This window comes from Ailuropoda melanoleuca, chromosome 11 (assembly GCF_002007445.2).
Source record: "Ailuropoda melanoleuca isolate Jingjing chromosome 11, ASM200744v2, whole genome shotgun sequence".
Classification (NCBI taxonomy): domain Eukaryota; kingdom Metazoa; phylum Chordata; class Mammalia; order Carnivora; family Ursidae; genus Ailuropoda; species Ailuropoda melanoleuca.
The window spans coordinates 56234866-56306954 of record NC_048228.1 but is presented as its reverse complement, the minus strand read 5'-3'; the positions used below and the strand labels follow the sequence as shown (position 1 = coordinate 56306954).

General features: G+C 36.4%; 2 protein-coding genes across 2 annotated transcripts in view; both read right to left on the bottom strand.

The window, feature by feature from the left end:
* The window catches only part of LOC100468789 (sulfotransferase 1 family member D1), a 36975-nt gene extending 18714 nt beyond the window's left edge, over positions 1-18261 (bottom strand). The window contains exon 1 of the mRNA XM_011237499.3: positions 18133-18261. The gene's annotated coding sequence lies outside the window, so the exon portion shown is untranslated. The remainder of the gene's footprint in view (positions 1-18132) is intronic.
* Positions 18262-27711: 9450 nt separating this feature from the next.
* Positions 27712-50274, bottom strand: LOC100469041 (sulfotransferase 1E1). Its single transcript, XM_019810143.2, has 8 exons — positions 50165-50274; positions 40460-40622; positions 37844-37969; positions 36645-36742; positions 32990-33116; positions 31040-31134; positions 29711-29891; positions 27712-27824 (listed from the first exon to the last, which is right to left on the bottom strand). The coding sequence occupies exons 2-8, from the start codon at positions 40605-40607 to the stop codon at positions 27712-27714; spliced, it is 888 nt and encodes a 295-aa protein (XP_019665702.1). The 5' UTR covers positions 40608-40622; positions 50165-50274.
* Positions 50275-72089: the final 21815 nt, after the last annotated feature.

Below are 72089 nucleotides of genomic sequence, written 5' to 3'. Positions count from 1 at the left end.
TGTTGTTATTTTCCCAATTTTGCAGGGGCCGAAGTAGTTATTTTTCTTCCTCCGAAGTTCTATAAAAACAGAGACTATCTAACACTCTCAGGTTTATAAGACTTCATGAGGTCCTCCGGCACTTACTAAACTTCTCTTCAAGAATTAAAATCAGAAGTCTCTGGAGTTGGGGGCTCTAATTTAAACTGCACCTTTCCTGATGTGCAATTTCTTACATTTTTTTTTTCAAGGCCTCTCAGCTCCACTTCTACCCTGCCCCATGCAAATACTTTTTATTTTAAAAGGTTGTAAAGTTGCAGGATACAAAATCAATATACAAAAATTTTTGTGTTCCTATGTGCTAACAAACTATCAATAGAAAAATAAACGAAGGAGACAATCCATTTATAAATCCATTTGCATCAAAAGAAAATACCTCAGAATAAATTTAGCCAAAGAGGTGAAAGAACTGTACACTGAAAACTATAAGACATTAATGAAGAAGACACAAATAAATGGAAAGATATTCTGTGTTCACAGATTGTAAAAATTAATATTGTCAAAATGTCCATACTACCCAGAGTCATCCCAGCTATGTTCTCCACTATGTCAAAGTGTATCACAGAACAAAAGACAAACTGTACAAGTCCTTGCTTGGCTAGCTACCAGGTTTTTGTTTGTTTTCTAGAACAAGGTGTTGTTACTGATTTTGTTACTTGTTTTGTTTTTCAATACACTTGTACATAGTAACATAAAGGACAATGTCGTGAAGGCAAAATTAATTAATTCAAAAATATTTACTGAATATCTGGCTGAAACCGTGCACTGGGGAATTTAATGAATATAAAAATTTGTGGCTATCTTCACGGTGCTTAGAAGTGGAGGGGAAAGATAGATACCAACTAAACAATCATACCAAGAAATTGACATTTTCATTGGAGGTAAGGGCTATGAAACAGAGATATATCCATAAATAGAAGGAACTTGACAGTATCAAGCTGCTTAGAAATGTTTCCCCTGGGAAATAACTAAGAGTTAATTTGGAGAAGAGGCCAACTTCCCAGCCAGGAAAAAGCATGTGCATAGATGCTAAAATGGGAGAAAGAAATAAGGCCTATGAGCGTGGAGTGCTGATGAGGGGTGTGTAAATACTTTGCCAAGTTATGTGGTAAGACACTAGAGACTTTAGGATTTTTTCCGCTTAATTAAGTGTGTCTGAAATATATTGGGTTTCTGGCTATTCTCTACCCAAACAAGGGAGTCCACTGACCCACCATGATGTACAGTTTCAACAATAGTTCTGTCCTAATATGAAAGGGTAGTGATACATTAGTGGTTCTGGGATGTTCGTGAGCATCACTGGGGAGGAGTATATATTTGAAAATTATTATTATTCTGCTTTTACCAAAAGTCTTGGGATTTATAAATACCATAGGTTTGCTATACTTCAAAAGTAAACTTATGACAGCACTAGGTTATGATTTGATGGTATTGGTACTATCATATTTCCTGTTAATATTTGCTAATTTTCATGGATATCTGCCTTTGAAAAGAAAGCATAAAAAATGTAAGAAACATGAAGTTTTAAAAGCTCATAGTTAGACATTGCCCCCGTTCTCCCCCCAGTTGCTAAATAACAAATTCTGATTTTTTTTTAATAGTATTTGCTGGGAAGTTCTGGATACCATAAGCTGTTTGCAGACAAGAACTGGGGCAGAGAATATTCCATACATTCATAACACCTTTCTTTCTTTCTAAGCACAGAAAGTATATTTTTCAGTCCCTCTTGCAGTTGGAGTGGGAGCATGTGACTAAGTTCTGGTCCCTGGGCTATGGGTGATGTAAGTCCTTTCCTTGACCTTCCACTCCTCTCTTCCACGGTCACAGAGCCCTTCTAGTCTGTGTGTTCAGATGCCTAGATCCAAGATTGAGGTGGTTTTCCCACCCTTTATCAGACTGTGACAGTGAAAGGAATTCTTCATTATGTTAAGCCATCGGTATTCTGGTGTCTGCACTTTTTTTTTTTTTACTATGGTATAGTCTATATTGTACTTTCCAACATACTGTGGATGCCACAGGAAAATTTGCAGATGAAATCTCTACTCTAATGGAGTTTACAGTCAATGTGGAGTTAGACAAATGAAGAATAGGCATACTATATGGAGATAAGCACCATGAAGAAAAACAGAACATGGTAAAGTGATAAAGAATGAAGAGTTGAGTAGTGAGAGAGAAATGATAACTAGACTTCATATAGAAAGGACAGATAAATGAGTGTCCATATAAATATGATAAGCCTCAAATGTAGCTTCAGCCTTCTCATGTACTCTGTGAACCCTCCCTATGCTGATCTACACATGTAAGTGTCAATATTACCAGCCTGACAAAGACTTACAGATTTTGAACATTTCCACGAGTGTCCCAACTGCTGCGCAAATTTAAAACATTTAAATCTGAGGTCATTTCTTTCATCCCAAATCTGTTTTTCCTACTGTGCTATTTAGGCCTTACCTTAACTGCAAATCTCTTTAGAAACTCACTAGTAACAACATAAGGGAACACCTCACTACTTGCCTGATGGGAGGCTACCCAGTTCATGAATCATTTAATAAATTAGATCTTAAGACATGCTCAGTTGAATTTTGTTGGCAGATTGAGATCCAAAGTGAATGACATTAAGGGACAACTAAAAACAGGGGTGCAGCACCTGCAAGCCTTTTGAGGCCACTGTTTTTCTTGCCCTTTTGGAGGGCTGTCGGTAAGTCCTCTTGGTTTCAGCTCTGTTCTTGCGTTCAAGCTATTGATCTAATTGGCTTTCCAGGCCAGGGTTAGCGAGTCAGTCTAGACTCACAGGAGGTTCTAATGGCGCACCTCCTGAGCGCTGGGTTCCGTCCACAATCCCATGTTGGAATCCCTTCCCCATTCCAGTCTGAGATCCTTATTTACTGGAGTTTGCTGGTTTAGTCCTTTCCCCATTTCCTGTCCAATGGAGTCTGCTGGTTTAGTCCACACTGGGGATTGCTGGTGGTGTGCATGGGGACTTCTCTTGGCCAGCCCACAGTGACATGTTTTACTTACTGCAGGTGTGTTAAGATGCATATGTTTGTTTGTCTTATTTTGTGCAAATAAAGGCTATTGCTACAGGGATCTTGGAGGCCAAAAAGCTGAAAAATTAGTGGGCACAGGTTGAGGTAGAAGACAGCAAAAGGTAAAAATTCTTTTTTTCTTTTTCTAAAATTTAAATTCAATTAATTAACATATAATGTACTATTAGTTTCAGAGGTAGAGTTCAGTGATTCATCAGTCTTATATAACACCCAGTGCTCATTACATCGTGTACCCTCCTTAATGTCCATCACCCAGTTACCCCATCCCACACCCCCTGCCCTCCAGCAGTTTGTTTCCTATGATTAAGAGTCTCTTATGGTTTATCTCCCTCTCTAATTCCATCTTGTTTTATTTTTCCCTCCCTTCCCCTGTGTTCCTCTGTTTTGTTTCTTAAATTCCACATATGAGTAAGATCATACGGTAATTGTCTTTCTCTGATTGACTTATTTCACTTGACATAATGCCCTCTAATTCCATTCCATGTTGATGTAAATGGTAAGCATCCTTTCTGATGCCTGTGTATATTCCATTGTATATATGAAACACATCTTCATTATCCATGCATCTGTCAGCAGATATCTTGGCTCTTTCCACAGTTGGCTATCATGGACATTGCTGTTATAAACCTTGGGGTGCAGGTGACCCCTACAGATTACTACTTTTGTATCTTTGGGGTAAATACCCAGTAGTGCAATTGCTGAATCAAAAGGTAGCTCTAGGGGCGCTTGGGTGGCACAGGGATTAAGCGTCTGCCTTCGGCTCAGGGCTTGATCCCGGCATTATGGGATCGAGCCCCACATCAGGCTCCTCTTGCTATAAGCCTGCTTCTTCCTCTCCCACTCCCCCTGCTTGTGTTCCCTCTCTCGCTGGCTGTCTCTATCTCTGTCAAATAAATGAATAAAATCTTTAAAAAATTTTTAAAAAAGTNTAAAAAATTTTTTAAAAAGTAACTCTATTTTCAACTTTTTGAGGAATCTCTGTGCTATTTTCCAGAGTGGCTGCACCAGCTTGGANTTTTAAAAAAAGTAACTCTATTTTCAACTTTTTGAGGAATCTCTGTGCTATTTTCCAGAGTGGCTGCACCAGCTTGGATTTCCAAGGGTCAGAGGGTTCCCCTTTCTCCACATCCTCATCAACATCCACTTCCTGACTTGTAATTTTAGCCATTCTGATTGGTGTGAGTTGGTATCTCATTGTAGTTTTGATTTCTATTTCCCTGATGTTGAATGATGTTGAGCATTTTTTTTTTCCTATGTTTGTTGGCCATTTGGATGTCTTCTTTGCAGAAACATCTATTCATGTCTTCTGGCCATTTCTTGATTGGTTTATTTGTTCTTTGGATGTTGAGTTTGATAAGTTCCTTATAGATTTGGGATACTAGCCCTTTATCTGATAAGACATTTGCAAATATCTTCTCCCATTCTATCAGTCAGTCGTCTTTTGGTTTTGTCGACTGTTTCCTTTGCTGTGCAAAAGCTTTTTATCTTGAGGAAGTCCCAATAGTCCCTTGTCTTTGGAGACATGTCTAGTAAGAAGTTGTTGTGGCAGAGGTCAAAGAAGTTGCTGCCTGTGTTCTCCTCTAGGATTTTGATGGATTCCTGTGTCACATTTAGGTCTTTCATCCATTTTGAATCTATTTTTGTGTATGGTGTAAGGAAATGGTCCATTTTCATTCTTCTGCATGTGGTGAAAGGGAAAAATTCCTACCAGAATGAGTTCTTTTTCTTTTTCTTTTTTTGATATTTGCAAATAATTTTAATAAAAGATGGATTCCAAATTTCTATGACAATATATTGAGTACAAAAATAAAAAAGACAAGGGGGAAATGTGCATAATTTATCATAATGAATGGCATATATCATATTCTTAAAAATTACTATTATATACCCAAAATTCCAGTATCTTCTACTTGGCAGTAGTATAATAATCTTGCTCAAAAATCATCATGCCATAAAATAAGCTAACAATAATATTGCAATTCCTGTATTTTATTTTATTTTATTTATTTGTTTGTCTTGGTTTCAAGTTTTTATCTAAATTCTCGGTAGTTTACATATACTGCAATATTGGTTTCAGGTGTAGAATTTAGTGATTCATCACTTACATATAACACCCAGTGCTCATCGTAACAAGTATTCTCCCTAATACCCATCACCCATTTAGTCCATCTCCCTGACCACCTCCCTTCCATCAACCCTCAGTTTGTTCTCTATAGATAAGAGTTTTTTATGGTTTGCCTCTCTCTCTTCCCCCCTTCCCTTATGTTCATCTGTTTTGTTTCTTAAATTACACATGTGAGTGAAACCATATAGCATTTGTCTTTCTCTGACTCTTATTTCTCTTAGATTCAATTCTTCCTAATCTCTGCTCGCAGTGCTCAGTAGAGATTACAAAATAAAATGTCACATTGACCTTTTCTTTCCAAATCCAAACCCACTGTTAATTGAATTTTTCTATCCCAGGGAGAGCTGTGGCCTTCTTGCTTGTCTCATTTTCATAATTGTGCTTGGCTTTCTGCTTGCCTGGAACACACAGGTTGTTGGGGTTTTTTGGTTTTGTTTTGTTTTGTTTTTGTGGGGTTTTGTTTTGGTTTTGGGTTTTGTTTTTGGTTTTTGGGGGGTTTTTTATTTTCTTTTTTTGGCTATTTTTGTAAGAGACTCTGGTTTTTGAGAAGGTAATATTTTTTGAACCATCTCTGGGACCCATCTTACATCTGACAGAAATATTCAATATTGGCAGAAATATTTAAAATTAAAAATAAGGCTCAAACCTTAAAGCTGTGTTAAATTAAATGATGTTAGGTTAAATTAATATTTAGAGGGCCGCCTGGGTGGCTCAGTCAGTTAAGCGTCTGCCTTCAGCTTGGGTCATGATCATAATAACTTGTGATCTAATTTAGTGAAGTGCTATGAAACTTTTTTAATATTTTGGACAAATTTCTTCAAATCAAATTCTTAATGAAGTCTTTTTTCACTGTAATATTTCAAAGGATTTTTAAATTAATCAGGCTTATTTGATATGTAAATTACATGAGAAGCATTGTCAAAAAGTAATACTAAGCCTTCTTTATACTGTAAGATTGTGGCACATGTAGATAAAGTCCATTCTGTTTCTGCAAAAACTGACCCCTCATGGTCCGACTTTTGCCATCCTGATGGCCTTGAAACATGACAATGGTCTATTCCAAGATCAGAAATTTAGATGAGTAAACAATGGCTGTAAATTAAAGAATGTCAGGGCTCTAGGAAGCCCAAGACAGCTGTTTGGTTCTCTCCAGCTCCCTGACCAACCCCATTTTTCAGTTTTTGCATTCTTTTACCCACCATAATGCATTTAAGATGACTCACATTATAAACAGACATTTTTGGAGAGATTTCTGCAAAGCTGTAAAAATAGCCTATCGACAATGTCTGACTTGTCAGGTCCGTAATCCTGGAAAAATAATTTGTGTCTCCAGAGGCCTCAGACTCCTCTCTCTGGACCCTTTGGACACCCACAGCTGAACTTCATTCAACTGCCACTTAGTGTGGGTTATCAATATGCTCTAGTTATTGGATGAGTGTTTCCCAGATGGGCTGAAGCTTTCCCCTGCTGCAAGGCTAATGGCCCCACTGTACACAAGAAACTGTTAGAAGGTGTATTCCCCACTCGGGGTATACTGTGCATGATCTCCAGTGATGGAGGAACCCACTTCACTAGACAAATCATATAAGCCTTAACAAAAACCTTACAAACGTCTTAAAATTCTTTCAGTGTACAACTTCCTGCTGGTCCCTCACCATCTTAGGCTAGTATGAACAGCTACTATAAGTCTCTGATGTCTTATGCTCAAGCCTATCATCAGCAGGTTGAAGAAGGCTTTTGGATATAAATTCATAGGGTCCTGCTGGTCATAGTCTGGATCCTAATGGCTGGGTATTATAGAAACATCATCAGAGGAAGACCCATCAGAAAGGACCTTACTGAGTGCTCCTGACCACTGACACTGCTACAAAACTAAAAGGTATTAAGCCTTGGGTACACATCACACAGCTAAAGAAGGTTGCTTGTGTCACCTGGTCCCGTAGAGACACCGAAGACCTCTAAATCAAATGGATGAAGAAGAGAAGTAGCTGACATTGAGGTAGACTGCTTCCACCCAAGACAACAAATCAAGACCTCATACTTTTAAAATGAAGCTTTTCTCCTTTTCCTTTCCTTTACTCTGACCCTGGAAAGATAATGCCTTGTCTGTATCTTCCAGGTCATTGCTAAGGTGGGGAAGGATGGAATGAGGTAAGCATTTTAAAAAAGAAAAAAAATGTTTATATTTCAAACCTGATTAAATATAAGTGCATAAAATAATTTTTACTAAGATTCAAAAAAGAAAAACAGCAAATGTGGGACATTAGGAAAGACCTGGAATGGTATAATAACATTTGAGGTAATATGTGAGGTCTTGGTAGTATTTTAATGAGCATAGACTTTAGGATTATTCATGACAGTGTGCAAGCATGAACAACAGTAAAGGAGAAGAAAAGTATGAGATATGTTCAGGAGAGGATGAGCGGATCACATTGACTGAAAATTATACATGTTTAGGTAGTTGTCTCATCCATTCATTGACTTCTCCAATGATACCTGGTAAGTGCCAACCATGTGCCAAAAATTGGCCAGGCAAAAGACTAAAACTTTCTCGCTCCATAAAATTTGCTATCTAGTGGATAATGAAATACATGGCTGAAAAATTATCCCTATTGTGGACAGCCGTGAATGTTGGAATGCCAAGTATGTATTCAATTAATAAAGAAACAAAAGGCCACTTCAGATTTTGAACAGAGGAATCCTGTAAATGAACTAATATGGAAATGTGAGGAAGGGTTAAGAAGTGAAGAATGTAAATAAAGAAATTTGTATAATTCTCCTTGTAACTTGCCAATGCCCTTGCAATGATCAAACACAATATAAATTATTAAATCCATATATTCTTCTGAAGTTCTCCTCTCTTGATTTCCATGTTATCACATTCTGACTGATATCCTATCTCTTTGTTAATTCTCAATTTTCCAAAGGAGTATTTCTATCAACTTAGGCCAGAAGTGTTGTTTTTCTTTGGAGTCCTGTAATTGGTTCTCTTCAGTTCCCCAGATGTTCTTCAACTTTTTCAAATTCAGTAATCATAGTTGAACTCATTAGCCCGGCTCTCCACTGAACCAGTCCTTGTCCTGGATTCTTTCTGTATCTCATATTCTAATGATACCGCATTCATCCCACACTCAAGTCAGAAGTCTGTAAGTCATCCTAGATTCTGCCTTCTTCTTGAAGCTCCCAAATGCAGATGGCTCACAAATCTGATTATTTTTATCTTTCAAGTATTCTTGTGAAATGAGCTTCTCTTTATGAACTAGCTTAGTGGTTTAGACTGTAAGGTCTCTAGATTCAGAATTCATATGCCAAATCTGTCATGTACTACCAATTGGACTCTGGATATATCATAAACCCAAGTTTCAATTTCCTAATCTTAAAACAGAAGTAATGATTTATTTAATTTATAGAGCTAGCTTGATGGTGAAATAAGATGATGGATATAATGTGTATATTGACAAAACATGGGATATATTTGGTAAGAGGTAGCCATTATTAATATTATCATTACTATGATTGCCCCCAAATTTGCCTTTATTTATGTCCTTTTCATCATCCACCCTGTAGTGTGGCAATGATCTTAAAATTAGTTTTAATTTCTTATCTCTAAGCTCAGTTCCTCCCCTTCCACCTGCCAAGTACCAGTATGATCTCTATAACCTAATCACAACTCCAAAGTCGAAAGGATAAAGTTTAAAGAGCTTTTCCCTGATTTTCACACTTAATCTCTATGACTCTGCTTATCTCTTCCTCACTTGGACATTAACCTCCAGCAACAAGACAATGAAAAAAGTATCTCTACCTCTGTATCTATATCTACACCAGTATAGATGGCTCCACCCCCTCACATCCAGCTATTGCACCTGCATTTTCTGTCTTGGAGCTGATACTCCTCTCTTGTGCATCTGGAAAACTCCTATTCATTCCTCAAAACCTTGCACAAATTTCACATTCTCTGAGAAGCCTTCCTAGTGACCTAAGGACAAAATCAATTACTGTCTTTTCTCTATTTCCATATCCTGAATAGACTGATACTCTTTTATATATTTCAGTGTGTTGCTATTATCTGTTTACAATGTCTGTTTCCCTGATTAGAATTTAGATTCATTGTCCCAATATTGGAACATATATTTGATGTAATCCCAAAGCTTTTACTTTATTGATGTTAATAAACGTATATTAAAATGAAATAAAGCTTCTGCAATATTCTAGGTGGAATAATCAGGGATTAAATTATTTTATCTTGCCACTGTAATTATAGTTATTAAGTGCTGAGAAGTATCAGTAGGTCATACAGCCAATCGACAAGGAGCTTACATTCTAAATCATTATTCAAAATGCACACACATTTGTACACCTGTACACAGACACACACATGGACACACATACACACACACAGCCCTGCTTTTAGTGCATGTATTTTGTTATTTAATCCTCATAAAAATCTTTTAAGTCCTATTATACCCATTTCTCAAGGGCAAAATTAACATAGAGAAACTTCAGTAACTTGCAGAGATCACACTGTCAGTAAGTGGCAGGACTGGGTTTGAGCCCAGATAGTCTTGACTGCAGTCCAGTGATCTTAATTGCTATTCTATCACTACCTTCTAAGTACAAACACTGAAGACTTAACTCCTAATACAAGATGACATTTAAGTGTGCCAAATTATGTGGAAGTGGTCACCTAATCTATAGCACAAGTGGTGTGATTTGATTTTGACTATGAGGTTCGGGTAATTAAAGATACAGAAGAATATTCTAGGTAGAAAAGAGAAAAAACAGTATTCCCTTTTGCTCAATATCTCACACACAATAAAAGTACTTTATAAATACATAGGGATGTCATCTACTAAAATGCATATAAAATGATTTTTAGAAAAACTGAATCATGCTTATGATTTGTTTTAATAATGTTTATTCTCATTTATTCATATATTTTATCTGATTGCATAAAATTTTATTCGGAACCATTCCTAAAGGGAAAAAATATACATTTTTAGCTTTGTTTCATGTATGAAAACTGTATCGTGAAATGTTTTAATTTATATACAATTTTTTGTAACTTCTGGAATATTTGTGATTTTAACAATATTTGGCTGTTATAGATTGTACATTAAAGGTGAAGTAATCAATGGGTGTATTTTAATATTTCCTAAATCTGATTCAGATTTTGCATGAGTTTAATATTCTAAGTTGGCATCGTGACTCCTAAAAACCCCCAAGCAAAAAGTATTTGTTGTAAAACACGCAAATTTAACTTACCTTTAAACTCCTAAGAGCTTTCAATGAATATCCTCAAGTTACGAATCAGAGCCAAAAAATCATTAAAAGAATGACACCTTTGAGTTGCATATAACTTACTATGTGAGAGAAATTGAGTTGATGACAGCTCAGGATATATGGAAAGAAGATGATTGTTTCCCTTAGGTCTCTTTTGTTTACTTCTCTGAAAATGTCTCTTGAAACATAACTTCCTCTGGAAGATCATTATAACCCCTTGGAACTATTTAATATTCTTCTCACTGATAGAAGCCAATGTTAGTCCATGTTAACTTGAACAAAACAATTGACTTTCATGCCCATTCATGAGTTAAAATAATGAAATATTGTACCTGAGGATATGTTGTGTCTGAATCATAAAAAAATTAATATTAAACTCACAATAATCAATACATTATTCTCCTGGAAAGTGATAGTATTTTAATATTCAACAGATTCTGACCTTTTGGGACAGATTTTATTAAATCCTTTTTAAATGTGTAAAAACTCAACTGTTTTGACAATACAAATGCTGTATTTGTGGGGCTTTTTGCAGTGTAGCATTGAGAACCTGAAGAGAGACATTTGGGCACAGCTCACTCACAGCTCTCTCTACACCAGCAGTAGAGCCCCGAGCTACTCACCTCATATTTCTGAGCCATGTTTTTCCTGTCTAAAAAACGTGGGAAATGCACAAAATGGTCACTCCAGGTGGTTTCACCTCTAACGTTACACAATTCTAAGTAAAATGAATATTCTTACCAAAATGTACGCTTACATCACAACAGTAGAAACAAGAAAGGAGGGAGATGTTTAACGCAACCCTCCTTTATTGCTAAAAAAAATTCTGTTAAGATACTACTAATTAAAATGCTGCTTCACTTCTATCAAAATTCAAAGTGCACATTTATAAAAACTTCTCATTTATGATATCTCAAAAATAATAGAGTATTCTGTATTTCTCACATGACCTTGGCAATTTATCTCTGTAAGAAATTATCCACTTATGTGTCTTTTGACTATAGTTTTTTGTTTGCTTGCTGTATCTGTACAAATGAGGCCATGTTCTTTTCCCACACATGGTATTTTATAAATGATCTTATTTTATATTATCAAATTAAATTGCTAAGATAACATGGATTAACATTAAGGCGTAATATATGAAGAATATTAAGATTTATGAGCACACAGTCATTATAATTTTCCACATTGTATATTTCCATTTCAACTTAATAATAGCTTTGAAATTCATATTATCAATGGAAATTTTCAGAGTTTAAGCAACTTACCCTATGATACAAAATGTATATATGGTAAAATCAGATTTCAAATCCTGGGAATACACATCTAATGGTAAAATCACTCAGCTTTGTTGCTGGAAAGGCCACTGCTAGAAAAATCTAGCACTTACCAATTACGTAGCTTTGGGCAAGTGAACATTTTTTGAGCATAGAATATTTCATATGACCAGATAGCATCCATTTCATAGAATCATTGTGATTGTGTCATTGTCAGTGTTATAATCTCATAAATGAAACTAACTGGAATTTAAATAGAACTTGAAAAAAATCTCACAAATGAAACAATTTAAAGTGTATGAAAATGCCATATGCTGTCTGGCATGTATTTCTAAAAGGGTTATCATATTATCACCATTATCAATATAATCTCAAAATTCATCCTTTTTGAAAAATTTCAACCCTGACTCAAATCAGAAAAAAAAAAATTCTCTTTCACCTGGAGAACTGTTCTCTATCCTTGATTCAGTCCCATAAAAAAAGATTATGGGCTGAAGTTTTTATATTTAATCTATGCTTTATAATCAGTCTTGAACAAGTCATCAACCCTAAAAGTGCTTGGCAACTTTAGCCTTTATGTGGAGATAATTGCACCTGCCTGTCTCCTCCACCTCATGCAGATATTCCCAAGTTAGATAAACCCTATTACTTGATATCCTTAGGCAACTCTTTGTACATAGGCAGGAAGTACCAGGCACTCCCTTATTGCCAGGATCTTTTAATATTAGTGAGTATTTGATGGTGAAGAGTTAATTATACTCTTCTCCATTTGGGATCCCCAGGGCCTAATAAAATCCAGAAAACAGCTCTCCACTACCATAGCAATGGAAGAGATTTGTGAAGTCATCGTCTCAGTTCCTGAAAGCATAAACAACTCTGCTTTATAATGAGGCCAGCTTGTTTGTAAGCCTAAATGAAATGTTAGGAATAGGATAACAAACATGTATCTTCCTTAAAAATGTAATTGTTTTGTGTGTGTTTGTATATGGGTTGTTTTTTTTCTTTGCCTCTATTTTGTCTTTGTTTCTTTCTTTAAAATTTGGTTTTTCTGTCACCATGGTGCTGTATGATTTTACCTGAAAAGTAGAAGATTTGGATTTCTCCTGCAGAGAAATTCAGTATCTGCAGAGTTGGTTAGAGAGTTGAACAAGTTTCCTGTTTTGTAAGATCAAAAGTAGGCAAGAGCAGATGGGAGAAGGCAAAGAAAGAAACATTTAAGGAGCTCCTACAATGGATTGGAGCCAGTTTTCAAAAGGACCTTTCAAGTGTGATTTTGAATAATTTTTGTAAATTTTCTTTGCCAGATTACCCTCATCTGTAAAATAGGAATTATTTTACATCCCACCATGTTGAATAGTCATAAGAATTAAATAAGTAGGGCACCTGGGTGGCTCAGTTGGTTGACTATCTGCCTTCGTCTCAGGTCATGATCCTAGGGTCCTGGGATTAAGTCCCTTGTCATCAGACTCCCTGGGAGTCTGCTTCTCCCTCTGCCTGCTGCCCCCAGCCCTCCCCTGCTCCTGGTTTCTCTCTCTCTCTTTCTTAAATAAATAAATGAAATCTTAAAAAATGAGAGAATTAAATAAGTAAAGTACTTGGAACAATGCTTGACACAGAGTAAAAATCAATAAATACTAACAATAAAAATAACTAATAATAATTTACCTCTATAGCAGTATTTGAGATAGATATTATTTAACCCTGTCTTTCAGTAAAGGAAACTGAAACTTGAAGGTATTCTAAGCAATTCCCAAAGTCAAGCAACATGTACGTAGTGAAATAAAGAATCATAACCACGGGCAGTAATTTCTCTGACATCAGCATAACATTTTTCTAGATATGTCTCTTAAGGCAGAGGAAATAAATCCAAAACAAACTATTGGGACTACATCAAACTAAAAAGCTGTTGCACAGCAAGGAAAACCATCAACAAAACAGAAAGGCAATGTACCGAATGAAAGAGGATATTTGCAAATGATATATCCAATAAGGGGTTAATATCCAAAATATATAACTAATTTATACAACTCAATACCAAAACCATAAACTAACTGGTTAAAAGATGGGCAGAAGACCTGAGTAAACATTTTTCCAAAGAGGACATACAGATGGCTAACAGACACATGAAAAGATGCTCAACCTCACTAATCATCGGACAAATTCAAATCAAAACCACAATGAGCTATCACTTTCCACTAGTTAGAATGGCCAAAATCAAAATGACAAGAAACAAGTGTTGGTGAGGATGTGGAGAAAAGGAACCTTTGTGCATTGTTGGTGGGAATGTATATTGGTACAACCAGTGTGGAAAACCGTATGGAGTTTCCTCAAAAAATTAAAAATAGGCATACCATATGATCCAATAATTCTGATAATGGGTATTTTCCCAAAGAAAATGAAAACACCAGTTTGAAAATATGTATGTTTACCCTATGTTTAGTGCAACATTATTTACAATAGCCAAAATATGGAAGCAACCTAAGTGTCCATCAATAGACAAATGGATAAAGAAGATGTGGAATATTTCTCAGCCATAAAAAAGGATGAGATTATGCCATTTTAGAGAACGTGGGTGGACCTAGAGTGTATTATGCTAAGTGAAATAAGTCAGAGAATACCGTATGATTCCACTCATAAGTGGAAACTAAAAAAAAGAAAAGGAGAAGAGTAAAAAAACAGAAGGCAGAATCAGAACTATAAATACAGAGAACAAACTGATGGTTGCCAGAGGGAGGGGTGTGGGGTTGGGCAAAATGGTGAAAGGGCAAGGGAGAAACAGGCTTCTAGATATGGAATGAGTATATCATGGGAGTTAAAGGCATAGCATAAGGAGCAGGCAATGATATTTTGATAGTGATGTAACAGGACAGCTTGTAGCTACACTTGTGGTGAACAGAACATAATGTATAAACTTGTCAAATCACTGAGTTGTACACCTGAAATTAATGCAACACTATGTATCATCTGTACTCAGAAAAAATCATAACCAATTTTATGGATTCTGAAGACCATCCTGTTCCTTTTTTTTTGTTTTTTGTTTTTCAGTTGAATAATTAGGTTTTTTTTTTTCCTTTAATTTAATATGAAAGCATTTAAAGTTTTGAATTTGTCCCTGGTCAGTTTTGGCCAAAGCCCAGAGACTTTAATAATTTTCAGTTTTTATTGTTTACTGTATAATTTGTATTTAATTAAATGATAACTGCTAACCCAATAGATTATTTTAAAGAAAATGTATTTGATTTGATAATTTAATTTTTTGCATTTTACAACAATTTTTAATTATATTCTCTATGTTAATTTGCTGGTCTAGAGAATGTAAACATCATAAATTTTGTATTTTACATCTGATTTTGATTTTGTGTCAATAAATGATCATTTTGTTGAAAGTTTTGTTACCTATTGGTAGTATAAGTAAAAATGTGTGTATTTATATATGCATATGTACAAATAAATTCAATATCAATATATTTTTAAATCTTCAAAATCTTTTTTAAACAATCTATCAGATAGATTCATATTATGTAAGATTTCCCTCTGTACATGGTTGTTTTTTTTTTTTTTAAGATTTTATTTATCTATTTGACAGAGAGAGACAGCCAGCAAGAGAGGGAACACAAGCAGGGAGAGTGGGAGAGGAAGAAGCAGGCTCCCAGCGGAGGAGCCTGGTGTGGGGCTCGATCCCAGAATGCCGGGATCACACCCTGAGCAGAAGGCAGACACTTAACGACTGAGCCACCCAGGCGCCCCCCTCTGTACATGTTTCTATCAATTTCTGTCAAAACTTTTAACATATGCAGTATATGAGTTTTTCTTTTTATTTTGAAAATATGCTCTCTAAAATATAGAATTATGATTGTGTTTATTATGGAATATGATATTTATTATCATAGATTGACCTAACACTTGATCATTTTGTTTTGATTCCTATCTTATGAGACAATAGTATTGTTACTTTTGGGGGGGGGTTTGGCCTATATCTGTTATCTGTTTCTTAACTCATCCTTTAAAAAATTGATATATATGTGTGAGAATTGAAATATTGGTGTATATATATATGTGTGTATATACTGATATATGTGTATATGTATACACACACATACACACACATGTTTTTTCTGTTTTAATGTTTAAAAAAATTTGAGCACTTTTGTTAACAGAAGTATTTCATCATTCTCCTTTAAAATCTTTCCTTCCTCTTCTGGGTGGTTCAGTCAGTTAAATGTCTACTTTCAGCTCAGGTCATGATCCCAGGGTCCTGGGATTGAGTCTCCCATTGGACTCCCTGCTCAGCAGGAAGTCCTCTTCTCCCTCTGCCTGTAGCTCCCACTGCTTGTGCTTGCTCTCTCTCTCTCTCAAATGAATAGATAAATAAACAAATAAATAAAATAAAAAATAAGATGTTTCCTTCTTGTCTGTCTACAACTTCTATAAGTACTGTAATTTTTATAGCACAACTTTCTTTGGAGGCTGGGATACAAAATTCAGTGCCTTTGAGGAATAATGACATTTATATAGTCTGAAAGCATTGATTTCTGCTAACTTGAGAAGACTGGAGTTAGATCAAGCCTTAAATCCACATTGCCAAGGGCACAGTGGCCCTAGTGGACTGGATCAGACCTAAAGAAATGTATCTGAGGAATGTCACCAAACCTTCTCCAAAACAATGAATTTCTTTTCACTAGGAAATATTAGTGTTCTCTCCATTCCTCCTCTTCTCTAAAATCTATTCTCAGGATGTGGTGCTATGAGATGTGATGTGACATGTACATTGTGAAGCTTAGTAAAGCTTCAGTTATTCACAAAAGCAGATGGTTTTGGCTCACTTGTGCATAGACAGGAACATGTTAGGTTCTGCCTGGACACAGATCCTTGAAAGTATTAGGCAAATTCACAAAAGCTTTGGAAAGCTAGTTCCTATTGACTTTTGAAATCAGTTTCAAACTCTTTTGAGTTTATTTCTATCAAGTTTCAGAACACAAGAGGAAGTTGCTCTTAGATGCAGTGAAGAAAGATATAAATTTGTCCACATTCCAGAGAAAACAGAGAGTCTAATTGTTGTTGAAAAATATCCTCTGCACACTCTGAACCATCGGGAGATACTAAATGAGTCATGTGACCACAAATGAACTTGTTTTTTTTTTTGTTAAACCACATAAAATACCTTTTTTAGTACATCTGGAAATTTAGGTATCATATGATACTAAGGCTTCAACTACATTATCCGCAATTTCAGTGGGGGATGTAGTGATTTTAAAGTTCAGTATAGACTTATACATGTTGATAGCTAACAAATCTACATAACATTAAAGTAAAAATATAACTTGGAACATTTTCAGAACATTGGCTTATGAATTTTCATATATCTGAGGAAAATATTTGTATCTTTTTAATGAAAATAGTGATGTAAACATTTATCCATTGAAAAACTTGTATTGAATGGTCACAGGCATTATTTAGGTTAATGTTAATTTAGGTTAGGTTAATAATTTAGGTTAGTCCAACTTACTAAAATTACCTTAATTTAAAATATTTGGATTTAAAATGTATTAAGCTTTTTTGTCTGAGGTTAAAATATAATGCTAAATATTCTCATTACTACAATAAGAATTTAATGGTATCAAGTAACTCGTCATTCATTAGGACTTTCTCTACTGATGTGGTGTTCCTAGAATATCCCTTTCATAATAAATCCAAGGTAAAAGTCAAAGAGAAATAGAAGAGACCATTCTCTCAAGAGATTATTCATTAAAGTGACAATAGAAGGGTGCATGTGAAAAAAAAACATAGCTCAAATTTTGTTTCAAAACCTTTTAGAAAGTAATAAATTTCTAGAAATTAAAGAACACATCACAGTAGTGGTTCTCTAATTTAAAGTTAAAAAAGATCATACATGTATTGCAGTGAAAAACATGCTACGTAGTCAAATAATTTTTAAATAAAGGAAATAAAGCAGTCATCAATGGAAAATGCATTTATCTAGTATCTATACAATACAATTCTTTGGGAATCTCAAGAAGTACACAAAAGCTGACTTGTATCTCTGCCTAACAGTGGACCATACAAGACTATTCCTTTCAACTAAACAGAAATACTAGAAGGTGGAAGACTAGTAACCTTAAATACTAGTTTTTAGCTTTATGAAGCTGAAGTTAGTAGACTACCTCAATGCAATTTTAAATATGAAAAATAATCCTGTGAGTTTCTGCTAGAAAATCTGGACCTAAGAATCCCCAAATATTTCTCTTTTTATAGCAAAACATCCACACTAGAATTTTCCACTTCACATTTTCTGATTTTTCAGTTGTTAAATTCAGTTTTATACAAAATAGGGGCACTTTAAAAACAAAGTTGATAAATCACTTACCAGATGCCTGTCTTGAGGAACTGGAGGTCCAGATTTTGTTTCTACAGGAATTGATTACTAGAAATTTCCCTCTGTATATTGTTCAGTCAACCAAGATCTAAGCATTAGGAAGGCAAATGATGAAGTCCGTAGAGCTGTTTGAGGTTAATGATTAACTGTAGGCAGTCTATTATTGGCTTAAGTATTAAATGCTTAAGGAAGGCTTTTTGTTGTTACTTGTGGTGGTAGATTGAAACAAAGAGCCCATGGAAATCTCCTAAGCCTGGCATCCGGAATTAACTGCTATCCGATAATTACGTGTAGTAAATGGAGGCTCTTTATTTTACTTTTGCTTCTGATTTCAACTGTAAAAGCCACACAAAACAGACACGTGCTGTTTCATGGCTCCAGCGTTCTTATAGAAACCCTCACTTAAAGGTGATTTATCTGTACCTCTAGAATTACATGGGCAAGTTAGACCAGCAAGAACATGGTCCCTGTGTAGGAGCAAAGGAAAACGCATGTGGAGCCAAGAAAATTTGTAGTATATTTGTTCCTTAAATGACGCCTGCACTATCCAGAGGCAGATCTGTAGATCATTTTTAAGCTGCCTGGTAATAGTGGTGACTGTGTAAAAACTCTGCTTCAAAATAGAAAAAAACTGGTTTGAAACTCTTGCCATTTTCCATATGATTAAACTATGGTTCCTTTTGGCTCTAGGTCTTTATATTGTGCTGCTGACAAAAGGCAAAGTTTTTAAATCTGTGAGTTTATCAATCTGTACAAAAACGGAATTTGAAGTTGAAACCTCTCATTCAACGAAGTATAAAGATGTAATTAAGTATAAAGATGCAAAGTATAAAGATATATTATCATCCTCTGTGAACATCCCAAACAGTATCTTTGACTCTAGTGGAAAAATCTTGAGATTTTATATTGTAGTGGGTTTCAGGGAAGAAACTAAGAAACAACCTGAGTGTCACACTGCTATGGAATTACAGGAAGGCAAAACAACTGGAGACAATTAGATACTTTTCATAGATTAGTCTGAAAAACAGGGAAAAATATTTCTAGTTTGCCTTCCTGTAGGCTTTGCAGGTAGAAAATGATCCTCAGGTTCTTATCATGTCTCCAGTTATGTCCCTTGAAAGAGATTGGAGGTTTATGTTCTAGAAAAATTGTAATTTAGGGATTCAGGGTTTAGGGTCACTAGATGTTGCTGAGGAAAATGTGTCATTAATGAAAAGAAGGGAATTAAGTGATGAGACCCTTCAAGTTAGTTTGATAAGAAATATGCAGCCCATTTAATTTGATGTCATAGGAAAAACCCAGGGAAATAATCAACTTAACTTCATTCTCCTTCCTCCCTCAGATCTCCTGCCAAATACAAACCAGAGAGCCCAGCATCTTCTTGATGTAATCCATACACATAGCCTCCCAGGGCAGATAACAGGATGGAATCTGGAGGGATAAACCAAAGATATCCAGCATGGTAAACTTGCTCCACTTTTCAGAGGGTCTATTTTCCCAAACTCTAATTATTATTTGTCTAAAAACCATTGTCAATTTGATTGCTGAAACAATATTTTAAATTTTCTTTTCTGCAGGGATACATTTCATAAAGAAATATTGTTTAGGAATAAATTTTACAAATTTGCAGAACTTTGTGCATGTATGCATATATAAATGTGTACATATACATATATATGACTATATATAACATCTCTGTGACTATACACAAAACATATACAGACATAAATCATGATGAAATAAATGTAAAGACATGCTTTAGTCTAAAGATGAATTATACAAAGCATGAAACTATAAGTGTTTGAGGGATAGTGGTAACACATCAGTGGATTTCATCCTACCCTGCCCTCTTGGACAAGACTGAAACTTAAGACAAGATATCTGAAAGCTTAAATCTCTGGTTTCTCATACCTATGTTAGTATGATTGTAGTATGTACTCTGGATGATCTTTAAGGTATGGAGCAAGGTATTTATGATAAGTTATGGTATGATAAGGTACGGTAAGGTATGGTATGGTTAAGATATGGTATGGTAAAGTATAGTATTGGGAATTTCACAGGCCTTTATGTGATGAAGTCAGCGTTATGTGATGAATTCAGCATTTTCACCAGAAGAAAATAAATAACTGACTGAGCTTTAAGTGTGGCAGGGGCTTAAGAGCAAAACTGGGAAATGCTTGAACTCTTCACTATGAAATTCTTCCTGTAGGATATCAAATCAATGTCAACAGTTTTGGTAATAAAAGGCTGTAAAAAGGGGAGAGAAGACCATGGGAGTTGACTATATTAATGTGGGCAAATATTCACTATCCTCTACTTTGCTTATGGAAGGAGAATACTTTCCTGCCCAACAGGAATAATAATTTCTAGATAAATTATACTAATTTAATTAAATTTTAAAAAATTTAAAAAATATATATAATATATATAAATTTAAGATATCCACATTTTCTTTATCCATTCATCCATCCATGAACACTTAGGTTGTTTCCTTAGCTTGGTTATTAAAAATAATGTTGCAGTGAACATGGGGGTGTAGATACTTTCTGAGTTAGTGTTTTTATTATCTTTAAATAAATACCCAAAAGTAGAGTTGCTGGATCAAAAAAACTCAAGTTTTTGAATTTCCTCAAAAACTCCATACTGTTTTGCATAATGGCTGCACCAGTTTACATCCCACAAAAGTGTATAAGTGTTCCTTTTACTGCACGTCCTCCACCAATACTTGCTATTTCTTGTTCTTTTGGCAAAAGCCGTTCTAACAAATGTGAGGTGATATCTCGTTGTGGTTTTGATTTGCACTTTGCTGATTAATAGTAGGTACTGTTTCATAAAGCTGTTAGCCAAGTGTATGTGTTCACTGGAAAAATGTCTATTCAGATCCTCTGCCCATTTTTAAATCAAATTGTCTGTTTTTTGACCATGGATATTTTGGGTATTAGTTTTTATCAGATATATGATTTCCAAATATTTTTTTTCCCATTTCGAAGGTTGCCTTTGCATTTTGTTGATGGTTTCCTTGCCATGCAGAAACTTTTTAGATTGATGTAGTCCTGTTTGTTTATTTTGCTTTTGTTGCCTTTGCTTTTAATGTCAAATCCATAAGATAATCACCAATACTGATGTCAAGGAGATTACTGCCTACATTTTCTTCTAGGAGTTTCATGATTTCAGATCTTATGTTCAAATTTTTAATTCACTTTGAATTAGTTTTTGTGTATGCTGTGGATAGTGGTCCAGTTTCATCCTTTTGCATGTTGCTGTGCAGTTTTTCCAACACCATTTATCAGCATGGCAGCTTTATTTCCTCCTTTACAATATGTTTAATTTTTATTTCTTTTTTTCTTGCCTTATTGCAGTGTCTAAAACTTCTATTAGGTTTGAGAACTTAAGTGATGAAAACAGGTATTATTGCCTTGTTTCTGGTTTTAAGATGAAAGGATTCCGAGATACCCTTCAACAGACAAATGGATAAAGAAGATGTGGTCCATATATACAAGGGAGTATTACTCAGCCACCAGAAAGGATGATTACCCAACACTTGCATCAACATGGATGAAACTGGAGGAGATTATGCTAAGTGAAATAAGTCAGGCAGAGAAACACAATTACCATATGGTTTCACTTATTTGTGGAAAATAAGGAACAGCAGGGAGAACATTAGGAGAAGGAAGGGGAAAATGAAGGGGGGGCAAACAGAGGGTGAGATGAACCATGAGAGACTATGGACTCTGGGAAACAAACTGAGGGTTTTGGAGGGGAGGTGGTGGAGGGATGGGTTAGCCCGGTGGTGGGTATTAAGGAGGGCACATATTGCATGGAGCACTGGGTGTTATACACAAACAATGAACCATGGAACACTACATCAAAAACTAATGATGTACTGTACGATGACTAACACATCATAATAATTAAAAAAAAAAGATGAAAGGATTCAGTCTTCAACAACTAGGCATGATGTTAGCTGTAGATTCTTTTTAGAAATTCTGGATCAAGTTGATGTAGTTCTCCTCTGTTCCCAAACTGCTGAGAGTTTTTACCATCACCAGACATATGAAGTGTATCAGATGCTTTTCCTACATCAATTGATATGATAATTCTTCTCTAGCTTATTAATATAGTGGGTTATACTGATTGATTTTCAAGTGTTCAAACAGCCTTACATATCTGACTAAAATTCCAATTTGGCACAGTGTGTAATTCCTTTTATATTATTAGATGCGGTTTGCTAACATTTTTGTAAGGAATTTTGTGTGTAAGTTCATGGAAGATAGTGGTCTGTAGTTTTCTTTCTCTGTACTATCTTCATCTGGAATGTGTATCATGGTTATGCTGGTTTTATAATATGAGTTGGAAATTATTCTCTTCTCTTTTATATCCTGGATGAGCTTATGTAAAATTGATCTCAACTTTTCATTAAATCTTTGGTAAAATTCTGCACTGAACCATCTGAAAATTGGCATTTCTTTTTTGAGAATATTTTAATTAAAAATTCAATTTTTAAAATGGTTGAGGACTTTTCAGGTTATTTATTTCATGTTATGTGAGCTTTAATACTTTATGGGTTTTGAGTAATTTGTTCACTTGTTTCTATGTTGTGAAATTTATGAGCATAAAATTGTTTCTAGTGTTTCCTTATTATTCTTTTATTGGTTGTAAAATTTGTGATGATATCTCCTGTTTTCATTCTTGATATTGGTGATTTACATCTTGTATCTTTTCATCTTAGCCATTCTTCCTAGAGGAATATCAGTGTTATTTATTTAAGATCTAGCTTTTGACTTCTTTAATTTTCTCTGTTATTTTCCTGGATTCAATTTCATTTATTTCTGATTTTAGTTTTTATTATTTCTGTTTTTCCACTTCCTTTGGGTTCATTTTACTTTGGTGAACTAATGATAAAATTTTAAAATCCTGGGCCAAAATAGGGAAGAAATAGAATCTACAGAATTAAACTCTGCTATTCTTATGGGCCTTTTTCTGATTTTCTAAAAGGTGACTGAGAAGCTGAACAGAGCTTTTGAGAGCCTGTGGGTTTAGAAATATGAAAGTTGGATTCCAGGTCCCAGAAAAAGATGGGATTGGCAGGGAAGGCTTGTATAACCCTGTGTTTTAAATGAATCCTGAAAACCTTAGGCCACAGAAGTATTCAAATTCTTCATTTATTTTTTTCCCTTGAAAGTGGTATCATTGCTAAAGGCTAAGAAGCTACTGGGGTCCAGCAGGCAACAGCATGCTTGGAGAATGAGAAAGTGACAGTGAGGCCAGAGGCCAAGTAGGGGGAAGGACAGAGAAGGTGGCCAGCATGATCATGGGGTTGGGGGAACTGAGCAAACAAACAAGTACATTAAAGATGGAACAAATATACAATTTTGGAAAATAAGAAGGTAGGCAGTATTCTTGAGGTTTTGGATTGAAATTGTAAGTATTGATATAAACTTGTATTTTTTATAGTATATATACTAGAATTAGAAATAAATATATATATATTTATACAAATGCATATGTGTGTATGAATATGTATGTTCTTTGTAATTGCTTAGTAAAATAATTTAATGAAACATTCAGAAAAAAACACAGTAGGAGAAGAGTAAATGAAAAACTGAATACAGTGATTATAGATAATTCTCAAATGCTTTCAATGTAAAAGAGAACAGAAAAATGTAGGACTGTCTGGAGGATACTTGATGCAAATATTTGTTTTGTTTTAAGATATTCCAACATTTTTGCTGATGGGAATTGATCATGCAGGAAGAGAAAATAATGAGGTTACAGAGGAGAATATCAATTGCTAGAATAGATGACAGTTGAAGAATTCAGTGCACAAGTAGAGAGGTTGGCATTACTCAGATACCAAAGACTGTTCATCCGTGGTAAAGGAAAATTCAGATTTTTAAGGAAAGAGACATATTTGTTGTTGATGGTGGAGGAGCTTTTTTTTTTTTTAAATTTGGGATTAAAAGGAATAGCAAAAATCTCTATAGTACTCTTTCTAATTAAAGTACTGGTATTTTTAACAATGTGATGTTTAATTTTGGTTGAGATTAGATAAAGATTTTAATTTACAACACTTGTCTTAATATACTTGCATACTTAATATAAGCTAAAAGACACTTGCTTCTAGCAATGTGGTTATGAAGATATTTTGAAAGACAATCAACAAAGAGGAAGTAAGTTATGGATAAAATATACCATTTGGTGCATTCCTAAGCTTTCTAAAAATGGAAGGTGTCTCTACACTTCTAAAAATGGGAGAAAGAAAAATTATTTTCTAGAGAGCCTGGCAAACTATGGCCCTCAGGCCAAATCTACATTTCCATTTGTTTTTGTAAGTAAATTTTATTTTAACAAAATGACACACTCATTCGTTTATGTGTTGTTGTCTATGGCTGCCTTCAAGTTACAATGACAGAGTTGAAGAGTTGCAATGATGGCCATATAGTCAGCAAGTTGGAAATATTTACTATCTGGACTTTTACAGAAAAAAAAATAGGAGCGCCTCGGTGGCACAGCGGTTAAGCATCTGCCTTCGGCTCAGGGCGTGATCCCGGAGTTGTGGGATCGAGCCCCACATCAGGCTCCTCTGCTATGAGCCTGCTTCTTCCTCTCCCACTCCCCCTGCTTGTGTTCCCTCTCTTGCTGGCTGGCTGTCTCTGTCGAATAAATAAATAAAAACTTAAAAAAAAAAAAGAAAGAAAAAAAATAGTTGCAGAAAAAAAAGAACTCCAAAGAGTTTCTGTATGTTCAGCATTCATTTCCCCCTCTTTTTAAACTCTTATGCTTCCATGGTACATTTGTTACATATTAATGAGTCAAAGTTGAATCATTATTATTTACAAAAGGACATTCTTCAACAGAATTTTATAAATGTTAGTTGAATTTATTTTCTTGTCCCAGGATCACGTCTAGGGTACCACGTTATACTTAGGAGTCATGTGTCTTTAGACTCCTCTTGACTATGACAAGATTCTCAGATTTTCTCTGTTCTTGATGACCTTGATAAAACTGAAGGGTCCTGGTCAGGTATTTTTTGTATTGTTCTTCCTTCAGTTTGGTTTTATCTAATGTTTTTTTCTATGGTTATACAATGATTGTAGGTTTTTTGGGAAAAGATCAGCAAGGTTAAGAGACATTTTCATCATATACCAAGGGTATTTCTATGAATATGTCTTATCATTGAAAATGTTAACCTTGATCAACTGGCTGAGCTAGTATTTGCTAGGTTTCCCCACTGTAAAGTTACTCTTCCCTCCTCACTCTGGCCTTCATCCTTTCCATACTCTTTTGAAGGAAGTCACTATTGAGTCCTACACTTAAGGGATGGAATGGGGAGTTATACATAGCTGGAATTCTTCTGTATGGCGTATTTGTATATGTTCCCACACTTAATTATTTTTTCAATTAATTTATATCAGCATGGATTCATGGATATTTATTTTGTACAGTGGGTTATAATCTAGTACTATTTTATTTATTTTGTTGCCCAGATTGAATTTTCAGGTGTTTTAGTCATATAAAGGAACTCTATAGCATGGTTCAAGTTATACGCAGTTAAAACTGTCATAACTAAATGCTTACTAAGTACTTTCTGGTCTTAACATGGCATCAATCAGTCAGTCAATAAACATTAGTATTTCTAAATATCTAGCACTTGTCCTGAAGGCATTGTTCTAGAGATTTAATTATTGGGAAACCTTAAACACTAAGGTAACGAGAACTTTCTAGTTTTCCTGGAAGCCCAGAACCAAAGCTACAGTGGCTACCCGTGACCCCATCACATGATACTGTCCAAGGCTCTCAATTGTCTCCAGCTCACACGGATGTTAAGCCCAGCTCAGGGAAGATGACAAAGAATCTCAGAGGGTTTTAAGTTCCTATTTGAATTGTAAACTAGATCCTAGTCTCTTCCTTTCTCCATAAAAGTTACAAAGATTTCTGGACAAGCTGTAGGGAGATGTGATTGGTCTAAATTTCAGTCCGGTCAATTTGGAATACACTGGCTCACTAAACAACTAAAGTCAGAAAGATACATGAGTTTATTCTTGTTTAGTTAGATGTAGGCAACACCAACTATCAGTTTTACAAACTAAAAAATTAAAAAGCTACCATTATAAACTGTAATGTTACTGAGAAATAAATCATGACAAAATGGATATTTAAAAAATAACGACTGTTCCCTTCAGAGATTGAAATTCTACTTCTCACCTTACCCCAACCAAATCTTAATATTTTTCAAGACTCTCCAATTATTGCATAATGTGTAAGTATGTTACACATTTTTTTAAAAATAGCTTTGATTCTGAAAAATCGTAATTACTGAACAGAGTGTTGAGAAAACTCTAGACTTTTCTCCAAGTTGTAAGATTACAAATCATATCAACTTATCCCTAGATTTGACTTTTTAGTTTAGTAATTAAAGATATATAATGTCTATATAATAGTCTACTAAAGACACATAGTGAATTTTTCATGATCTTGTGTGTCTTCTGATTTAGAGAAGGGAAGCATTGAGTATTACAATAAACAGTATAGAAAAGAAAATCACCATAAATAACAGAAAAATAGAAGACATGAGGCAAAACAACATTGCTTAAATAGAAAATAATAATTATTCTTCCCTTACTTTTGCTTTTGTTTTGTTTTACTGACAAATATCACATTCTTTAAAACTTCAGTTTACAGAACTTACATTCATTACATTGTATATAGGACAGAGGGACCTCTAAAGCATAAATGTTTCAAATTAGTTGAAGATATTCAAGCATAAATAGTACTTATTGGGATTATTTATATACATCTGGAAATCAGTTCTGTTCTGCCCAAAGTTTATATTAGACTAAGGTAAATTCCAAACTAAGCCATTTTGCAGAACATGAAAGTAAATCAAAAATGAAATAGTAGGTATAGTGATGCCTCCGAATGTATTTATTCTTTAGTTTTTTCTCCCAAGGTCTTCAAAGTCCATGCACAGTTATTAATATACATATTTATGCATATATGTATATATAAACATATTCATATACTAAATGTAGTACTAAATGAAAAAAGTAATCACAAAAAAAAAGAATTTGGAATGCTTTGTTATTTTAAATGAGATTCTGACAATTCAAACTATACGTGTGTCCTACATCATACACATACATCACAGATTTGTAAAAATTTATAGATTATACATTTGTGTAATATTTGTAAATAAAAAGAAAAAAGAAAACAAAAAACATCATAGCAGGGAAAAAATCTTGTTTTTATATCAACATCTTAATAATCATGTGAATCTGATCATGAACCTTCATATGACTTGTTTACCAATCTAATTTTTTTTAGACAGCCAGCACGAGTGGGGGGAGGGGAAAAGGAAGAAGAAGAGACTCTTAAGCAGGTTCCGTGCTCAGTGCAGACCTCAATGTGGGGCTTGATCTCACAACCCTGAGATCATGACCTGAGCTGAAATCAAGAGTTGGACAGAATCAACTGATCCACCCAGGCACCCCTCTACTAATCTAAAATTTGAAAAAAGTGAAGAATGATGAAGAGAAAGCTTTAATCTCAGATATATTAAGAAAACTCTTCTTAGATCTCAGTTCTTAACTTCAGTGTGGACCCCTTCATTTCCTGCTCATAATGTTTATCAAATTTTTCATTCAGGGCTACTGTAAAGTGATTCTTCCAGTCTCCTGCAATTCCTGTAACAAAAGAGAAAGCAGTAAATGTTATGTTTTCCAGACAGAATCACGAAATTTTCTAATATTCATTACTTTCATTAACACCTACTCAAATCTTATTCCTATAATCTTCACTTATAAAAATAAAATATATACCAGTGTGTGTGAGTGCGTCTGTGTGTATTTGACCTTGCAAAGCAAGGTTTGTCCTGACTGTTAACAAATAAACAAAACCCAGCAAATTTATTTCTCTGACTTTCCTCTTATGCTACTTTACTTAATTTTTCTTCTCCAGTTGCCCCTGAAATGTTGGAGCTCCTAAGATGAGATCCATGTTTTGCCATACTTCCAAGATATTAAATATCATCTTCATACTAGCACTCAAACATAGGATTATGTCTCCATAGCCAACTGCCTACATGATATTACCACCTGCATTCCATACGAGTATCTCAAATTCAACTAGTTCAATATTAAATCCATTTTCTTTCCCACAAAATTGCGGGGTTTTTTCTGTACTTTTCTATAACCTGATTAATGGCAGCACCAGGTATCCAAAGCATTAATTTAGAAGTTGCCCCTCAACCACAATATCTAATTTTATACTCATTCAGACTTTCTTCCTATCCATTTCTTCCATTCCATTTTTTGCTGTCACTGACAGGTAAGCTTCTCAGCATCTCCCACCTTGTGTTATTTCAAGACTAGCAGGTCCTTTTCTTTTGCATTCCATCACATCCAACCTTCCTCTGACAGGAGTATTTTAAGTTAGTAGTTCACTTGCCCCCTTAGTTCAAGGAGCTCTAAACTTTACCAGTGAAATAGCCCCAAAAGACAGAAAATATGTATCTTGAGAATTAGATAGGCTCTAAGCGTTTGGCACTAAGCAGCCCTTTAGAAGCATGGCAACTATTTTAAGTCCATTCTGTTAACTTAAAAATACATATGGACCTTATGAAAAAAGAAGACTGAGATCATCTGAGAACTAAACAATTAAAATATAATCTGTATGTTAACTCTTTTTGGGGGGCTTTCTGTGGGTGTCAGTGACAGGTTTGTTATTCTTATTATCTTAAAAACTCCTGACTCTGTCACTGAAAATTCAGCTCAAAGAGCAAGATTTTCTCTATTCTGTTTCTGCTTCACATATCAGTAGACTGATCTCCCAATACTCTACACAGTCAACATGACTTTCACATGATCACAACCCCTCAGACCATTCCTCCTCCCAACAGAATGTCAGCTCATTGTATGTTGATATTTTGCCAAATACTGCTGTTTTTGGCAGTAAGTGCTTTGAAACTTGATATTTTTAAAACAGCTTTAATGAGGTTAACTGATATACAAAGAACTGTACATATTTGCACAATTTGATGACTTTGGATATTTGCCACTCTGCCTTGAAAAATGTTTGCCACTTGGTCAAGGAAAAGCTAATTGTTATAGGCTTGTTTCCTCATCTCAAAGTGAGATAATAATAGAAATTTTCTTTTGAGTATCTGATTTGAATTTCAAGAGAATTCAAATTTTCAAATTATATACATTTATATTACATACCAAGGCACACAGACTTTATAAATGACAGCTAGTAGCATGTGGTATTATTGCTGATAGTGAGCTGGGGTGGCCGCTGGCCATTCTTACTATGCTGCATATACTAAGTAATCAGCAAGTAGTAGCAATTTAGTAGTAGTAGTAATAGTAGTAGTAGTAGTAGTAGTAACACTACCATTTTAATGCCTCTACAGAACTGGTAACTCAGGAAAAAGATTGCTCAAATGTGAAACAGCTCTGAAGAAAACAAACTGGGTCTGCAGGCAAGAGCAGACTTCAGTAAGTGTTAGCCTATAACTATTTCAACTTGTGACTTCCTATAGCAATCGAGGCAAATTGCATGACTATCTCACCCTTTCTCATGAAGGGAGAAACTTTTTGGTTCATGATTTCATCTGGTAGTGTTGTATAATTGGTAGATGCGTTGTTCTTCATCTCCTGGAATGAAGTATGTTGTACAATCTTGTCCACAAGCTCCTCCGATGGCTGCCTTCCCAGAAATTGTATCACTTTTATCACCTCTTTTCTGATATCCTAGGAAGAAAAAATATTTTGAAGACTCAATTACTAAAGTTACATTCATTACTATTTGGATTTTAAAAAGAGAGAGAGAAAAAAATCTTTCCCCTTTTGTCCCCACTGGTATTGGAATTAGGCTTCTAATGAGGAAAAACATTTCTTGGAGAAGTGGAATTTTTTTTTAACTTCTCGAGGCATAATTTCCCTTATCCATAAAATGGATATAAAAGTTGCTTCAAAGAGTGTTAGAACACTAAATGAGATGATGTTTATAAAATATTTGTTGTCGTCCTTGATGCTTAGCACATGCTCAATAACTGTTATCTATGAATATGAATATATACTCTCAAAGAGTAGAGTCCCTTGTGAAAGAAGAAGTTTGGGGCTGAAAATATGTAGATAGTTTTCATTTTTTCTTCTAATTTATTGGTGTACATACCAAGAAACAAAGTAACCAAAAATATTAAGAAAAGGTATAAAAACTCAAATACTCAACGTGAAACATCTGATGTATATGAACGATAGCTACAAACATCCCCATCCCTATATCACTTCTATAGCGTGCCCTATTATCCAGCTAAATCGCTCAATGCAAGTATTTGCAATAACAACTATAATGCTTGTATTGGTACATCGTTCCCTTTACAAGGAATGTTCTTCTCAAATTTTCCAATCTACAAATTACAACTTGCCTGTCCAACTTCAGCTTAAGTATTACCTTCTTTGGCATGATTTCCTTGACTACTCCAATTTGAGTGAGATGACTTTATTTTTGCTCTTGTAAATTCCCATGGAAGTCTTTATTCTCATAATTTATTTACTTGTTTGTCTGCTGTTTTGTTTTATTTTAGGAACTCAAGTTCTTTCAAATTTTATCTTTGGTAATTTTTGGAGACTTGGGTTTCAATATATTCATTCACAAAAGAGTTTTATTTACTAGCTTCAAATCCGTGCTAAAATATCTGGATTATTGTAACTTTTAGGGGTGGTTCCATTATCTATTTAAAGACAGATTTTTGTATCTAGAGTGTTGTTAAATGCTAGTATTTTAGAAATTACTAAATTACACATTTGTTTTCTTTTTCTTAAGTGTTTATTTTAATAACATAAAGTGTTATATTAGTCTCAGGTGTACAATAGCCCATATGTTTTCACTTTCTCACCTCCTTCATGTCTTCATAGAAAAGAAATAGCGCATGTGGATTATCTCTCTTTTCCCACCAAGATTTTGCATGTTTATACCAGGAACCATATGGCACTAAAATTGAGATAAAAACAACATAAGGGCATAGCCATCTTTACACGGCTTGAAAATGAGTATTCAGACAACAGTAGCAACAAATAAATATAAAAAAAGATTATAGAATGAAAACTAGAGATTAGCCTACAGCTTTTTTAAAAATTTTATTTATTTATTTGAGAGAGAGAGGGAGAGTAAACATGAGAGAGAGCGTGAGCACCAGCAGGAGGAAAGGTTGAGGGAGAGGGAGAAGCAGACTCCCCACTGAGCAGGGAGGCAGATGTAGGACTCTATCCAAGGACTCTAAGATATGACCTGAGCTGAAGGCACACACTTAACCAACTGAGCCACTCAGCTGCCCCGCTGTCACACATCTTAAGCAAATTTCTCTGCAGCAAGAGAGGCAAAGTATGTTGAGTAATCATGTACAGAAACATATTCTACACTTTCGTATTATGACATGGTTTATGACACAGAAAAGGTGAAGGAAATCCTTCTCCCATTAACTTGATTCAGAGCTTATAAGAGCATTTCTGAAGTGTGTGTGTGTGTGTGTGTGTGTGTAAAATCAAGCTGTCAGTGAAGAGAGTGGAGTGAGTAGAACTATTAATGATCCTATAATCTGAATTCAGTCTAGGTCTCAAATTGACCATTTACAAACTAACTTTGGCAACTAAAGCCAGGAACTATATAATTTTTTATTATACTACTTGCAGTTTATATAGTAGAGGTGTTTTGTTAGGGACCCTTAGTGTTATCCTCATTTCAAAAATGTTATAAGATTTTGAAGATGATATGATACGCTGAAATGCTTTCTCTCTCTGTCTCTCTCTTCCCTTATCTCATGCATATCCCAGTGTTTCACTCAATAAAAAGCTGACGGAATAATATAATGTTGTCTGAGTCAAAGTATTCTGCTTTGCATTGTCATCACCTACTACTGTTCTTTGACTCTATTGACAATCGTTCCTAACAGCAAAAGTTATACCATGATATTTATAGTGCCTTATTCATCCATTTTGCAGAGATGCAACATTATCTTTCTCTGCCTTACAGTGGGGGTTTTGACGGTCTTGAGGTATTTGTTTAATTCCTGATGCTTTAGCATAACTTTTTCCAAAATGCAACAAACATAAAGTACATATATTCTACTTTCTTTAAGCCAATATTATCTTCTATGGATATAAAGGTGTTGTTATTATCATTTTTCTTGCAATTCTTACTAGAAGATAAGAATGGCCTTCTTCAGATAATAGTGGACTCTCCTGAACCCTTTCTTCCTCAACTTTAAATAGTTGCTGTAGTCAACAGTTAAAAAAAAAGTTAAAAATTTTCTGCTCAAGTAACTCTTGTATGGATCTAAGAAATCGAGTTGAAACATTCAGACTGTACCCTGGTGGAAAGAATAAGAACTTTATAGATATTCAGACTTCCTTGTGAATTCTGACCCCAGAAAGCACTTGAAATTTTCCTTGGAAACAGATGGGCATTCTCTCTTCTCTATTTCCTTGACCCCTTATTCAGTAGTGTTGTAATGCTGTGAAATACTTTTCTAATAAAAAGAAATGAGAGAAAAGTGGACACTGAATCTCTATTGTAGAGAGGAAAACCTGTTACCTCGAACCTCCAAATACACTTTTATGGTTTTATGTTTAGGCACTGAACTGGAGTGCCCAAATTCTGCAGTTTGCCATCCACATCTGGAAACCCTGTGCTTGCTCTGGAGTTCAAAAGCTTCTAGAATTTCTGTGTTTTAGTTAAGGATCAGAGAAGATAACAGACCAGAACAGACAACAAAAATTTGTGCTCAGAAATGTCATTTGTCTTATATCATTTACCTTGAAAGAATTGGGAGTAAAGAAGGGGCCCCTACCTTCTCCATCCATGAATTTTTCCACGAACTCTTGAAAAGATCCAGGATCTGGATGACCAGCTACCATTTGAAAGAAATAATAATAAGAAACAACCACATCTTTGGCATTCCGGCAAAGATAGATCATCTAAAAGGGTGAAATTGTATATGAAATTACTAATTTTTTTCAAACATAGTCTCATCAAGATATAAAAAGAAAACATCCTTTCACCTACAAGCATAATACATATTTATTGTAGAAAGGGTATAAAATATATGACATTATAAAGAAGAAAAAGTCTTCAGTAACCTGAAGTGAGAGCATCTTTTGTACAGTTGTGGAGGGCTAGTTCTCACTTTTCATTTTTCATGCCATTTTCACATGTAATAACTCATTTTAAAGTCACAAATTTCATGCAATCTTAGAGGAGAAAAACGTGTTTATTGAGGGTCTACTCAAATGCACATTTATCTCAGTAAAAATATAATTTTCACCAACATTGTTGAGTTTCCGTATTACACATAGAACTGCCAGTCTGGCACTAAAAAGTTCTATCATCTTGTGCAAAGCACTAATTTTGGTTCTAAATGTTCTAGCCAATAAACAAGTAAGTTGGCATCTTTATGGTCTCTTCTAAGTCTGATGCTCAGTGCTGCAGGAAAAGATCTGCAGAAGTAAACTCCAATATCCCTGCGGTCTCCACTCCCTCCCTCAAGCACCTGAGCAAAGCTATTAGGGAAGGCTACTTATGACTCTTCACTATTTACTGGGATTGATTTGACTCACTAGCTTGTCTTAACTCTTCAAGTTTCTACACTTTCAAACAATTTTAAGGAAATCTTCTATTTTATTTTAAGAAATATGGCTCTTCTCTATCTCTGTCTCTCTTAAATAAATAAATAAATAAAATCTTAAAAAAAAGAAGAAAGAAATATGGCTCTCATTTTTAAGGTCCTGCTAGAAAAACCTGAAATTACTACCCCACAAAAAGTGAACTTTCTTTTCTTATCAAAGCTATCATTAGCCACATTGAACTTTTCTAATCTAATTTAATACTTTTCCTACTTCTTTTGCATATTAGCTGAATGGAACTCTTTACCAATATATCCATGAATTTACTTCAGAATTTTCACCCCTTGCATTTCTTCAGGGTGGTCCCTCTGTCTTGAATATTGTCTACATCTCAAAATGCTATCCATATTTAAAGCTTGGCTCCAGGTCTCCATGAAACTTTTTATTTTCCCAGATGGGGATAGGGTGTGAACAAAAGCAATCCTTCTTCCCCTAAACTCCCATTAGTTTATCTTATCTCCATTTTAGCGGATACTATTTTACCACACATGCTCTTCCCATCTTTGAGGAAAATCTAGGTCTTTCCTAAAGATAGGATTTTGCCTGCAGCTCTCTGAAGTCAAAGTTGCTGGTTTACCCACAATTCACTTGGAATAATAATCCAATTTAAAAATCCTACACTTGAAAAACCCTTGTTCCTGTAATTCTCAGTTCATACCTCTCCCAGCTAAAGCCTTTCCTAACTTGTGGTCCTTCCCTTGCTTTAATTGAAAATGTGAACATCTGCCTCACAGTATTATTCTCCATTCCTAATCTTGTCTTCATTCAGCGTATTTTTAGTATCTGTATGCATGAACCATTTGATTTTACTGGTTCTTGTAGTCATTGTTACTTTTATTTTACTTCACCTAACCACTTTTGTGACCAAATCATGAATCTTGTCAGCACCCTAAAGGTCTCACTTCTGAAGCCCTATTCTGGAGCATCATGTTTTCTTCCAAGACAGTCTTACTCTTCCCTTCCTCCTAATCAGTTATTCCCAATATACTTGTCCTGCAACAATTACAAGACCTCAAATTTATTGGCCTCAATTGTTTCTCTTATTTATTAGTTTGATCCCTCCCCCCTCACACACTTTCTAAAAATCACTTATAGCTTCTGGCTCACCACTCCAAATTCACTTTTACTAATAGTTTCAATCCATCTACCTTCCTGTGTCCCAGTGAATTAGCCCAGAAATACTCAGGACATGAATCCATCTAACTGTTTGATGAATCTCTGAGAAGATAAGCAGTTTTGCGAAGACTAAGCAGTTTAGAGAAGACTAAGACTATTGTAAATGTTTCTGTTTTCATTTGAGAAATGAAAGTGCTACAACCCATTCTCCAAAGGAAAAAAGTGACTTGGTCAAATCTCTTGAAAAAATGGTGATTACACATCTCTTGCAAAATACATAAATGCCATTAACTAGTAAGAGAAAATTTATGTATGGAATGATGTCGGCAGGATGTGTGTGTTCTATCTTTAGAATTGCTTTTGATAAAAGTTAAAAAAACAAAAACACATTAGAATCTTCAGAGATTTGGACCATGGATCTCCAAAAAAATGTTAAATACACCACGTAACATTAAGTACAAAATAAAAGTGTTTCATGATAGCGATAAACCCCCTATTTTGTTATTAAGACTACATATAGTACATTAATATCTCATATGTATAGCATATATGGGTCAGAGCATATCCTAAAAAAAGCTAAAAAGGTCTTGAGAAACAGCATGAATGATCCAAGACTTAATGTTTTAGGGTTACATGTATCATTCTTTGTCAAAAGCAAAATTGATCATGTCAATCATCAACTTAAAATGTCTGCAACTCATTACCATTAAATAGAGTTCAAACTTTTTAACTTAGCTTCAATGTCTGTTGTCATCAAGTCCTAGCTTATCTCCCTTCATTTATCCAGCCAATGTGTACACTCAACCTTGCAGCTGAACAACCTGTTTCAGTTCCCCACTGGGATTGCCTCTGGGATTATATAGACTAACTCCTATACATCTTTTAAATATCAGCTGACATGTTACTTGCTCTTAGGTACCTCGCCTGCCCTCATTGTCTGGGCTAGAATTCTTCTCTTACTTAACCTATGACACCTTCTGCATTGTCTGCTTATTTCCCCTTTCCCCCACTGGATCACACGATCATAAAGAAAGGATTGCCTGGGTCTTCTTAATAGTTGTATTGCTGGCACATAATAAGCACTCGTAAATAATATCATATGACACTATCTGGTTTATCTTTGTCTAGTTCACTTGCATGCTTCATAATGCGAAGCACAATGGTTTGCAAAAAGGAATACATTCAATACCATCAGTAATAACAACAAATATAGGGGCACCTGGGTCGCTCAGTCAGTTAAGCGGCTGCCTTCAGCTCAGGTTATCATCTCAGAGTCCTAGGATCGAGCCCCACAATGGGCTCCCTCCTCGGAGGAGAGTCTGCTTCTCCCTCTGCCCCTCCCGCTGCTCGTGTACACTCGTTCTCTCAAATTAATAAATAAAATCTTAAAAAAAAACAAATACAAAAGTAGCTACCGTTTATTGAATATTTACAATATACTAGATACCGTGTTAGGTATTTAACAAGCATTATTTCACTGAATCCTTATAACACTCCACAAGGAAGATGGTATCATTACCCTTCTCTTACAGATGAGGAAGCTGTGGCTTAGAGTTTACTTGTTTTTTCCAAATCACCTCTAGAGTTGGAGTTGAAAGCTAGACTCTGACTATACTGACCTTAATCCACATTTATTAAATGTCTGTAGATTCCATAAAAGTACAAATTAACAAATGTGAAGTTTTAAGAATACTTGACTCTGGTTACCTTACAGTTCTTTTCCCAAAATGAGGCTGGAAAAAGTTCAGCTGGCAAGTGAGTCTTCACTATTCTAGGAGATGCCATCTGTTTTAATTGTTTTACCCCTGATTTTTAAAAAATTAAATATTTATATGGATTTTATAGACATTTAAAAATAAAAGTAACTTTAAGATTCATAGTAATAACAATATATGCCATGACAAACTTAGATAGAGGGAATTATAAAGAAAAAAAGATAAAATAAAATTTCACCATTGGGGAAAATCATTATTAACATTTTGGTAACATATTAACACAATCATTATTAACACTCCATATAATACAGCTGACCCTTGAACATGTGTTTGAACTGCACAGGTCCACTTATATATAGATTTTTTACACTACATTACTATAAATATAATTTCTCTTATTATTTTCTTAATGACGTTTGCTTTCTTCTGGTTTACTTTATTGTAAGAGTACAGTATGTAATACATATATAACATACAAAATATGTGTTAATCAACTGTTTATGTTATTGGTAAGGCTTACAGTCTAATAGTAGACTCTTAGTAGTTAAATTTTGGGGAAGTAAAAACTTCTACACAGGTTTTTATTGTGTGAGGTGGGATCATCTCTAACCCCACCACTGTTCAAGGGTCAACTATGGATCCATATGACCAGACTAAGAACCATCTAAATAAACACATGCAGATGGAATTTTTAATACTTTCTAATTGATTTTTCTTCAATATATTATACTGAAATAGAAGACTTTCTAAAATTTTTAATGATTTCATAAAGTTATTATGCCACTTTAAACTATTCTTCTGTTGATTAGCACATTGTTTCTAATTTTCCACAATATTAAAAGAATCTGTAATGAATATCCTTTTGGATATATCCTCAATAAATTTATGGATATTTTTTAGTTTTTAATGTATTATCATATTCAGCCCATATAGGAATAAATGCTTAAATATTACTGGGCTCTACTGAAGGAATATAAGGGCTATTCTTATTCACTCTATTTCAGACCAATGTTATACCATAAACTCTGCCAAAATTTAAATTTAAATTTACATGCTTTCCATGGAGAAGACATAATAGTAATTGCCACTCTTGCTTACAGTCTATTTCCTTGCACAGTCTATATCGACGCTTTAGAATATAAGTACATAGCTTTTAAAATCTAAAGTTAAAAAAATCTACTTGAACATTACCATTCATTATCTCTTCTTTTCTGCATTCCAAATAGGGTACTCGATTAAAAATGACATCTTCTTTGCATTTTTCCACATCACCCTCCTTGCAGATCATGTATATAATTTCACTAACCCACGTTGTACCTGTAAAAATTAGACAAATCTCAGGGTTCCACTGACCATGCAGGGCTGACAATACAGGCAGTGTATTTATAGCTGGATAAGGTAGGAATGTCCTAATGCAATATTATTTGAAAGATGTCAGAATAGCCACAGAAATCAAGAAATATTTCTTTTCATATTTCATTTTATAAGACTCAAAAATAACCTCAATAAATAGAGATGAATGTTGTAGTAAGACACACCTATGGTAGGAGTCCAAACTTGTCCACGATAAACTGGGACACTGTGCAAGCTGGTAACAGTTTGGGATTTAAATTTTTACATCTAAAAAGTAAGGAGGCTTGAATTATTGAATTCTTAATACCCAGAAAGCATTGTATTTAATTAGTCATTATCAGGAAAAACAAAGAGGAATAAGATGTCGTTCCTGACATCTAGGACACATCAACAATAAATATATTTCAGCTGAATAAAGTCGTGCAAGTGAAAATAATACACAATTGAATGCTGAGCTCAATTCAAAGAAAGGAAAGATGAGTATTGGAGTAGGGAGGAAGCTCCCACATCCATGTATGTGTTATTTCTTCAGCCTGGAACACTCTTCTAGGAGCTAAATCTCTCATGTCTTTGCTTTGCTTACCCTAAGAAGCCTCTGAAGAGCTCCAAGAAAGGCGTTCCTGCTATATGTTCTCGTGATACCCCAGTGGACTTCCTTCGCCCAAAGCCCTTTCATACTGTACTGTTGTCTGCCACTTTACCTACTTATATTCCCCACAGGATTGTAAACGCTGAGAAGGTAGAGATTAGATGTGTTTTATTCACTATTATATTTCCAGTGGCTAATATCACACTTGGCACATAGTAGGAACTCAATAAAAATTTGCTGAATGAATAAATGAGAAAACAGAAATGGAAAAAAATGCAAAGAAGTGGTGAAGAGGCAGATCAATGAGAAGAGATGGTCCCTACTTCTGGGCGGGTAAGGTGAATAGGGAGGTGTCATTCATTCATTCATTCATTCTTTTCAACACATATATATTGAGTATATGCTAGTCATTATGCTAAATGCCAAGAATACACAATTAAACAAGGTATAGTCACTACGTTAGTGTTCCATGTGTTATGGGGACTTATTTTCCAAAGACACATAGTTTGAGCATGGATTTGGACTATCTTTTCTGTCTAATAGATACCTGCAAATACTGTACCAAAATAAAAATGTTAATTTTGAAAAAAAAAGTAAGGAAAATTGAATAATAGGTGATTCATTCAAGCATACTTCAACTACAAACTTTACTGATAGCTTCTGATGCCTCAAGCTGAGCCTCAGTAGAGAGAATACAGGAAAGAATCGATCTGATCCTTGCCTTCTGGTGCTCAAAGGCACTTTTAAGAGTTGGAAACAGTGCACAATAATTACAATACCTCTTTTTTTCCTAAGATGCTATAATACAGGTAGGAATTTAAAGGACTGCAAAGGAAGAACATCTAACTCAGTGTGCTGCTGCCTCTGTGATGTTTCAACAAGAAATGCCTTCAAGACGACATGAGAATTAAACTTAGACCATAACACATTATTGCCATTAGTTCTCCAATTTTGTAAGGTGGAAAAGGATTCTACCAGGCAGAACTGTCTTGTCTTTTCTTTCTTTTTTTTTTTTTCCGATCAAAGATCAGATACTTAAGAATAGTATAGTGGTGAGGAAAAGAATTGGAAATAGATTATAAAGCCTAAATTGAAGAAGAAATGGGTGGGGAGGAGGCTGCAGAGGCAAGCAGATAGCATAAAATGCCTTGGAGTTCATACTAGAGTTCGAGTTTTTGAAAAGTTCTGGAAAGGCAATGACATGCACTAAGCAAGAGAGCAAGATTATGAGGATTGTGTTCTGGAAGAATTCCTCCAGTGGCCAAGAAAGATAACAATGGAGTGAGACGTATTTAGTGTTTAAGATATGAAAGTGTTGAATGTAACAACCAGACGGAGAAGTCTAGGTCAGATCTTCCTGATTTCTAAAGGTCTATGATCGTGAGACTCCAAAACTTTGATTAACTGTCGAGCTCATCTCAGGAAAAAAGACGTTGCTAAAAAAGGGGTTTGGGGGCAGACTTAAGGAGGGAGAGCTAGTTAACTGAAAAATAATTTTTTAAAAGTTTGCAAAAATTGCTTCTACTTTGTTTTTACAGCAATGACAATAATGACATGAGGTAAGCACAGTCGGTAGTTTGAAATTTTAGTTATGGTTCTATATTCCTCCATTTATACTACATAATTTTCTAAAGGCACCAACAATACCCTTCTGTCAATGTGTGCCCAAGTTCCAGGTACAGACTGTGCTCTTAGAATAAAGCTATAATATCCCCTTCTTCTATGTCTTTACCAAAACTACTGTGTCTCTCTTTAATATGAAGAATGAGTGTGGAAGAGGTAAAGAGCTTAATACTTACCATTCAAGGTGGGTTTGTCATTTCTAGGTGAAAAGAGAAGAGCGTCGACGTAATAAGGAAACTTACCAGATCTGGGATAGGTGACAATGACAATGTCATCTGGTCTTGCCTGGAATGTCTCCACATCATCCCAATATTTCATAAAGTCTTTATACATTAGAATTCCATGGACTTTGCCAAAGAATGTACCATAGCCGGATTTAGAAGAATCCATCCTAAGGCTGGTGCACTGAAAGGAAAAGGTATGTTTTTCACTTTATATGTACTTTAAAGTGTTTTAAAATTAATAATAGTTCTGTACATTGAGGGTCTCTTGGGTTTCTAGCATTTCTTAGCTATTGAGCATATAGAGGAGGGCATGTTAAAGAAGTATTTAACATAGTTTTGGTGCTTTAGAATCTCTAATCCTATTCAGAAGGTAAGTCTAACAATATAAAAGAATAAGAGTGTACAAGACACTATAAAGTGTTTTTTTTTAAGATTTTATTTATTTATTTGACAGAGAGAGAGACAGCGAGATAGGGAACACAAGCAGGGGGACTAGGAGAAGGAGAAGCAGGCTACCCTCCAAGCAGGGAGCCCGATGCGGTGCTGGATCCCAGGACACGGAGATCATGACCTGAGCCAAAGGTAGACGCTTAACGACTGAGCCACCCAGGCGCCCCATTAAAACTATGTAAAAAGTAGGGGCGCCTGGGTGGCTCAGTCTGTTAAGCGTCCGACTCTTGGATTCAGTTCAGGTCATAATTTCAGGATCCTTGGAACAAGCCCCAATTGGGCTCTGCGCTGAGCGCAGACTAGTCTTGGGATTCTCTCTAGCTCTACACACCCCACCCCGTCTCTCTCTCTGTTTCTCTTTCTAAAATAAATAAATAAATCCTAGAAGAAAAAAAAAAAACTGTGTAAAAAATAATGTGAAACATTTGTATTATATTTATTTTTGTAAGGATTTTAAAATCTGAGCCACCCAGGCACCCCTGAATAATCTCTAAGATTTTTAATAATTGTATTGTACCTTCCTCCATGCACCTAGGGACATTTGGGGGGCTCAGTCCCTTAAGCATCTGCCTTCCACTGAGGTCACTCCTGGGGTCCTGGGATCAAGCCTGAATCAGGCTCCCTGCTCAGTGGGGAGCCTGCTTCTCCCTCTCCCTCTCCCCCCACCCACTCATGCTGTCTCTTGTTCTCTTTCTCAAATAAATAAATAAAATCTATTTTAAAAAACCCATATTTCATTGTCCATCAGTACTTGACAGATAATACAAAATTCTACATTAATGCTACTATGCATGTGAGTTTGAATTATTTCAGAAGATCAATTTCAGTGAATGGTGCCTAGAACTATTTCTAGAAATAGAGGTAGAGTACTTTTGTGTGCAGAAAGAAAGAAGTAAAAGACTTCTAAAAAATTGTATTATATTTATACATAATATTTATACCTAGCAAATTCCATGATGAATAAAAACAACAGAGCCTTCCATTTCTTTGTCAAAATTGATGGGGTATATAGAAAGACTAAGAGATTCAAAACTACAACAATATTTTGGCAAATAATCACTTAGATTAATTATGTACACATTAACTAACAATAGAAGATTGATGGCCACATTTGATAGCTACTGCCAGATCTCAAAGTCATAGCTTCCTTAGTTCCTGAATATGTTTCATTTAATGAAAAAATTCAAATGTTTGGTAAGTGTATTTAAAAGATGAAATTAATGACACTGTAATCGATATATCTAGGAGATGGATTCTTGAGGGTGTAGTAGATTCCTCTGGGACCTCTTACCTACCTTGACCTTTCTCTATCATTTGATCAGTAAAGTAGTGGATATTCTCATTGACTGACTTGTCTGAAACATATAAGGTTAAACAAGATGGTTATCAGTGATAATTCATTTCCTGATCCCATGACAACCCACTTCACGTTCAGGGTCGGGCATAGAATTTTTAATTAAGCAAGCTTTCCTTCATTGACTTTCTACTTCTTCCACTGTCTTTCCTTCTCCATTCTGAGTTTGTGATATAGCATCTCAACAAATTTTGTCCTTCTTTGTTATTAGATATCCTTTCTAGATCTCCTTTAATTCATCCGTGTGAACCAGACTAATGCAAATCTGCCATGATGACTGCTCTGTGACCCAAAGCCTTCTTGAGCACATCACCTCTCCACATGCTTTCCTTTTGTTTAACCATACCCTTAAGTACACCCTTGAGGCAAAATGTCTTTGATCTGCTCTGGAGATATGACTATGACACACATTTATTCTTTCTTTTTTTTAATTTTTTTTTAATTTAAATTTTGGGTTGTTAACATACAGTGCAATACTGGTTTCTGGAGTAGAACTCAGTGATTCATTACTTACACACAACACCCAGTGCTCATCATAAGTGCCCTCTTAATACCCATCACCCTTCTAGCCCATCCCCCAGACACCTCCTTCCATTAACCCTCAGTTTGTTTTCTATTGTTTAATGAGTCCCTTATAGCTTATTTCCCTTTCTCCTTTTTTCCTTTTCCCCCTTCCCATATGTTCATCTGTTTTCTTTCTTAAAGTCCACATATGAGTGAGGTCATATGGAAGTTGTCTTTCTCTGACTGACTTATTTCACTTAACGTAATACATTCTAGCTCCATCCACATCGTTGCTAATGGCAAGATTTCATTCTTTTTGATGGCTGAGTAATAGTCCATGATATATGGACATTGGAGATTTTGGCTCTCTTATAGTTTGACCATTGTTGATAATGCTGCTATAAACATCAGGTGCATGTATCCTTCAAATCTGTATTTTTGTATTCTTTGGGTAAACACCTACTAGAGCAATTACTGGATCATAGGGTAGTTCTATTTTTAACTTTCTAAGGAACCTCCATACTGTTCACCAGGGTGGCTGCACCAGTTTGCATTCCCACCAATGGTGTAAGAGTGTTCCCCTTTCTCTGCATTCTTGTCAACAACTGTTGTTTCTTATGCTGTTAATTTTAGTCATCCTGACAGGTATGAGATGGTAGCTCATTGTGGTTACTTTATTTTTCTAAGATTTTATGTATTTGTCGGAGAGAGAAAGAGACATACAGAGCATAAGCAGGGGAAGCAGCAGGCAGAAGGAGAAGCAGACTCCCTGCTGAGCAGGGAGCCCTATTCAGGACTCAATCCCAGGACTCTGGGATCATGACCTAAGCCAAATGCAGACACTTAACTGATTGAGCCACCCCAGCATCCTTCATCGTGGTTTTGATTTGTATTTCCCTGAGTGATGTTAAGCATCTTTTCATGTGTCTGTTAGCCATCTGGATATCTTCTTTGGAAAAGTGTTTATTCATGTCTTCTGCCCCTTTCTTAACTGGATTATTTGTTTTCTGGGTGTTGAGTTTGATAAGTTCTTTGTAGATTCTGGATACTAACCCTTTATCAGATATGTCATTTGCAAATATCTTCTCCCATTCTGTAGGCTGCCTTTAGTTTTATGGATTATTTCCCTTGCTGTCCAGAAGATTTTATCTTGATGGAGGTCCCAATACTTAATTTCTGCTTTTGTTTTTGCCTATGTGATATGTCTAGTAAGAAGGTGCTAGGGCCAAGGTGAAAGAGGTTTCTGCCTGGGCACACACATTCTTAAACATTCTCCTCTTGGGTGGTCCCCTATCAGTACTCCCAGCCTCTAGGGCTACCAAAGCAAGTCTTAAAGAGGTGGGGTTGCAGAGATCTACTCATCTTCTATGACCAAAGACACACTTCAGTCCATAAGTCCTGTTAATAAAAACATTTCTTGCGAAGCTGGAGTTGGTCTTTTTCTTCAGTGTTATGGATCATTCAGCCTTTGGAGGATGTTTTCGTATACCTCCCTTTCACAAACGTCACCTTGCCCCAAAAGCCACCTGGTAAGTTATATGCTCATACATTTGTAACAGCTATGGCTTTTGTTGTCTTTTCCAGAGAGCCTGTAGTATAATAGGAGCTTCCTGGAGGTAGTAGTTCTTTTATTCACTTAATGTGCTTCCTTTAATACAGAGCATCCCAGTTCATGAGAGATGTATTATAAAAAGAAAATGAAATTGCAATTATTGTAACAGATTGATTATCCCAACATAAAAATTTTAGGAAGTTATACAATTTTAGGAAGATAAATCCTACAAATTAAACCAAATGGTTAGACCACTGACTTATTCTGAAGGCTTCTTCCAGTCATGTTTTTCCCCACGATATTTCTAGGCTGCACATTACAGATGGAGACTTTCAGATGTTGCCTCCTAACTCCCCATCACCAGCACCTGATACTAAGTCCCACGATTAAATCCCTGTCATTTCCCTTGTTTTTCTATCTTTGTGCACCCTGCCCTCGTTCAGAACCTCTCCCAACTGTTGATTGAATATGAGAGTAGCCTTTCAGCTGACCTTCCTGTAAAAAGTGCAAATCTCTTCTTTCTACAACCACCAGAAGAAAGGGAATGGACGTTCTTTACTAGGCACTTATTTTGTGCCAGATTTGAAAAGTTTTCTTTTAAAATCTTATTTATACATCATAAAATTATGTGAATGGGGCACCTGGGTGGCTTAGTCAGTTAAGCATCTGCCTTTGGCCCAGGTCATAATCGCAGGATCCTGGGATTGAGCCCCACATTGGGTTCCCTGCTCAGCGGAAAGCCTGCTTCTCCCCCTGCTGTGCGCTCTCTCTCTCTCTCTCTCTTTCTGTCAAATAAATAAATAAATAGAAATCTTAAAATAAATACATACATACATAAAGAAACTAAAATTATGTGAAAAAGCAGACATCATTATCAATTTGGTTAAGTTTGTCCTGTACCAGACCTTGAAGACAGAAACCATGTTTGTTTTACTGAAGGAAAGGCAAATATGCACATATTTACACAAACACCTATGTGTGCATACATAAATATCCTTATTTTTGACACATGATTGGTGAAAACAAATTAAACATTATAGAGAAAATAAAAATGCTCTCTTTATTCTACTCTCAAAAGATAATCACTCTTAATAGCCCTGTATTTATGCTTCCAAATATTTAATTTTTTTTTAAGATTTTATTTACTTATTCGACAGAGATAGAGACAGCCAGCCAGAGAGGGAACACAAGCAGGGGCAGTGGGAGAGAAAGAAGCAGGCTCATAGAGGAAGAGCCTGATGTGGGGCTTGATCCCATAACGCCGGGATCACGCCCCGAGCCGAAGGCAGACGCCTAGCCACTGTGCCACCCAGGCGCCCCTATGCTTCCAAATATTTAAATGTGTGTAAAGCCTCCACACATACATATCTAATTTAATTTGTATCATCTTTTACAAGGCTTTTGCACTGTGATTTTTTGCTATATAATGTGAACATAATTTGGTGTTAATGTATAAATTCTGCTTTTATTCTTAAAATGACATGTGGCAGTCCATAGTATGGGTGTAGCATAGATGACACAATTCTTTACTGATGGAAATTCCTGTTTTTCCCAATTTTTTTAATATAAGTTGCACTGTAATGAATGTCTTTGAGTATGTCTTTTCACACTATCTTTGCAGTGACAATGGAATTGCAAAAATAAAAATTATGCACATATAAAATATTGTTAAATATTTTTTAATTGCCAAAATTATACCAACTTGCACACTGTATGAAATTGCCAGTATTCTCACATCCTCACTTGTATTGGAAATCATTTGTTGTAATCTTTCATTATTGAAAATATGTATTTAAAATTGTATTTTAGGGGTGCCTGGGTGGCACAGCGGTTAAGCGTCTGCCTTTGGCTCAGGGCGTGATCCCGGTGTCATGGGATCGAGCCCCACATCAGGCTCCTCTGCTATGAGCCTGCTTCTTCCTCTTCCACTCCCCTTGCTTGTGTCCCCTCTCTCGCTGGCTGTCTGTATCTCTGTCAAATAAATAAATAAAATCTTAAAAAAATAAAAAAAAACATAAAATTGTATTTTAGGGATATTTTATAATTTTTCATGTTTTTATCTTTTATAAGTTAATTGGTTATTTTAATTATTTTGATCCATTTTGTCCATCAGGAGTGTTGCTTTTTCCTAACTGACTCATAGCTAGCAATTTATTGTTGATTTTATATTGAAGATACATGTGGTTTTTCTGTCTTATATACCAGTAACCTTTAAATTGTCTTTATTTTTTTAAGATTTTATTTATTTATTTATTTAACAGTTAGCACAAGCAGGGGGAGTAGAAGAGGGAGAAGCAGGCTCCCAAATGAGCAGGGAGCCCCTCATAGAGGGCTTGGTCCCAGGACCCTGGGATCATGACCTGAGCGAAAGGCAGACGCTTAACCGACTGAGCCACCCAGGCACCCCCCAAACTATCTTAATAAATTCTTTTAGTAGCATTGCATAGAAGTCGATTGTTCACATAATCAAATGTGTCAAATTTTTCCTTATGGTTGGCATGGTTGCCTAAATATTTAAATGTGCTCATACAATGAGAAACATATATATGTGTTAAAAGTTTTAAATTAATCCTATTAATTTAAAGAATTAATGTGTACATAACAGAGAATAGAATATAGTTATTAAGAGTGTGGGTCCTAAAGTAGGCCACCTTGTTCGTATCCTAGCTCTGCTATTTTAAATTATATGATCTTGGCAAATTACTTCAGGTCAGCTGTGCTCCATTTTCTCATCTACAAATTAAGGGTGATAAAAATGACAATACTTACCTGAAACACTGAATGGGTATTATAAATTCCCATTATAAATGCTTAATAAGTATGAGCTTATATTATTATGCCAAATCCTATATTATGGTAATAGATTATGTAATTATGCCAACTACTATATTATGGTAAAATAGAGGAGTGTGGAGAGCAAGATGGAGTCTCTCATGTCACGCAGGGCCCTGTGTCAAGCAATGACACGAGCAGGTAAGGTACTGCAGCTAGGAGATATCCCAGGACCAACATCAGCTGACGCCCCAGAACTGATAACTAGCAGAACCAGAGGAGGTCTGCCAGGACCCAAGACCAATTAAATCCCTTTAAAAAGGGGAGGATTTTGGTAGCAATCTGTCAGACTCTTCAGACACGACCTCTCTATATCTGACCACTTTAAAAAGGCAGTTGTCACCCAAGGCTCTGGCCCGCTTGCTCTCTGAATAGAAGGGACATCCTTCACTGTTTGAACATAATAAGCAGTGAGGGCCAAGAGCTGACCAGACTGGACCAAGGCCTTGTCTCAACTGTGCCCCCACAAACTGACTGCAGGTTGGTTCATTAACTTCCTACCCCCTTCTGTTGTCTTTTTTTTTTTTTAAGAGAGAGAGAGAGAGAGAGAGAACAAGTGGGGGAGGGGAGGACAGAGGGAGAGGGGGAGAGAGAATCCCAAGCAGGCTCCGTGCTCAGTGAGGAGCCCGACGCAGGACTCAATCTCCAAACCCTGAGGTCGTGTCCTGAGCAGAAATCAAGAGTCAGATGCTCAACCAACTGAGCCACCCAGGTGCCCCACCATTCTGTTATCTTGTTTGTTATATGGTTTGTCTTCTGTTCTGTTCTATGTGCTGTGTAAAAAGCCAAGTTAATCTCATGGTGAAATCTCATTGAGTGTGAAATCCTGAAACAGTTTTATAATTGTGATTAACTTTGCTTTATGATTGAATAAAGCTGGCATTATGTGTCACCTCATAGCATGCTCATGATAATGCACTTTGCACCCTCTCAGTTAGAAACAGTACACATAACAGGGTAATGTCTCCTTTAAAGCAGGAAAATATGTGTTGTTAAAATTCCCAAGAATATATTTCATAAATATAAAATTATCTGGGGAAACTGATAATCAGCAATCTGTGTTCCCACTGGAGAGTATAAAATCCGTAAACATTCAATACGATTTTACACAAATCTGAAAATTTCCAGTATCATTTTTACACAACATGACTTCTATTTGCTTCTCTAAAGTTCTTTTGGACAACCCAATATATTTGTTTCATTTTGGCCTCAGATTACACACCAGAAGAGAGACACAATGAAAGAGAGTTATTCATTTGTTTGTTTTTGCCTAAAGAATGTCTTAACATGTGTTTTGGAAACAGAACAACACTAGTCCTGCACGTTCTCACTAAATGAAAAAAATCCCAGTTCCTAATGGCAGACTCAACTCTTTGAAGACATCCCTCTCAAATATGTTAGCTGTAATCTCATCAAAATTATGAGATTTTGATTACAAATCAGTCTCCTTAATAAATCACCTTGTTGAGCACCTGGGTGGCTCAGTCCATTAAGCATCTGCCTTCGGCTCAGGTCATGATCTCAGGGTCCTGGGATTGAGTCCTGCATTGGGCTCTCTGTTCAGTGGGGAGTCTGCTTCACCCTCCCCCTCTACCCTCCCCCTTGCTCATTCTCTCTCTTTCTTTCTCAAATAAATAAATAAAAATCTTAAAAAATAAAATAAGATTAAATTAAAGTAAATAAATCAGCTTGTTCCCTAAACCTTCCTTGCTTTCAGAAAATAGAAATCTTTCACTAGATGAAATGTGTGTAACAGGTGTTACTTGCCCAGCTTATTGATTTGTTTATTCATGTGAACAACTTTCTTGGTGTTCTGCCAAGTTTGCAAATATTGGCTTACAGTCCATTGGGAGTAGCTGCTTCATCATTCGGCGCTTGGCTGACTTCTAGCTGCCCCACTCACGGTCAGTTTTGGTGTCAGAGTTAAACTGAGTGGCATATAATTAAATCTCTTTTCTTATTAACTTCTCTTGTTAATTATCTCCTATCACAACGTGCGGACTCACCCTTTAGCTGCTCTTTCTTTTTCAAAAGATGTATTTCAGTTAGAAATTGTCAATTTTATTTTCTGAGTATAAAGGTTACTGTTATCTAGAAACACCAACCAAGAAAAATTGTTAAAACTGTGCTTTATAAATTCAATTGAATTCAGAAAGATTTTTTCTTTTTCCTCTTTATTTCTTCTTGCCTTCCTGTTTTCTTTCTCCCATTCTCTATCCCCCCCTTCTCCATCCCCTAATCTGCCTCTCTTCCAGCAAATACTCTCTGTGTGAGCACCTACCTCATTTCCGGATACAGTGCTAAGTGTCAGAGACACACGCTGAACACGGATGCATAGAGCTCACTTTGTCCTCACCATCTCCTACTTACTCAGATTTGGGGGAAATGGTTGAAAGCAGGGAACATCCAGCCTTGGCACTATGTCACAAGGCAGAAGCTCAAAAATAATTGCTAACTGTAATTGCTAGATCAAAACTCTCTGTGCTTTCTCATTTCTATTAAGGACTCCTAGATAAATTGCTACTATTTTGCAAATAATCTACCTGCCGATGATTGGCCAAGGACTTGGATTTCTGCTGTATTTATTTAATGTCTCTCATCTAAAAGTAACAGTAATGTATAAAAGGCCCAGGGTGATATTGGACTGCTTCTGTCATATTTCAAAGAACCGATCACACTAGAAGTCAGGCTCCCCTTTAACTCTTTCTACCCTGCTGGCTCTGTTTCCTCCTTAGTGAAATGGAGAACATGTCCAGCATTCAGAACTTACCGGGTCACTACGATTCCATAGTTTTATGTTAGAATTCTTTAAACAACAAAGCACTATGTAATGCAAGATTTATTTTTAATGACAAACAAGTGATTTAAAAAGGCTTCAAAATGCTTTACATTATTAAGTAACTAAGTATTAATAACGACTTTCTTCTCTCTGAATTTCCTTTTTTAACAGCTTTGCAATATATAATTTGCATCTAAGTTTCCTATATCAAAGTCTAAATATTAACATCAGTAATGATCGTAAAAATACAACCTGCCCAGATGATCCTGGGGAAAAAAACTGTGTGATCCAGTTCAGTTTTCTTCAATCTCCACTCAGGTTTTAGGCTGCCAAAAAAGATGAGCACCACTTAAGCATTTGAAATGTTTCTGGTGAGCTTTTATTCCCAATGCCAGAGAAGGAGGTGGAGATTCATTCGTGGGGTTGCCTTTCTAGAGTCTGTGATGCAATGGAGTATCACAGGTACGTATACATAACTTCTGATGCATTTAGCCATGGAGTCATGCTCATTCACACAGACATGTGAAAAGCCTCTGGTTTATTTTTCATTCTTGGCTCATAATCAAATTCCTAAGTTTGCCAGTAGTAATCAGTGGGTGGAGGAGAGGGAGGGAGAGGAAATGAAGGAGAAATGAGGGAGAGGGGTTTGGAGCAAAATATAAGAGAGCCTGGAAGGGGGTGCTCCTTTATTTACTCACTGATGAATAATAAAATGAGATTGACCTTCAAAAGAATTAACTTCCTGGGGAGTGAGAGGAGAGAAGAAAAGGAGGGAAAAAACAGGAGGGCAGCGAAGACCCTGGATCAGGAGACCTAGCTCAGTTTACTGAGAGCTGTCAAAGAAGGCTTTGCAGTGCCTGGTTGTGTCCTAACAAGTCAATCAGAAAACACCTCCTGCTTAAGATCTTTGCTTTAACTCTGAAGCAGCCCTGAAAATCAAAAACAGATGACAGTTAAGGAAAGAATGTAGACATCATTCACCTTTGTATTATTATTTTAAAAATCTCACTTCTCTCTGCACCCGATCACATGCGTAATAGGATAGTGTGGCATTTCCATGTGAAGTTAACCATTGATATCACTGGAATTTAGACAAGAGAACATGAAAAATAAAAATCTAAAGGTTTGTGGAGCCCAAAATTCTCCCTTGCTCCCACCCCTCTACCCTCATCAATACCTCCAACCCAGATAGTTCCAAACCTGACTCTTTCTCATTTGTCTCTTGATTTTAATGAGGTGGCACTTCCTTTAAAAGGCCTGTCATGAGTCTTGCTGAACTGACCATCCCTCTAAGTGGCCTTCAACCCCTACACTCTACTCATTAACTCATTAATCCACTGTGTTGTGATTAGAATTTATTTGTGCAGCTTCCTAATAGTAGGTTATAAGTTGCAGAGAGGGTTTTTACTCAGTAATTACCATACCAGCTGAATGAAAGCGGCCGATGTGTTTGAGACAGAAGAAGTTAAAAAAAAAAATTGTTAGTTATAGAAGTTACGAATATCTAGTCCTACCAAAAGTAAAAAAGAACAGTTGAGTGGTTTTTGAGAAATGAGGCTTTTCATGATACAAAATCAAGGTATAGCAGGAGTCATAGAGGCTTGAATATAGATTTTAGATTATTTGGCATTCTGTAGTTGTCACTTTATTTTTTTTATTTTTTCGTTAAATAAAATGTGTGTTAAAAACATTTGATCATTCTAAAAATTTAATAATTAAATATACACATTCGATATAGATGATCTTTTTTCTTTTTTAAAAAAATTTTTTATTGTTTTTTTAATTTTTTTTATTATATTATTTTAGTCACCATACAGTACATCCCTGGTTTTTTATGTAAAATTCGATGATTCATTAGTTGCATATAACACCCAGTGCACCATGCAGTACATGCCCTCCTTACTACCCATCACCAGTCTATCCCATTCCCCCACCCCACTCCCCTCTGAAGCCCTCAGTTTGTTTCTCAGAGTCCATAGTCTCTCATGCTTCATTCCCCCTTCTGATTAACCCCTCTTTCTTTATCCTTTTCTTCTCTTACCGATCTTCCTCGTTCTTATGTTCAATAGATGAGAGAAACCATGTGATAATTGTCTTTCTCTGCTTGACTTATTTCACTTAGGATTATCTCCTCCAGTGCCATCCATGTTGCAGCTAATGTTGAGAAATTGTTTTTTTTGACTGGATTAAGAAGTTGTGGTCCATATATACAATGGAATATTATTAAATGATCATTTTAAACTCTGTTGCATAGCTTAACTTTCCATTATTATTTTTTAATAATAAGGATCTGTAAGTCTTCCTTTATTGTTTACCAAAAATAATCCTTTATCCAAGCAGTCAGGATACAAATACAAGCTAACCTGAGCAGGTTTAACCTTCAGGCACCTCTCTTATCTTTCACTTGTAAACAACTGGAGACAGGGGTGTTAATGTTTCGAAACCACATGATGCTGGTAAACTCCAAATGTCAAAACACATTCAATTCTAGAAAATCTTATAAATGATGAGGATTCACTTGCTGATCAAAATAAAACAATGGCAAAATGGCCACCTTAACTAACCTTCATCCTTCTCCATGAGCAACGAGTACAGAAGTTACAAAGTGATTGGGTCCTTGGCCTGAGCTTTCCTCCTTTGTACCCTCATTCTCAGAAAAAATAAAAACGCAGATAAGGACCTATTTTCTTAAATGTCTATCTTGACTCGTAGCATTTGGGCAGAATTGGTATCATACCACTGTCATTCTCCAAAACAGCGAAAACAAATGCAAGATGGGCATATCTGTGTGACGAAATGTTCCCAAGGCAATGGTTGTTCCCGACGTGTGGCTGCTGAGCTTTTTCTTTACCTTCTGTATCACATACTTATTACTTTTGGGTCAAGTTTGACAAGGTTTCAACATTACTTGTGAAAAAAAAATGACTTTTTATAAACTATTTTGTTAATAGACTTTATTTTTTAGAACAGTCTTGGGTTTAAAAAGAAATTGAGCAGGGGCACCCGGGTAGCGCAGTCGCTAAGCCTCTGCCTTCGGCTCAGGGTGTGATCCTGGCGTTCAGGGATTGAGTCCCACATCGGGCTCCTCCGGTGGGAGCCTGCTTCTTCCTCTCCCACTCCCCTGTTGTGTTCCCTCTCTCGCTGGCTGTCTGTCTGTCACATAAATAAATAAAATCTTTAAAATAAAATTTAAAAAAATTAAAAAAAAGAAATTGAGCAGATAGTACAGAGAGGTCTCATATAGCTCGTCTGCACTGTACGGTTTCCCCTACTTATTAACATCTTGCATTACTGTGGTACGTTTGTTAGAATTGATGAACCGATACTGATACATTACTATTAAATAAAGTCCATAGTTTACAGTAAGATTTCCTTTGTGTATAGTAAAGTTCCATGGGTGTTGACAAATGCATAATGTCATGGGGCCACCATTATGGTATCATTTGGAATAGTTTCAACCCCCTAAAAACTCTTGGGCTCCACCTATCAATCCTACCTCCTCTCCCCTGAACTTCTGACAACCACTGATCTTTTTACTGTCCCTGAAATTTCACCTTTTCCAGAATGTCACAGAGTTGGAATCAAAGAGTTATGCAGCCTTTTCAGACTGGCCGCTTTGACTTAGCAATATACATTCAAGTTTCATCCATGTCTTTTGGTAACTTGATAGCTAATTTCTTTTTATTGCTCAATATCATCCAATTGTCTGAATATACCACAGTTTGTTTATTGCTTCACCTGTTGAAGGACATCTTGGCTGCTTCCAGGTTTTGCAATTATGATCAAAGCTGCTATTAACATTAATGTGCAGGGTTTTGTGTGGACAGAGGTTTTTACCTCACTTGGGTAAATACTTAGGAGTTCAATTGCTGGATTATATGGTAAGACCACATTTAGCTTTGTAAGGAACTGCCAAAATGGTTGTACTGTTTTGAATTCCCACCAGCAGTGAATAAAAATTGCCGTTGACCCACATTGTCACCAGCATGTAGTGTTCTCAGTTTGGGATATTGTGTGGTGTAGTGTCAGATCTCAATTTTCTCTAATGTCCTTGTTTTATCTCCTCTTTTGTCTTCCTTTCTCCCCATTTATGAGACAGAAAGGCCAGAGGGGCTGTTTTTAAGTGTTTCCCTTCTTCCAGGTTAGATAAATCTCTGATAATATATTTTGCCGTAGTAAGACTTTGTGCTGGAGAACACTCTAGGTTTATTTTTAAATGGTTATTTCCCCCCACCTCCTTCTGCCTGAAGCTCAGGGGTATTTTTCTCCATTCATTCTTCACCATGATAAGCTGATGAGACTCCCAGAAGTAAAACTCAGGAAAGCATAGAGCCCTTCTAAGACTGGGTCCCCTGGAGTTCTTAACTCTTAAACTCAATCACACTCAGCTTCCAGCATTTCACCAGTTGCCACTAATTTCTCCAACCAGTTTAACGTTCCAGTGGCTTCTACTCTCATTGGCTCTTATTCTCTGATTTCTGCCTCACCAGTTTTGGGGGCTGCAGTCTGCCCTGTGACCTCCTTTCTCTGATAAGTCTAAGAATGTTTGATTTCCACTGCTGTTTCTGTCGTTGTTGCAAGGATGGAGTGACTATTTAAAGCTCGTTATGTGTCAGAACTGAAACCAGCCTGTGCTCTGATATATCGATGTAGCCTCACTCTTAATATTCTGTGAGCTTAAAAAAGTAAGTGACTACAATCTTCTCTCAGTCAGAAAAAGTCCCTGGGAGTCATATCACAAAAGAAAGACATAAACACTAACTTTTTAGTAGCTTGTAATTGAGCACATGGGTACTTTGAAATGCCAGATATATTAATCTCGGGAATTTTAAAATAATTTACAAAACTCAGCATCTTTGTTTAATCTTTGTAAAAGAAAATCTTGAATTCATATTTTGTCAAGGTCAAATTTATTAGTTTATCTGTTCATTGTCATTCCTATCAGGTATAGTTTTGTTATCCAATCGTTTGAGTTAGGTGTTTTTTTTCTTTAAAGATTTTATTATTTATTTGAGAAAGACAGAGAAAGCATGAGCGGGGGAAGCAGCAGAGGGAGAGGGAGAAGCAGACTCCCCACTGGAGCCTGACACAGGACCACTGCCAGCCAATCCCAGGACCCTGAGATCACGACATGAGCCAAAGTCAGATCTTTAACCAACTGAGCCACCCAGGTGCCCCTAGAGTTAGTTTTAAAGCTAAAAACAGGAGTTTGCCCTATAAATTATATTGTTAATTCCGAATTAGATTTATCCAATTATTTTAACAACCTTGCACATTTAAAAAATAATAAGCTACGTGTGAAATGGACTATAATTCATATTCTTTTATTACCTGTGCCATCACATAATTAGTGTATTATTCCTATATCTTAAAAAATGGCACCGACCTTTTGGTAAAGACTTTTGAAAATCCTCATATTATCACCTAATTTTTTGTGGATCTGTTTATTTTGTGGGGATTTCTTCTCTTGAATTCAAGCAAGTATCAGCAGGTTGGAAGATTGTGAAATCACATTTTTCTTTTATTGTTTTGATTCCTTTCCTCCTCCGTGAGTCTAATTCTCAAAGATGATAGCAATACTTCGTTTTCAGTTTTTTCACTTTAACCTTTCCCGAACTCTCTACTGCAAATCCTTGGCATATTATAAAATATTTTGAAAAAATATTAATAGTATACTTACTTTGTTATAACTCAACCTTGTTACTGGTACCATGTTAACCTATATCTAGTTACTGGGCTCTTTCTTTACTCATGCATCTGTGGCAGCAACAATGACTGGAAGAGGAAGAAATAGAAATATACCTACTATATGCCACGCAGTTTATGCATAGTTACCTATGATCATCACATTTCTCATATGGAGGTATGTCCTAGAACTGTATTCTGAGACTTGCTCAGCAGGTGGATACTGGAATGATGATACTGTGATACTGGAATCCAGCTATAAGAAGAAGCTTCAGGGTAAAGAGAGAGAGATGATGGGCTAATCATAAACCCTTTCAATAAGGCATCTTCTTCATCTTTAAAATAATTTAGATTTGACTTTGATATCTTGATAAAAATAAGTAACAATGATTACACAGCAGATAGGCAGAAGATGCTAGGATGGTGGAATGGAGAGAACATGGTGTAATAGGTAATAGCTATGTGGGCATCAGGAGTCAGAACTGGAGCAGGAAAGAATCTGTGGTATTCTAAGGGTCAGGCAGTATGTTGACAGCCGCCAGACAGGTTAGGAAAGTACTAAGCAGGTGGTAGAGGTGCTGCGACAAGCCTGGAGCTCAGGAGCAGGACTAACAGAAAAAAAGCAAGTCTAATTCCTATCTGAGAGGAAATAAGGTACTCAGATGAAGATTCAGATATGTGAAAAAAACTATGTGAGAAATCTGGGATATAAAGCAGGTTTGGGGTCATGAGAAAAAGTCCCTTATTTGATTTGTTAAACTGTTAAATCATAGCTGAATAATCATAATAATACCTAATGTCTCACAAGGGCTTATTGCTTCTCAGAAACTGCTAAGTGCTGTCCACAGATTATCTCTTTTCATCCTCATAATAGCCTTGCAAACTAGTTCTATTATCCTGACTGTAAGACAAAAAAATGAAGCCCAATGAGGCTAGTTATGTTGCACAAATTTATAGCCATTATGGCTGACTTGGGTTTTGAATCTAAATCAACTAATCCAAGAACTCAGTCGTAGACCCCTGTGCCAAAAGACTGAGCAGCTAAGTACCCTTAATCTCCCTGCACCACCCCTAGCTTCATCCCTTTACTTCCTCCTCATTCCTAGCAGGAATGGGCATGGGAAAACACCAATGCTGTGGAAACCGGGAAGACACCAAAGCTGTGGAAACCAGAAAGACTCGGACTGGGATTTAAGTGTGTCTTTATGGGACTTCTATCAGATTCTTGTTGCTAATCTCTGCAGTGATAGATAAGAAATCCTTTTGGGGGATGGGAGGAGATTGCTTCTTAGACTTCTTCCAGTTGCTTAGTCTCATCCAGTAATTCTCAAACCTGGAGGTACCTGGTGACATTTAAAAATATTGAATTGCTGCATCATGTCTTTTATATTTTTACAATTCTCTCTAGTTCTACCTCTGATGAAATCACCTAGTTAGACTTGAGCTCTGAAAGGGGCAAGACATAGCATCAGAATCATTCTCACCTACCTAAGGGCTTTTGCTTCCGTGTGCAGAGACTTGGAGATAATTCCCATGTTTGAATTGCACTCTGCACCCTCAAGAATCTTTCCTAGAGCCAACAAGATCGGGGGACTCTTACTTCAGGGGCAAGTCCTGAAGATCTGAAGCTATCGAAATAGCTTACACTCATGCTGGTCCAGAGCACCTGTGGATGTCTGCTCTGATCTCCACCCTGTAGTAGGCCCCACTTTCGCCTACTTCACCCACTTCTTAGGAAAAGATTCAATTTTGAATCTCAACCCATTCTCTACTTCCGCAATTTCTGGTAAGTTTTATAGTTTATACTTTTGAAAGGTCAGAGACAGGGCAGAAGGAAGAAAAATGGTGCTAGATTTATAATTTGTTTATAAGTGGGGATTCCTCTCCCTACCTGTTATAGGTTGAATTGTATCTCCCCAAAATAGATATTAAAGTTCTAACCCCTAGTACTTCGGAATGTGACCTTAGGGTCATTACAGATGCAACTAGTCAAGATAATATACTACCGTATTGGGGCAGGGGGCTAATCCAATATGAAAATGTCCTTATAAGAAGACAATGGTAAAGATACAAGGCAAGAGCTCTATGTGAATACAGAGGTAGAGACTGGAGTTATGAACTGCAAGCCAAAGAACACCAAGGTTAAATGGACGCCACCAGAAGGAAGGAATAAACAAGGAAGGATTCTGCCCATAGTCTCAAAGGAAGCATGGCCTTCCTGACATCCTGATTTTGGACTTCAAGCCTCCAGAACTGGGAGAGAATAAATTTCTGTTGTTTTAAGCCCCTCAGTTTGTGATACTTTGCTATGGCAGTCCAAGGAAACTAATGTACTGCCCTTGCTACTTGCAGGTAGAATATAGTTCTCTACTCCGATAATCTTAGAATTGACGACATAACTTGCTTTGTCTAATTGAATGTGAACAGACATGACAATAGGCTATGTCTGAACAAAAGCTTGGAAAATCTTTGCCTGTTTTGACTGTCACCCTTGCTCTAATCATTTACCATAAGAACATAATGTCTCAGATAATAGTTCTTCCTTCACCTTTGGTAACCCAATGAGAAGACACATGAAATTCAGCAGAGCCCAGCTATGCCATAATTGAGAGGCAGCCCTCAAACAGCATGGTCAAGAAATTAATTTTTCTCATTGTAAGCTACTGTTTTGCAGTTGTGTGTTTTTTCCAAAAATGCCAACTAAAAAAGGAATCCTAAAAAATAAAGTTAAATTTTTCCAAATGAACCTATCTAATTAAATAAATAACGGTTACATCAACATAGATCATGATATATGATGTAGATTAAGGGGAGATCGCTGCATTTTAGCAAAATATTACAGAAGACACGAAAGTAATCAGGACTTCTGTGCTTTTTGTGCTCTTCTTTTATCTAAGGTAGGGAGCTATAAAAGGCTGTGAAAGTTCAGGGCTGATATTTTGAGCATTGGGCAATAGCAATTAATCCAATATTTAGAGCTACGAACATAGGAATATCAAGGTCAGATTAATATTTCAAAAAAAATGCATTGACCCAGGTAGTGACAGGGAGAATGTTCTTTCTTGATTGTAATATTGTAATGTCAAAAAGAACCTCCCAACCCAAGTAAGTAAGAAGGGACGTAGTAAGAAGGGACTTTATTTGAAAGAATTATTGCAAGCGGCTGGGCCCCTTGGTGGGGGCGGGACTATTACACTAGGGAGAGCATTAAGTTCTGTGAGATTAGCAAGCATTTTAAGAGTTAGGCAAGATAAACACTGTATGATCTTACTTATATGTGGAATTGAAAAGTCAAACTCATAAAAGCAGAGAGGAGAATGGTGGTTACTGGGGTCCTGGAAGGTAGGGGACAATGGGGAGATACTGGTCACAGGGTACAAACTTCCAGTTTATAAAATGAATAAATTCTGGGGATCTAACGTACAAGATGGTGACTATAGTCAATAACACTGTATTGTATATTTGATATTTGCCAAAAGAGTAGTTCTTCAGTGTTCTCACCGAGCACACAAAAAAGGGGGGATAACTGTGTGAGGTGATACAAGTATCCATTAGCCTGATTGTGGTAATCACGTCACAGTGTATGCTTATAAAAAATCATCACATTGCACACCTTAAATATATACAACTTGTATTTGTCAGTTATGCCTCTGTTAAACTGACAATGGGGGTGGGAGGGAGTTACACAAAAGGGATTTTCTTTCATACAAAGAAGTCAACAAAGCTAGAAAGAACCATGCATGGAGAAGTGGGGTGAGAGGATGGCATTGAGGGAAAGCAGAGAAGAGAATGTTTATCCTGAGGCCAGCCTATCTATTCTCAGAATGGTCTATTAAGGAAGGGGTTGTTCATTGATTCAAGCTGAGGGTAAGAGAGAGCTCAGAGTCCAGGGGGAAAGAAGGAATCTTTTTTACTTACTATTGCCAATTTATTTCAAAGGGTATTTTAAAGGCAGTCTGGAAGGGTCTGGAGCATAAGAGCTTCTGTCCCCGTGGATTTGAGGCGTGTCCCCTCCCAGTAGGTGACTGTGTTCGCAACCTGGAAGCTCTATGAACCTGTACTTTCGGGATTTTTATGGAGGCTTCATCACTTAGCCCTGATCAAGTATTAACTAAATTTCCATTCCTACTTCCCCTTCTAGAGGATTGGGGTTGGGGGTGGGGGGGCTGAAAGAGCCAAGCTTCTAATCATGGCTTGGTCTTTCTGGTAACCAGCCCCCACCCAGGAGCCATCCAGGACCCACCTAGAGTCACCTCATTAGAAATAAAGCATGCTCCAATCACCGGGGAAATTCTAGTGGATTTAGGAGATGCTTCTATCACTCAGGAAAGGGTTTTAAGGGTTTTGTGCCAGGAACCAGGAGCAGAAACCAATATATATTTTCTATTATTTCATACTGGAAGGAGGGAATCTTAACCAAAGCTTAGTTAAGAAATATTTTGTTCCCATTGATCAGCGGGACACTGGGTCAGCTAATCATTAACATGACAAAGAATAGGAAACTGGAATGTCTGTGTCTGGCCTTGTCTGTAAACTAGGGGCCATCCCTGAGTATTATCTGAGTCCTATGGGGAAGGGTGTTTCTTTGCAGTAAGCCTTTTTCTGGGACACAAAATGGTGAAGGGATTCCTTCAACCTCCCCTTTTTTCCAGGAACATGGTGTTCAGGTAAATTTCAACATCATCAGCAGTGTCACAAAACTGTAAATACACTGAGATAAGGAATGAAATGTTCGAGAGGTCACCGTGCCCTCCATAGTACACTGTACAACACAGGATAGTGAAAAAGAGCGACCTGATAATGAGGCTGCCCGCCTTGCTTACTATGAACTGAGTGATGCAAGGTAATTACTTTAACTAGTATTTCTTAATATAAAAGATTATACTATTTAGCCCCCCTACTAAGGGGAAAGGGGTAATTATTATTAAAATTTCTGTAAACTGAAAAACTTCACACATGTTATTTTAATATGTGTAGCATGAACATTGGCTGAACAAATGAGTGAATGCAAAGATACAAAGGGACAAGAAGAGCCGCATGATCTTTCTTCCTTTGCTAGTCTGTTACAACACATTGCTTCCTCTGCCCTATGCTTGCCTCCACATCTTGCTGGAGCAGAAAAGTAATTAAGTTTAATTTGCTAGAAGTAGTAACTTTGAATTCTCTGCTGTCCAGTACTTCTCAAAAGCCTGGTTGTGATAAGCAATATTTATGGACAGTTGTTTGAAGGCAGTGGATTCTATCTGTTCCTCTGGGTATTTAAAATGTTACCCTTGGATTAGGCCAGGCCACCAAAGAGCTACATACTTAAACTGAATTATTTGAGACTGAATGCTTCATTAGCTACCTTAGGAAAAATTGTCAAGTGTATGAGTTTGTGTCTTCCTGTGCAAAATCATAGAATCTTTCAATTACTCAAGTCTTCACTTGCATCCTTTTGCAGGCTTCACGGTGTTTTCCACAAAGTCTTAGGTGATTCCAGCAGTATGGGTAGGCATATTTCATCTTTGTTGTTCTTGCTATTCGTGTTGCTATGGGAATAGCTAGTTTAATTCATTGTCTCTTCTAACAGGTGGTTCCATGATTGTTTGCATGTCCCTGCCCTGAGAGTTGCATTTCAAAGCCAGCCTTTCACCTTGGAAGGTAGAACATTAATGGTGCTTACTGGGTCACCAGTGAGCACTCTTCTTTCCCTTCTATTTACTTCTTCATTATCATATTCTGCCAATCTTACCTCAAACAAACAAGTTGGCACCAAATGTCATAAGCATTTTAATTTAAAAAGGCATACATTGTCATTGTATTAAAAAAAAAAACATACAAACCAAAAACATTTTAATAGGTTAAATGAAGAGTAAACATTCTTTATACTTCCTAGAAACAGTCCCTCATTAATTAATTTTTATTCTTCTGTGACATATATTGTATAAAAAGAAGGTATGTGAATAAATAAATATAAAACCTTTTATACTTTCAGTATTTAGGATCTTGCTTAAGTCTCACTCTCCAATAAGTTTGGAGCAAGATTGTTGCAATGTCAATACAAAAAGGAAAATGTCATTGGTTGATTTTATAAATACCAGCTCTTTGAGAGTAAAAACTATATCTTTCATTATTTGATTTTTTTTAACCCATGTAGTACATTTCTATATAAAGAAGTAGAGGGGGTGCTTGTTGGCTCAGTCAGTAAAGCAGGTGACTCTTAATCTCAGGGTTGTGAGTTCAAGCCCCATGTTGGGCCTGGGGTTTACTAGAAAGAGAAAGAAAGAAAGAGAAAGAAAGAAAGAAAGAAAGAAAGAAAGAAAGAAAGAAAGAAAGAAAGAAAGGAAAAGAAATAACTGTTGAAAACTTTGTGCCACCTGACCCACTCCAGATTTTTCTGAGGCTTTAAGCTAAGCTAGTTTTAAAGAAAAAATTATTCACGAAACTTGTTAAAGACTATAAGGCAGACGCAGATGATTGCAATGGGTAATAGGGATTACTGCAATGGCAGTTCGCAGTCGGGGAGAGCGCTCCCAATATAGCAAGGAAAGATGGGGATTTATAAGGTACACATTATGGGGCAAGGGGTCAATGGATGGAAAATTACTAAGAGAGTAGAATGCAATTCTTTGCTAAACTCACCGAACCAGATTCTTGCTGAAGGTAGCCAGAGTGATCAGATGTTACCCTGGGGGATAGTCAGGGGTGAGGAATTTGGTCAGGTATTGAGGGTGATCAGATATTAAGCGTGGGGGTTTCTTACTAAACTGACGTGGCAAGATTCTTGTCAAAACTAGACTCCACAAACACTGAGATGAAGGCCAAGACCAGGCTTCATTGGGCAGAGGGCTCAGAGGAGCCTGAAGAGAGTTTGGTCAGGGAGAGCGGCCCTGTCACGGATCATGCAGCTCTCAAGTGGCACATAGCATCTGTGCTAGATTGACGGGCAACATTCATTATCTCATGTTTGAATTTCAGCCTTGGGGCACAGTAAAAACCAAAAATGATCAGAAAGTTTAAAGGCAGTCAATTCTATTAATTTTCTGTTGCTTTTTAAGCTCTGTTGAGAGCAAATGAATCTTAGGTTCATTTTTCGAGGCAATTCAAATAATTATTTAAAAATTAATTCAAGAGACAATTTCTTAGCATCAACTAAGTACCAGACATCATGTCGGTCACTGGATACACATAGTTTGATCAGTGGTAGATGTTACCTTCAAGAAGTTCGCACTATAATAACACCAGCAGAAAGTTATTTATTGTAGTGGTAGAGTACAAAGGAAGTCCAGAGAACAAGAGTAAATATCTTCACTCTCCTCATCCTTGATCAGTTACAGATGAAAGATTTCATCAACAATGTCTAGGGTATTTTTTTTTAAAGATTTCATTTATTTATTCCACAGAGATAGAGACAGCCAGTGAGAGAGGGAACACAGGCAGGGGAGTGGGAGAGGAGGAAGCAGGCTCATAGCGGAGGAGCCTGATGTGGGGCTCAATCCCATAATGCCTGTATCACACCCTGAGCCGAAGGCAGATGCTTAACCGCTGTGCCACCCAGGCGCCCCAACAATGTCTAGGTTTTGAACCAAATCTGCTAGAGCTTGGTAGAGGAGAAAAGGGTTTTAATTATTTTTCTCATTTTAGGTGCTTCCTTATGTTGAAAAGGAGCTATCGGGTTCAGAATGGAGTCACCTGTGCTAAACACTTTGCTTGGAAGCAAACTAAGACTTACTACCTCAGCTAATTGCACTTTCCACCTCCCCACCCTCCTGCCAGGAATGGAACTTTAACCAGTCAACCTGGAATTACCTTGTTAGCACTAGTGAGGTTACCCAGGCCATAGGCCCTCCATTCTCCTTAGGAAGGCAACCTTGCCTGAAACAATGCATTCATTGCAACTAATGTCCTTTTTCTGCCCCTTTTGCACCTTTGAAAGTCTTTCCTTTTCTACAGCTCAATTTTCTACAGCTCATTGCTAGGTGGGATGCTGCTAGATTCATGAATTGTCGAATAAAGCCTATTTCATCATCAAATTTAATCAGTTGAATTTTTGGTTTTTCACACTTAGAAAAGTTTTTTTTTTCATTTAGTCACAGTGTTCCTGCAACCTTTTCCATTAACCTCAAAAGTGTGTTTATCCATAAGAAGCTACTTCTTACATAATCCTTATATTGTGACTGGTATTCTGTGCTGCACTTCAGATTAACTGGAAGAGATTCTGACATGTACTTCAATTCTATCCCCTTGTGAAGGAGATAGACCCAGTGCTTTCCCTAGTCACTCCTACTAGTGGGAAAAGTCCTTTTTCCAAAAAGGATAGACCTTGAACCCCAACACCCCACCTTCCCCCGGTTTATAAATATCATCACTATTGGAGATCCCCACCTAAAACCCTCTTCCCCCACGGGTATGGATACTGCCCACAACCACCTGCCAGTTTGTGCCACTCCCCTAGACCGTGCCTTGATTTATGAACACTCATTCAGGAGGACAAACCTTGCACAGGGTTCAGTTCCCTTAATCCTGTGGTTATTCTTCTATTCCTCCCGCCTCCCAGCCTGTTAGAACAGGAGTTAATGAGGACTGAATGTTAAGGAAAGCCTTCATAAAAGAGAAAGCCTTGAGCGGTATTTGAAAGGCCAACTCAGATCTCTTAAAAGGGCAAAGAGGAAAGTGAGAAATAGCATTCTAATGAGGGAGTAGAGCAGACACAAGACATCTAACGACTCAGTACTTAAAAATAATGATATGAATCTGTTCAAGTAAATTTTTTCTGAGATATTCTTGAGTGACAAAAACTGGGGGAAAAACAATTCAGAGTATATTCTCCTTAATTTAAAATAAACAAAATATTACATATTTCTTAATATACGTATATGTGTCTTCGTGTATGTATACTTACAAGCAAATGTTTGCAAATTGATCTTCAAGGACCACCAAAAATGATCTGAAATTGGGTGGCATCAAATAGTGACCTTGCTTTATCTGATTGCTTGAATTTATATATTGTGTTAGAACAGAATTGTGTGCGTTGGTGGGTGTGTGTGCTAGTGTATTCCTTGAGAAATTAAGAACACCTTGTAGAGAAGAAAGAATAAACATTCGCAGTAGAAGAAAAGAGCATAGATAAAAAGATGACTGGATGGCAGGACGGTAGAGAAAATAGTTGTATATTTTTGTGTGGTTAAGGCTTTCTGAGCAAATAAATCTAGGACCTCGGTTAGCAAACAAGGCTTAGAAGTTAAAAAATGACTGAGTAGAGAGTGGAAACTAAGATTCACTCTCCCTTGGGTATATGTGTTTACATTTCAAAGGGGAATAAAGTCTGGAATCAGAAACTTCCCAGGGTTTGCAAAACTACAGGACTTGGCCTATTTTCCCCCTGGAAATCCTTTACATTCCAAAGGATAAGTACCTGGAAACCCTCTTATTCATGTCTCAGTTATCATTTGCTTAGTTTGGGGAAATTAAGCTTCCTTGTATCACTCAGCACCAGACAAGGACGACACATGTACAAACTCCCAAATGTATCCTCTTTTGAGTTCCTCTCCTGTATTGTGAAAATTGCCTTTGCACTTGTAGTCTGTCCCCTTGCTTCAGGAGAAAGTCAGAGAGCGGGGGCCGAGGCGGACTGGTAAGATTGTCACCGTAAGAGAGCCTCTGATCTCTGCACCAAGAATTTCATGTGTACTTTCAGAACACAAACACATATAGGTATTAAAGACTTACCACAGCACTAATATTAGTTCCACTGAAGAGTGAAACTTCTATGGCAGGGTTGAAGGGGGCTGTCTCCCAGCTGGTTTTTTAAATTCCATCATTTTCAGTACAGAGATTAAAAGACATTATTTTCACTTGATTTATTTCATATGTATCTATTAAGGGCTTCGTAAGCACCAAAAAAACAGGCCTAGATCTAAATCTAAATCTTTTCAGATGAGGCAGACAATAGACAAACAAGTAAACATTTACAAAGTCAAATAGTGATTAGCTTTAATTTTTAAACTAAGGCAGGATAGTAGGGTGAGGAGTTTATTTTAAATATGGCGGCCAGGAAGGTCCTTTCTGAGGATATCAAATTCCAACAGAGATCCGAATAAATAGAGTAAGCCCTAAAGGTATTTTGGGGAAGAGCATTTCAGAAAAGAGGTCACAGCTAAGGCAAATGTGCCAAGTCAAGGACGCAGCCAGTATGTTTGGGGAACAGCAGGGTTAGTATGGATGCAGGAGGAAAAGGCACAAAAAGGAGGACATGTGGTAGGAGAGATGGGAAGCCAAATGCAGAGTTTTGTAGCCCAGGGCAACTTTTTTGGCTGTTCTGGGGGAACTCATCACAGGGATCTAAGCAGAGGACTATGAGATCCAAATCCTACTTTAAAAGATTTACCCTCCCAACTGTGTCGAAAACAAAGATGAGCTTGGAGGTGGGATGAGAGAAGAACAGAAAGAATAGTTGGAGTTTTTGCAACTATCCAGGCCATGGTCCGTTTACTTGGACAAGAATTAAAGTGAGGAATTTGCTAAGAAGTGACCATAGGGCTAATGGGATTTGGGAATGGTAAGTGAGTTGTCTGGAGGACCAGGCAGTAGGCCCCCTGAAACCATGGCCTTGGGTTTTGCCTTGGCAACGGCAGTTCCCTGTTGACAGCAGCCCAGGCGACGGCTTACCCCCTCCCATGATGCCACTCCTGGCATTTTCTGCATTGTGAGCTGTTGCACAAAAGGCAGGACCTGACACCATATGAAGGAAATGAAGCAATTATGATTCTAATCTTTTCCTATAGCTCAATCCAGTTTCTGGTGTCCGAACATTATCAAACATTCACTACTACAAAGCTGGGGGTTTCTGGTTACGGGCACAGATTAATAACTGGACCCACTGAGATATGACCCTTATCTTCTTGCCATGGTCAGGGTACCTAAAATTCAAGTGAAAGGGGAACATCCCAAATAGGAATGATCTGCTATGGTGTTACTGGAGCAATGATAACACAGACAGTATTCTATGCCTTTGATGTAACGTGGGCGAATGCAGTTAGGAACTGTTTGACCGAATCTGAAGTGTTTTACCATGAGAGAAACCAATGAACCATGTCTATGGAGATCATAGAATTCCAAAAAGATGGTAACCTGCTTTATCTCTTAATGACATTCATGGCTTTCCCTCGTAAGCTTGGCTTTTACAGCATATGAACTTATGAAGCAGTTTTTTCACCATGACTAAAAACAATATCCTGTCTCCCACCCCACACCCTGTTAATAAACTGTCAGAGAGAGAAATAAGATGTTACTTTATAAGATGTTATTTAGACGGAACATTTAGTTGGATATTTACCAGGTTGCAAGAACCACTGCTATTTTATGTTTTTTTTTTCCTTTTTATTCTTCCTTTCTTTTTCCCTCACAAATCAAACTTATTTCCTATGCTTTTTTGATTCCAAAAGTTGCAGTTTAGGATATTGAAAAATCCTTAAGCCGATGCCAGGTAATTAGGGGGTTTTCTTTGTTTAAGAAAAGAGTTTTAAAGTGCTATGTGGAAGTAGAATTTCAAAGTGTGGCCATTACCAGATGATGTTATTCCAAGATATTCATTATAGTCACAATTCTTTAAAAATTCTAATGCTGTCTGTTAATATGAAAATAAATAGGTTTGGTTACGTTGCAGCAGAAATATGAGAGCTGAACAACAAAAAATGTGAGAGCTGTATTTTTAAGTTCAGGAAAACATAGTTTAGAAACCAACATTGAAAAACTGTTCTTAGTTCTCATAATTGTACTTCACTAGATGAAAGAACACCTTTTTTTAAAAAAGGTACTTTTAACATTTTTAACAAAAGTAAATGTTGCTTTAAAAGGTAGGCAAGATCTCCTTCAAAAGGTGACTAGATAAACTGCGGCACATTCATACCACTAAATATCATTCAGCAATATGAAGAAATGAGCTTTCAATCCATGAAAAGACATGGAGGAAACTTGAATTCATGTTGCTAATTGAAAGAAACCAGTCTAAAATGGATGCAGCTTGCATGATTTCAACTATATGAGGATTTATTGGAACTCTGTTTAGTTTCTGTGCAATTTTTCTGGAAACCTAGGAATTCTCTTTGAAAAGTTGTCCATTATAGCTTTGTAGAGAGTCAACCACAAGTGATAAATTTTTGAGTATTACTCAAATCTATTACCAGTTACTACAGGTGATTTACATGTTTTTGAAAGTCAATGTATTTTCCAAAGGCAGTAATAATAAATACTAAATGTCTTTCCTCTCAAGATAGAGATTAACATTGTCACATTTGTCCTTGTTATTGGAAAGTTTGGTATATGCTAGAAGATATAAGGGAATTTTTAAATATCCATAACACAGTTGTATGAATGCTAAAGAATGTTTCTTAGGCATACTACCACCATGATAGAACTAGTCTTTTATGTAAAATCATTTTAATGCAATATTAACTTAAGTAGAAACGTAAAATAGGATTAAATTATGCTTTAAGAAAATGGTTTAACTGTAACAAATCTATTTATCATATTCAGAGCCATTTCTTACTATTGACATGACTGGTTGGAAGGGGAATAATGTGATTTGTAGAGTTGATGTTATTTTAAGACATTAGAAATCTAAGTTGAAAGTAGTTTTTCTCCTTCAGTTTTTATTCTTCCATAAAAACTTTCTTGCCATTATCTTAGTAAAAATGTCATGAGCTGTTTTCATTGAAGATATGTATCTCATATGATTTATAAATATACTAGTGGGTGGAAATACATGTATTCCTAAAACTATTTTTATTTTCATTTCTGGGATGCATTATATCAAAATAGTAGCAGATCACAAGAAGTCTTGATTATATAAAATAAATATCTCAACCATGTTACCAGTGACTGAGAACTCAGAGAATTTGTAAGGAAAATATGTATTCTATGTAATAAAATACATAGAACAATTAAAATATTTTCCATGTTTCAATAACAACAATGAAAGTAGTTGATACTGTTCTAGATAAAAAAAAAAAGACTCGAGAAAAAAGAGTGAGATACTAAAAATGGAACATATTTGAATCCTGATTTGAAAAATAGATTCAAAAAATGACTTTTTAAAGGTTATCAGAAACATTTGAATAAGTACTTGACATTAAATGGTATTAATAAAATATTGTTAACTTTCTTGAGTGTAAAAATGGCATTGTGGTTGTCTTAGTCCCTTTTGGCTGCTATCACACACTTCCATAGACTGGGTGACTTATAAACAACAGAAATTTATTTCTCACAGCTCTAGAGGTTGGGAAGTCCAAGATCAGGGTGCTGGCAGATTTGGTGTCTGGCGAGAGATTTCTTCCTTATCACAGATAGCTGTCTTCTTGCTGTGTCCTCATGTGACAGAAGGAGCAAGAAAGCTCTCTGGGGCCTCTTTGATAAAGCACTAATCCCGTACTCGAGGGCTGCTCCCTCATGATCTAATCAATTCCCAAAACCCCACCCCCAGATACCATCAAGTTAGGAATGAAAATGTCAACATATAAATTTTGGAGGTGTATAAACATTCAGTCTATAGAAGTAGTTATATTTTTTGAAAATACTTTTTAGAGATGCACATTGCAGTATGTAGGGGCAGAATGGTATGATATCTGAGATTTGCTTTAAAATACTCAAAGAAAAATTGGAGCACCTGGGTGATTAAGTCAGTTAAGTGTCCGACTCTTGATTTCCTCTCAGATCATGATCTCAGGGTTTTGATCTCAAGGTCATGAGATCAAGCCCCACATCAAATCCCACAACCTGTTCCATGTTAAGCAGGGAGGCTGCTTGGATTCTCTCTCTTTATCTCCCTCTGCGCCTCTCGCTGCTCTCTCACTCTCTCGCTCTCTCTCTCTCTCTCTAAAATAAATAAATGAATGTTTAAAGAAATAAAATTCTGCAAGAAAAATCAAACTGAGGTTGGGATAAGTGAAACAAGCTTTGAAAAATGTTGATGCTAAATCTGGGTGCTGGGTAGATGGATCTTGTTGTATGGACCTTTGAGTATGATTTAAATTTTTCATATTAAATACTTTAAAAAATCTTTGGTGTTTAATTCTTTCTGTAATATGTTTCAGTCATTACTTCAGCTTTACTTTCAATGCACTTTCCAAAAATCTTACCTCCATTTGATTTGGTATGCTCTTAATTTTGCACAAATCTTGTGTTTTCCTGATTCTACATCTATGTTTGAGATTTTTATATGTTTTAGAACACCTTCTTAGGTCTTGTTTAGGCTTGTGCTGGAGCCTCAGGAGTCAACTGCACTAACAGTTATCTGTTGACAAAGTTATTAATTCAGAAGGTGTAATTGAACCTCCTTAAACATTTTTCCCAGGACTCTGAACTCAACTTGATATGTGAGCTTACTCTTCCCAGTCCTAAATTTGTCTAAAAAGTCATCTCAGATGCTTGAATCGGGGAATCTTTGCCCTTCGGTAGAAATAATGGTAAAAAGATCACATCCTTTACATTCTGAATCACAATAGATTATCTGCAAGTATCAAGAAAAAAAGCCCTTGAGGATATGCTATTATATATTCGGTTCCAAATGAAAGAATTTGCAACCAATGGGAGACTGTTTCTCAAGATTGATACTGAGACTATATTTTATACTCAGTGTGAGGCACTTTTAATTTTATTTATTTCCAAGTATGAATGTAGAAGAAGAAAATTACTATAAGTTGTTTGTTTTGTTTTGTTTTGTTTTGTTTTGTTTTGTTTTGTTTTGCTTAGGGGAGACTGAGGAACAGAGGGTAGAATCAGTTAGAATTTATAAAAGCATGGTCAAAGCATTAAAATAACATAAGATTTGAAATGGAAAGGAGGAAGGACATGAACATATATACGATGATTTGTGGTGTGGTGTGTAAGTGGGAAAAGGTCTCATGTTCTAAAAAGAGAAAAGGAGTCTGGAAAACAGTATGGAGTTTCCTTAAGATGTTAAGAATAGAGCTACCCCACGACCCAGCAATTGCACTACTAGGTATTTACCCCAAAGATACAGATTTAGTGAAAAAAAGGGGCACCAACAACCCAATGTTCATAGCAGCAGTGTCCACAAGAGCCAAACTGTGGAAGGAGCTGAGATGTCCTTCAACAGATGAATGGTTAAAGAAGATACGGTCCATATATACAATGGAATATTACTCAGCCATCAGAAAGGATGAATACCCACCACTTGCATCAACATGGATGGAACTGGAGGGAGTTATGCTAAGTGAAATAAGTCAAGCAGAAAAAGACAATTATCATATGGTTCCACTTACATGTAGAACATAAGGAATAGCGTAGAGACATTAGGAGAAGAAAGGGAAAAATGAGGGGGGAGAAATCAGAGGGAGAGATGAACCATGAGAGATAATGAACTCTGGGAAACAAACTGAGGGTTTCAGAGGGGAGGGGGTGGGGGATTGGGATAGGCTGGTGATGGGTACTAAGGAAGGCGCGTATTGCATGGAGCACTGGGTGTTATAAGCAAACAATGAGTCATGGAACATTACATCGAAAACTAATGATATGTGACTAACATAACATAATAAAAAGAGAGAGAGAGAGAGAGAAAAGGAACACAATATTTAGCTAGATAGTAATAACGTTGTTTGTTAAATGGTGAAACAACTAACCTCTAGGTTAAGCTGTCTAAAGATTACCTGGAAGCCAAATCCTTTTAGAAATCAAATTGGGTGATTACTATTACAGCCCAATTATTTTATAGTAGTTCCAGTTGGCAAGGGGCATGCATTATGTCCCAAAGCCATTGAACAGTGTATTTAAGCAGAGTGAAAAAATCAGTCCTATCAGCCTTTGTATGTCTTATGTCCAGAATGTTAAAATATTTAAACATCTGGAAAAGAATGAACATTTTTTTGGGTCAAGAAGCCTGATTGAAAATGTATCTTTACATATTCACTTTCCCTAAATAATACTGAAATCACAGAAAAACTATAAGCACACACCCCCGCCCCCAAAATCTGATAAGCACCAAGTGACCAAAATAGGGACAACTATCTGGAATATATAAAACAAGTGAGATTGCATTGTCAGTAGAATTACAACCCCCTGGAGACAAGAAAGAGTCTTCAAAGACACTGAGTTATCTCAGCAGAACAGGACAACCTCAAGATCAAGACGGCAGAAGCCAACAGAAGGAGATCATCCGTGGAGGCAGCTGTGCACTTAACCTATGGGTAGCCAAATAGATGTCTTAATGCTTCTGATTCTGGAGGTTTCTCCTGGACAAAAACTGGGAGTGAAGCTATCTAAAATGGGATTTTCCAACACGAATTTCAATTGGCAACAGAATTTACAATAATCAAATTTTAGTTGGAAACAGAGATTTCCAGAACAAATACTATAGATGGAGAAGTACAACCCTGGCAACTTAAGACCACTGAGGAAAACAAACTGATTTTGTCAAACAGAAGTTAGATGTACACCATCAAGAAAAGCCACTGCATGCATGTCTTACTCTTTCTAGCTGATAATTGTGCGACAT

Excerpts from the sequence above, each read along its gene's own strand:
- LOC100469041 (XM_019810143.2), bottom strand. The coding sequence starts at position 40,607 with ATGGATTCTTCTAAATCCGGCTATGGTACATTCTTTGGCAAAGTCCAT. Across the intron at positions 36,743-37,843 it reads AAAAGAAGAGATAATGAATG|GGGTAAAACAATTAAAACAG; the intron begins GTAATGTTCAAG and ends TTTAAAAATCAG. Across the intron at positions 31,135-32,989 it reads AAAATTCATGGATGGAGAAG|TGCCATATGGTTCCTGGTAT; the intron begins GTAGGGGCCCCT and ends TCTCAATTTTAG.